Consider the following 60,948-nt stretch of genomic DNA (forward strand, 5'->3'; position numbering starts at 1 on the left):
ATGAAGCAATACAATTTTTCCGTGCAAATTCTCCAGCGGAGAATCGGGTGATTGAGAACTCATCTAACATCTAACCCAGTATACAATGGATTTATTTAAAACTTTTGCCAAAGGAAAGCGCAGAGTTAATTCAAATTGATTATAATAAAAAAATCACCAAGATGATTTTGGGAATGTCTAATTAGAGTAGTTAGAAGTGAATTCTAGACTTACCCGGCGTTTTTATATTCCGTTTCTTTTTACGACGATTGTCATGATAAACTGTACATCAGTCACTCAATCTGTACTGAGTCATTCTGGCCTCGAGCAACGAGCAATAACCGATGAGTTTTGGTTATAATGACCCAACGCCAATCCACGCGGCGCCACCTCGGAAAAGGATGCGCCGATCGATTTTCACGCTAGGATAAACGGTTGGTTGGCACTCAGGACAGGCTAAACGGAAAACGGATTACGAGGGCTAAGAAGGAAACGCCGCTTGTCGGCAGTAATTTGCAGAGACAATGGAACAGGTAATCCATTGAAAATTACCAGGGATGGTGTCTGTTTGAAAGTGCTGTGGAAATGAAGATACACTAAAGAAGTGGTGCTAGCTACACGAAAAAACGGTTTGATGTTCATGTCAAGAGGCAGGTAGAATGGCATCACCCAGACTTCGGGTAGGCACCGGCTCTGCAAGGATTATAGCGTCTTGTCTTGCGACTCTTCTTAAGGTGGCGCCTACACAGTAAGAAACAGCAACCGACATTTTGTGTTAATATTGGAGGTAAAACACGAATTGACCTAAACGTGTGTTTGATTGGTTTTTCTTTGGGCTACATCGACCGAATCTTTGGTTTGAAAATTTGCAACCTCGTTAAAATACAGGTGCGACCCGCAGGGCCGGATTTACTTACTTGCCGTCCATGGGCCGCCTGTATTTTGCTGCCCCTTTCTCATTCTTGAAATATCAATAAAAACCATCAAGTGAACGTGCCGGAGGGGGAGGGATGCATAAGACGCACTGTCTCGTGTTGGACACATTTTTTGCGAAAGCCCTGTCAACACTACGAGCGAAAGTTCACGAAACTTGGCGCGAAAGTTAAGTTCCTTAAACCTATCTCTGTGTGGACAAGGCCTTCCACTCATATGAAATGAACGAAAAAATTATGAAAGAACAAACATAAATGTGGTTTAATAATTTTAACTTCCGCCGCCGCGCCGCACTGACCGCACTGTGTTTGACGCAATGCGTGAAGTATTCATGCAGCCTTGCAGGCGCTAATACGTGTTTCATGACGACCGCCGCGCCGCGCCGCGCCGAGGGTTTCTCCTTTTCATCTCAAGTTCTCGTCATCATTGCTCTTTGCGCCGCGCCGTTCCAGGCCAAATTCCGTGTTCGATTTCTCTCTTAGTCTTAACTCGACTAATTAAAGGTGCTGTCTATTGTATCACAGAAAGACGACAAAATTAACCTGGATCGCATTGAATGTAGTTCAATCCGCTAGTCACTCGAAAGTCGCAACCTCTGAATTCCCTAAAACTAAGAGTATACCTTAGTATAGCGGGACACGTTTTTTCATCCCCAAATGTCTCAAAGTAACCTACGGTTTCGGTCAATCTGACCAAAAATTTGGTTGATCAACCACATCCTTTTGATGAATCTGTTAATCTAACCTAACCTAACTCACCTAACCTAATCTATCTCACCTAACCTAACCTAACTCACCTAACCTCACCTGACTCACCTAACTTAACTGAACATCCTAACATACATTAACCTGACCTGACCTGACCTAACCTATTGACCTGACCTAATCCAACCTAACCTAAACCACGTCTTTCTGGTTGATCTTTGAGTCCCTTTATTGAGAGAGTGAAGACAACGCGGATCATGGATGTCACAAACGGGAGTAAAGATTACACAAATTGAACGTTTTTCGTAATCTTTGATTAGCTCATTCTCTAATTCCTGTCTCCATTCCTTTCCTCATTCTGTTTGTTCCTTGTCGTGCCCCTAATTCCCCGGTCCATTTCAGTTCATAATCTGTGCAATTGGTGACAATGTAATCTTTATTCCCGTTTGTGACGCTGTGGAGGTCTAATACTGATCAGACATGGATTCGTATTGTCATTACTTCCCGTGTAAAGGGACTCTAGTTGATCTGATCGATGAAAAGTAACTCAAAATATCCCAATGTAATCAGTAAAGCGAACATTATTGACCATGTACGCATCCTGATTAAATTTTACCAAGAATGGCTATCCAAAGCTGTCCAAGAGAAAGAGTTGTCCTATTTCATTTCCCCCCAAAATGTGCCGAGACTTGCCCACAGTGCGATGTAGCCGCGTGGATATTTCTCTGGAAAATGACTCTGCTATTTACGAATGAGTAGTGGAGAGGGCTGAAATGGATACGACGGCTTCGCCTCGCGCGGGAAGGAGCGAAGGGGCAGGGGTTAAGAGAGAGGTTAGAAAAATCACCTGCCAGTTCGCGAATGCAACTTCGCCCTATGTTCGATGATCTCCTCGCGAGCAAACATCGTTTCCAGCGTAAATCGACAGCCACGAGGCATCGTTTGCAATCTTCAGCGCTGCGCATGAACTCTACGTTGCCGCATGCTTCAGCTCAGCTCAGAGGGCTGATCATAGGAATTGATAGACAAAGCTATAGACAAAGACGAGGAAGAAAATGAGGGAGTGCTATTGGTGGAACCGGTGGTTGGGTTGGACGAAGTAGGTTCGCCCGTCATTTCCCCCTTAGTCTATTTAGAAATGAGTAGTTCAGCCAAAGATAGCTCCATTTTCTCTTTGTCTACGACTTTGTCTATTAATTTCAATAATCAGCATACAGGAGCCGGGAAGGGTTTGAAAGCATTGCACTGTAAGACTAAATTATCTTGCTCATCAACTAACTGGAAGCGGGAAACTAGTGATGTTTTTATATCCCTCCTCAATTCTAAGATAAATTCCCCGGGGAAGCATTTGGGATTGAATTTTCGTGTTTGTGTTACGTTTGTTATCAATCATGGGAAAAAGAGTGAAAAAGAATGGCGAGCTTCAAAATGGACGAACACAGTTAAAAATAATTTACGTAGACCTAAAACGCAAATTCTTGAAGGAATAATTATCGCCTCAGAGGAAGTAGATGTTTCCTGGCATAGTTTGGACATTGAAGGCGGAATACCACTATGCGTAACAACCATGTGCCCGCTGTGTGTCAACTTTGCTTTCTCTATGTGTAAAATAAATATCTCATAGTTATTTTGGGCTCATTCCAAAAATAATTTTATCGGATTTCTGTTTATTTTTCTTTATATCATTACAAAACAAATCTGAACATTTTAACGTTCTCGATGACTTTTAAATATGTTAAAAAGTTTTTCAAATGATTAAAACATTAAAAAATTGCATACATTTTCACCAGAGACTAATCTCTCATACAGTCTCTTAGTCGTACTAAACATATTCTTTTTTCTCCTGTTTTAAAAGTACATCTCCAAACATTTCAAATTAATAAAATGCTGGATAAAAGGTTTGGCTTGTAAATTTATGCATAAGTTACATGGACTACATTTTGCAATTTGGAACTAAAAATTCTAGCCTGGTATAAAAACAATGTTTGTGCCATTGGTTTCCCTATGCACAGAAGTGTTTTTCCAGAGGAGCCAGAATTTAAAGTTCCAAATTGCAAAATGCAGTCCAATTGGGCTTCTTTTTTAAATTTTTACAAGTTATTTTTTATTTTAAAGTTTTTACACTCAAAAAAAGGAATGACTCAGAGACCCATAGAAAATGGCACGGAGATCCATAATTTCTAACCAAAGTGACTTACCGTCTACAGTATGGCTTTCTGAGCCATACTTTATTGGTCGTGAACCTATGAGCATGGCTCCACGAACTATATTTTATGGCTCCATGATCCATAACTCGGCCGGTAAGTCACTCTTCCCATACTTGTTTTTTGAGTGTAGTTCCGTCTTCAATTCGTAGGTTCCATTAGCAATTAGGGCTAGTGCAGGTGAATTTTGTGGAATCGTTTGGGCCTACACTTGACAACGAAGCGCCTTTCCACGACTTGTCGACACGCGGATAAAAAGAGACGTAACCTGAAATTCCTCTCAACCTGTTAATAAATAAGGCACACGCTCGAGACCCCAGTCACACGCCAGATCGCAATATCCTCCCCCCCCCCCCAACCACTCCCTATCACCCCTCCTTCGCGTTTCTTTGATCCCTATCCATCTCTTTGTCCTGTGCCTATATCTTGTTCTGATCCTCTTTTCCAATAATTATGTCATATCATCACTCGCATTTAATGTCAGCACCGGCCTATGATCTGCCCCCCAAAGAGGTCTCTCGATTTCCTGGAACTTTTGCCCTGCTAGGCGAGGAATGGTTGTTCCGAGCGACCGAAGCCATGGCTCCGGCAGGACATATTTTTCCTGGTTTGGTTTTTTTTTGTTTTGTTTTATTTTTGTTCTTGTTCTTTCTTCAAAGAAACATTTAAAAGCGTATTCGGTTATTCTCCTATGCCACCGTTCGCATTGGCGGATCCAGCAAATTGGCTACATTGCTTTTCTCCGTTTAAACCTATGGAAATATATCGATCCTTGGAAGGGCCAAGTGCTCTGACAAAAATCGATTATTTAACATAGATGTAACGAAGGGAATCCGGCGTTCCCCATCATTGTTATAATTTTAAAAAAAATTTAGGTTGATACATCATGTACAAGACACGCACAGATACAGAGCGATTATGGAGAGATGATAGGAGACAGATTCGCCTACATTTGACAAGGTAGGCAAAATGACTACTTGAGAGCATCAATTGTGGTATCCATGTTAATTCTAAAGTTCCCATCTTCAAATCATGGTCATCCTGACCGTTGCAACTGAACTTTAGAAAAAAAGATAAAGGTAAAGGAGAGGCAAAAGGAGAAGTAGGATACGAAAAAGTAGGAGAGACAGAGGAAGGAAAAGGAAAATGAATTAATTCTTTTTTCTACTTCTTTTTCTTTATCCTCTAATTCAGGACACTTAGTCTCGAGTCAATGAGACCCGAGTCTGTCAGACTATGTCTAGGGTCATTTCCCGAGGAAGAAACCTGTTTCTTTTGTCACGTAATATTTTTAGCCTGCATCTGTTTTATGGTCTCAAACGATTATTCGGAACAACACACAATTCATCGTTTCCTCAGGAAAGAACGTAGCCACATTTCAATGTTGCCAAATTTCTCCTCGCAAATTACATTTTTAGCGGGAGTATCTTGGGCATTTCTAACTGAAAATTGCATTAATTTTTCCTTTGATCTCAAGCAAAAATCAGAGAAATGGACCACTAGACAAGGTACGACTTTAAGCACTCTGATACACGTCTCTTAACCAGAATTTCACGCAGAACACGATTCGTGCAACGAAAATTACTGAAGCCAACTCCGAAAGGGAGATGTTAATATTTTTATTTTACCTTTTTTACGAGGAATTTGAACTGCCCGCTCACAAGAAACTCAAAGCCCTACGCGAGTCACATCGCACACTACAACGGTTTCAGCAAGCTTCTCAATCGAGCAGTGTTCATTTCCTACCATAAGTTTTTCAAACCATAAGTAATTTACTTTAGCTGAGCCAAAGCGTCAAGATTGAGGTTGCCAGATTTTTTTTACTGCAGAGACGCTGATGTGAATCATGTAGAGCATTGAGTTTTCATGAGCGGGTGGCTTCAATTCACGCACCAAGAATCATTAAATATCTTCGTAAGGAGTTGATTTCGGTATTTTTCGTTGTGCGCATCGTGCTTTACGTGATATTTTGGTGAAGAAACATGTATCAGAATGCTGAAATTCGTACCTTCTCTATTGGTCCATTTCGGAAAAAAATTGCACAGATACGTTCTCGTGAAAAATTGAATTTTTTTTTTTTTGAATTAATAATGATTTTATTTATCAGATAACAACTTTGAAACAAGACCGACAGCAGTCTTGCTCGAAATTGGGAAGAAGTACAATTGACATAGTAATTGTGCAAAATAGATTAAATTACTTACATACAGCTACATATCAACTATCAATTTAGTTATATTGTGCATTTCATGTCTCTACCTATTTACTTATTTTCATTTAAATCTTTTTAAATAATAGAGTTGCAATCATTATTCCCGGAACCGTCTAAGACACTACTTCGGGAGAAAAATTGAATTATTCGAGTCAATCTTGCAATCTTAGAGTGGAGTTACGTCCTTTCGTCCGAAGAACGAAAGATTTACTACGTGCAATCAGCATTGTCTCAGCTATAAAACAGAGCCAATGATCCTCGCGCGGAACCGTCGATTTGATGTCCTGCACTGCCCATACACCACACCTATCTTAATGAAATCATCAAATGCCTCGCATCTTTTTATGAACAGCGGTCCTCCAGCGTCCGTTAAACGCGGTGACAGATGTTATGCAGAAAATGTGACTTTTATTCCCGAACAGATTTTAAAGTGACTCGTAAAACTCCGCTCTCAGGAATTTGCAAACGCACGCTCCGGCCATTAAAATTGTGCAGAACGATCAATTTCCCCGCAATTTCCTTTTGATATCGCTCGGGATTGAATGATTCTTATCGACAGGTCGCAGGAGATGGAATCTCATGACCATATTCGGCAATTTTCTCTGCCAAAACGGTGCCTCGATTCGAGGACAGGTGTTCGATTTACGACACTGAAAGTGGAGTCATATCGCCGGTACAATTTTTACGATGCCCCTCGGCTTCGACGCTTAAATAATGCTTTTTTGTTGATGATGATGTTCTTGTTGTTTATAATTAAAAATAAAAATTGCTCCGTCGCGTTTTGCCAGTTTTATTAATCGATCGTACAGGCGTTTTCTGAAAGGAACACATACCACCATTCCACGGTTGCAAAATCTACGCAAAGGGTTCTTTTCCATGACTTGGAATTGACGGTGCACTCTCTCGTACCGAAAGTTTTCGGATATTAGACAATACGGTATAGTCTCAATCAGTGGCTTGCCGTACTTTGAGAGGTACTGATTTTATATTCCCTTCAACTAGAATCTATTTTCGTCCGTAGGATTTCTGAAATTTCATCAGCTTTATCGATTCCTAAACTGACCTACACGCATTCAGAAACAAACTGTGCAACCAAGATTCCGTTTATGTATGTTCCGATTCATCATGAACGGTCCACATTTAGCGTTTCCTTCTCAACTCTCTTTGTTGTTTGAGTTGTGATGAAAATAGTGATAGAAATAGTGACCTGCGTCGGCGAGTTATGATAGTTTCTAAGAAAATATACAGAATTCAACCACAATCTTTATCGTGCGGCGAGGTTTCTATGTTTCTAACCTTGCGTTTAAGTCTCTTGAAATTTTAATCGTGCGCATTTACGTTGGTTTGCCTCAGAGTCTATTATTGAAAATGTATCCCAAATTAATCGATTTACCTTTAACTGGATTGCATTTTGCAACAAGGAACCACTATATGTATCCGGCATTTCTGTAAAAGCATCTTTCTGCATACGGCAATATGTTGTTACTAAAATGAGCCAGAAATAGTGGCTCCTAGAGTACCTGTATAGCGAGAGTATGGACAGATGTGAAACTCCGAAAATCCATCAGGCCTTCACCGATGCTTCTGCGAATAAAGTTAGGGCCCAGAAATGCAGCCAACCTATGCATTTCAATTATCCAGAACGATTTACTAATACTATTGTTACGACCCGTCGTTTATTAAGCACGTGTTTGACTAGGTTTTTGCATAAATTCACTCAATTTTGCGGAAGAACGCTCATTTATGTACATTCTTGGCCATCTTGGTTAGAATTGGAACCTGCAGACTGGCAGTGAAATTTTGTGCGTTAGAAGTTGGTTAGAAGGGTGGCTGCACTTTTGGGCCCTAAGCCCTCCATGAAGCGATCTGTCCATACTCTCGCTATACAGGTACTCTAGTGGCTCCTTACGGCAGAATGTTGCTCAACTGAGCTCTACTACACGATATCGTTTATGATCTTAGCCTTGCGTTTAAGTCTCTCGAAATGCAAATTCGCATGCATGGAAATGTGGCAATTTCGAGATGCAGTTACGTTCTTTCGTCAGAAAAATAACGAATTCGACGACTTTCCTCTAGGGTTATACGATAAAAATTTGTCTTGCTTCATATCTCCGCCTTTGTCATTAAGGACTGCAGTTAAGATTTTACATGTTTTAGCAATTGCGTACGCAGTAAGTGAGTTCTAAAATTCTGTGTCAAAAACCCCACTTAAAATTCGTTTCCTAGAATTACTCAAAGCATTTACCACTTTATTGCCAAAACTTAGAGTTGTACAATGCACTTACTTCGTGTTTGTACACGTGTAGACCACTCCTTTTGACGCCAGAACATAAAAATTCAACTTTTCTTGGATAAGCTTACAACAGAGTGAAAGGTACTTGACTTTGGGGCATCTATTTGCTATACGTTAGGCGATGGAATACTTCCCGAGTGATCTGAGGCCATATTGATTAATAAGAATGGGGTGGAAATTTCATGAAAACTAAATTAAATTGATGTAAATCTAATCAAAACTCGAGGTAACCCATTTTTCTGACGCTTTGGCTTTTTCTTATTCGCCGATTACAAGTGGAACTATGATTTACCGAGACGTTCGAAATTTTGGTTAATTTATTTACAGCCCTTTCCCGGAATTCATTTTCCTTAAAATTCTATTCATAAGGTTGAGATTTAGAGTGTTAAAGTTCAAGATAGTTTCAGAGTAATTAGAACCGTATAATTTGATTAATTTTTTTTACTTGTTTTCATTTATAGTATCACCACCGTTTACTTTACCTTCTGAGCTATGTCCCAAAAAAACTTCCTAATTTTATTTAGTCGTACTACTTTGTCCTCTTACTTCTTATTTTCAGCAGTCGTACTAAGTGTGATCCCAATCAAGCCATACATCAAATGACGAAATTACCAAACCATAGTGGCACAAATCTGTGCGTCCAAATAGTTGACCGAAATAGACGCCACTCTCGAGGAAAATACTGATTGCACCCGTACCCTGTCGTGAAAGCCGTGGGCAGATCTCATATTTCGCCTGCAAATTTGAGTGTATGCAACCTGGCCCACCACAGAGTTAAAATAGTTGCGTGTTGGGTCCGAACCTAACTTCTTCCATGTTCGAATTGGGTTTTTGAAGAATTAAGTCATGAAAACCTTCACCGAAAAAAAAAGATGCTGACTTTAACATTCTGGATGTAAAACAGTGTACAACATCTCACAAAACGCTGAGTTAACCGCCACAGCAGTTAGCTTCACATATTGACATTGCTAAAGTAACTGCTGTGGCGGTTAACTTAGCATTTTGTGAGCTGTCGCACACTTTTTCGCGTCCAGAATGTTAAGTCAGCATCCTTTTTTTTTCGGCGTTACAGCATTGAGTCTTAAGCCGCAGACAATCCACCGAACGTTGGAAGTTGAAGGATTCCCTCTTCAACTTTACTTATTTTTTGACGCCTCTCAACATGCAGCAACCTAGCAGGCAACTTTGGAATTGGGATCTCAATCGGGATAACAGCATCGTTATTCGAAAAAAACCATGAGGGGTCCAGGAGGGAGGGAGGGGGGGCATACACCAGTCTCAATTTAAGCCTGTGTAAGGTTTTCAAACCCAAAGAGAGAGATCAAACTCGGTGATCCAAGCAGCCTCACCGGCCTCCTTGCCAAACTTACTTTGCCCAGTCCTCAAGCCCTGCCGTGATGGCGAAGAGAGCAGCGTAAGTGTCAAATTTTCGAAATCGAGTTTCCTTCAAAATTCGTCTTTTAGAAATCTAAAGTCTTTTAGATGAAATCACTGAAATGAAACAGCAAAATTCATCTTAACTGTATCAAAACGAGACATACGAGAAAGCCGTGAGTGCACAAAAAATGACGCATTTGCAGGCAAGACAGCAGTAAGCGGCCTTAATCCTCCAGAGAACCAATGAAAACAGTGCTTTCAAGTAAAGCACCGCCCTCCTCTGCCAATTTCTAACGTGAAAATGTGTTTGTGTGTGTCGTCCATAACGTAACCACGAAAGCATGCAGGAGATAGCACTTACGACTCTCTTTAAAATGAATAATATCCTTTTTATGTAATTGAAGAAACCAGTAGATTTTTAATCATCCAAACGATTTCTAGGAGTCTTTCGGACGATTAGTGGCAATTTGACAAAGAACGGAGGCTTTTTCTAATACAATTTCCCGGTCATAAGTTTCTGAGCCCGTTTTCTCAACACCTCATTTTTTGCTCTCTTCGCCACCATGGCAGAACTGGAGTCCCCTTACACCTAGAGTACCTATATAGCGAGAGTAAGGAGAGAAAGATGGAGAGAAGAAGACGAGAGAAACATGGAGCTCTAAGGGCTCATATAAGGGCAGCCATCCTTCTAACACGAAAAATGTCGTAAAGTTTTAAATTTTGAATTTAGAAAGACTTACTGCTCTTTTCTCTATCACGACAGAGCCTCTGGGAAAATTGTCGATTTACCTCGGCCATCTGGCAAGCGGGGGTTGACTTGTTAACCTGCGGCCAGCCGGCGCGGACCGCGAGAGGGCGGAGGCAAGGAAAGAATAACAGTAAGATGAGATGAAACGAAATTGTTTAGAGAAGGCGGCCATTTTGTGAAGGTGTATCTTCATTACCACTTGGGGCCTTCCGACGTTGCCGCTTCGTGGCTTTCAATTGGGTATTTCTCGACTTTTTGATGGGCAATTCGGCAATTGCAGGGCCTACTGTCGGAAATCTCACGTCAGTTGCAAAGACAAATCACTTCTTGTTTTCTTTCCTTTCCTCCGGGTCCTCCTCGAATCATTAGCCGGGTATCCTGCCGCGCTAAGTTCAAATCACGCATCTCCACGAGGTTTCGGATGGAGTTAGGCTGTTCTTTCTCTCGAGGGCAGTATCCCTACTGGTGCTGAAGAAAAACACCGTATGAACACTCAAAGGCTGCCAAATTTTTTCCTGACAAAATACAAGTTTTCGGGGTAACTTTTTGAGTTTTTTGCCTTTTTTTAAAATATTTTATAAGCCTAAGAATTTTGAATTTTACGGGAACGTGTTCTTGAACAGTAAGTAGTTGTGACAAGTATTATAACCAACCCACACTAGGCCTGTAGCAACAGGCCTGGTTGCGGGGCGCGGGATGCCAACGGTAGAGGCGCCAAAATTTCTCGCGTTTCTTATTTACTTAAGTTTATGTGATTAGGTGTTCTTTTTCCTCTCTCTTTTATTTTTTTCTTTTTCTTTCCACTTTTCTACTTTCTTTTCTTCTTTTTCCGCCGCTTCTTCTACCTGCGCTTCTTCTTTCCTTCTTCTCTTACTTCTGTTTCCTTTTGATTTTCCTCTACTCTTTCATCCTCTTCTTCATTCCCTTTTTGCTTCCATTCGATTCTTTCGTAATTTTTCTTCCTATTATTTTTCCTCTTCTGATTCTCCTTCCTGTTGCTCTGCCTATTTATTTTCTTCTTCTTCACCTTCGTATTTCTCTTCCTCTTCTCCTTCTTCTTCCTATTTTTATTCCTCCGCTTTTTCTATTTTCTATTTTTATTTCTTCTCTTTTTCTTCTTCCTATTTCTCATCTTCTTCTCCTTCATCTTCTTCTCTATACTTTCATCTTGCTCCCTATCGTCATCATCATTTTCAGTTTCATCGTCTTCTTCTTCTCTTTGTCCTCTTCTGCCTCTCTTTCCTCCTCTGCTTCTCTTTCCTCTTCTGCTTCTTTTTCCTCTTCTGCTTCTCTTTCCTCCTCTGCTTCTCTTTCCTATTCTTCTTCTCTTTCTCTTCTTCTTCTCTTTCCTCTTCTTCTTCTCTTTCCTCTTCTTCTTCTATTTCCTCTTCTTCTTCTCTTTCCTCTTCTTCTTCTCTTTCCTCTTCTTCTTCTCTATCCTCTTCTGCTTCTCTTTCCTCTTCATCTTCTCTTTCCTCTTCTGCTTCTCTTTCCTATTCTTTTTCTCTTTCCTCTGCTTCTCTCCCTCCCTTGTATGCACCAAGCTCGTTTGCGTGGGTGAAATTTTACTCGCACCACAGCCTCGTTCGTAACTCTCCTGAAAAATGAATATCTTACCAATGGAAGCTCGGCAACACTGAAACATCTATATGCTGTTCTTTCTCAGTACGCAGGATTCTATTCCTTTAATTTACAGTATTTTTACATTCATGTTCGTCCGTTGCTATCCCGATTGCCTCCCGTCAACCCACGCAGTCCATTCGACCACTGAGGAAGGCCCCAACTCCAACCACCAACAGGTCGTTCTGTCCGTTGTTAACGTGTGATGCTGATGCTGATGCTGATGCTTCAATCCGGAGAAGTGAAAGTTGTGTTATCGTCCACCGGTGAGCACCTTCAATGCAGGTGTCGGTCGGCTCCAGGAAGTCTGAGAGATAGTAGTCGCTCAAGATTGAGGTGGAGCTCACAATGAACGAGGTGTTTCCAAAAAGGAGCATGATCATTTTCAGGCATGCCTTGGGCTACATGAAAGCCTTATGTTTTGGGGCTCATCTAGTTTCCCTTTTATGAAAAACTCGTCCAAATATTACTAATAAACCCAATATACCGTGGTAAAGAAGAACGCCGTATAAGCCTTCATACCTTGTCATATTTCCTTCAATGAAAAACGAATTCACCGGGAAAATTTTAGTATTTTTCTAAAAAAAAATTTCGAAAAATTGTATTTGAAATTGAATATAAAATAACTGAAAATTCCACGGGAAAATGTGCATAACTATCCTCTACGGTGCATGTTTTATCCGAGAAAATTTGGTAACTCTCGAATGTTCATACGGCGTTTTACCTTAGCACAACAGCATTGCCTAATTGAATTCTACTCCCAGGTTATATGCCTAAAATTGTACTTTTTTAGACTAAAGGACGTAACTTAATTCAAACAATTCGATGTTTAACAAGAATGCATATCATGCAATTCCTGTTAAAAATAATGCTAATTTTTTAGTATAATTGGGAGGAAAATTGGTGAAAGTTTCAGTTAGAAATGCGCGACAGTTTCTAATTCAAAGTAAAATATACGAGTAAACTTTTTGCTGTGTTGTGACGTAATTAGTTCTTTCGTCTCCAAAACGACGTAATGAAATTAAATTCATAAATACTTTACACTTTAAAAGCATGTTCCCTGAAATCACGAAAATAATCTCCTCTTCCCACGCTGCCGTTCACAATTCACAGCAAGGAACTCTTTCCATGACTTCACATTTTTCTTCTAAGTATGCTCCATTACTGAAAATTGTGAGGTGTCTTAGTAATGTAGATTCCCATAATTTATTCATTATTTTTCATTATTTTTCTTGCTTGCTTGCGATTGCTGGAGGATCAGGATTCGGCATCAGAAGATTTATAGTATGAGCGTACTCATTTTGATACTCTCGTGGGGGTTATAGACACCAAAAAAAAAAAAAAAAAATCCCCAAATAAAGTGGCAGCCCTGTCAATAATGTATTTGCTCCCTATCTTTGCATGGTGGGTTCGTCTTGATGTAGAGGTGGACTCTCAGGATTGCGTGGGATATCCCCTCCATTTTGGCCTCAACTCGAGAGCTTTTTTTGAACTTGGGAGTTGATTTCAGAGAAAACCAGTGGCACCATCGTGTTTCTCGCGAACCTTTACATAAGAATCAACGGTCAAATCGCAAATTCCTCACACATGCAACATCTCCATTGAAACAGGCCCCAGAATGAAGTTGCGGCGTTCTCGCTTTGGGACGGCAACGCAACACCCTCCCTTTTCCACGGCTCTACACTTCAGGGCCCATTCCGTCCTTTATTTCTTAATTCCAAGAGCGGACGGACTCAAAGGAAGGCCACAGCCCATAGACTCCCTAGAAGCCGAGTGGAAGACGAAACCGCAGAATTGGGAGTAAAGATTGGTATTTGTGGTTGCGGCCGGGTCGATTAGAGCCGCGCAGAGAAAACAGACCGAGACTCAGCGCTGCGCTGCGCTGGGGAGCTGCTAAAAGGCGATCGGGCGATCGGGCAGCGAAGTTGTTCACCCGCGCAGGCGCGAGCTGAGCCACGCCGCCCGTGCGCATGCGCAGTCCCCCGACGAGTCTTGTAATTTACTTACAATAATCACTAGTTCCCGCTCCGCTCACAAGCTACGCCACCGGTCAAGAAAATAACTCAATTTTCTATCTCGCCCCGCGTATCTCTCCGCCGCGCTCTCCCGGCTCGGAATAAAGATACCAATACTCCAGGGGTATCCAATATTTACTCCCACTTTCAGCCGACCGTCCGTAATTCTTTATCCGGGCCCTATTCTATCTCCAATTGAATTAACCTCCGGTCTCCTCGTGTCTCGCTTCAGCACGATCTCGCTGCCCTCTCGCTCCCGCCTCCTCCGGCATAAACAGCGGATTTGCGTTGGGTTTGTATTGGAGTTATGCGGTTTTTGTAGAGCGCGCTCGTGGTCCGGCTCAGCGTTTCCATGTCTCAATTTTTGAATAGATAAAGGCTCGCCGGCGAGTGTGTTTGTGTAGCCAGGCGTGTAAGATGGGCGCACCGAGTGACTTTCCTGATCCTACGGCTTTTGTGAGTCCGGAGACGAGGCTCATTGATTAGGATGAATTATTGGTTTGCAAAACGGAGGGTAAGCTTCTTTCTGGGCCTCGCTTCCTTTGGACGATAATACAGGAAATCGGGATCTCTTCTACTGCTATGCTAAGGAATAATGCCGCGAGATCAGTAGAATATTGCCGAGTTACCGCGAATTAAATGTTATGTTCAAAGAAAAATTGGATTGCATTTTGCGAAAATGAACCAGGAGCATTCCAATGTTGTTAGAATTGCACAACCTAAATTCTTCACTGGAAAAAAAAACACATCGTATCTAGAGTCCACACTCTTAAAAACATCGACAAGAAAAAATACTCTTGATTCAATCAGATTCAAGCTTAAATCAAGAACCAAGCCTCTTAAATTGAGCGGATTTCCTTTTGATTTAAGCCTAAGTCTGATTGAATCAAGAGTCCTTTTTCTTGTCACTGTTTTCAAGAGTCTGGATTCCAGATCCAATGTGTTTTTTTCCAGTGTTTCATTTTATTTATTTTATTTCGCAATTCTTGTACATGAAAGTTGCAATTACAGCCATATATTACAAATACGATGTCGAAGGCTAGAGGAATTGCTGCTGTGCAAAGGAAAAAGGCTTCAACATTCGAACGCTGCCAAATATCTCCTTACAAAATATAGAATTTTGAGAAAAGTTATGAATATTTCATATTGAAATTATCAGGTGCTTTAGACTAAATCTGGGGTGAAATTCTCTGAAAAATTGTAATTTCTCTCAAATATTCACCAATTTTCCTGAAATTTAAATTAATCGAAGAAGTTTGGCAACGCGGTAAGGCTCATTTGACATTCTTCCTTAGCAAAACAGGATATTTCATCGTTATCTGGACGAAAAAATGTATCGCGTTTTTACGAAAATTCCTCAAAAATTAATAAAGACACCCGTTTTAAAATGTAATGGAATTAGTGTAAAATTCATGGGCTCATCAAATGTAATAACTCATTCATGGTAGGTTTACGTGAATTATAATTCAAAATCCAAATGCAGATAACAAGGTGTAGGAATAATAATGCGAAAGTCCAATAATTTATATCCATAATGCATAGTCCTGTATAGCATGAATACGTCGAATGGTTGGACAAACGGCTCTAAATTAGTGTCAGTGAGAAGTGTTATACTTTTCTCAACAAATTTCATATCAAGTTAACCTTTCAATGCTCATGACGGCTAGCTGTCATAGAGAATTATTAAGCGCTCATACACAAAGTCGTTTATTATTTCACATAACTTTAGATAAGGTTGGGTGTCACTTCCATAAACATCGCCTATATTGAACATTACACTCACCCACACATCATTGCAACATTTTTGGCTGGTTTACTTTTCTAACTCAGCGTTTAAGTCTCCGAGGTGTGTATCGCGTATTGCATACTGCAGACTCTATTCAAAGGCGAGTTTTTTCCTAGGTGATATCCTCTGAGTTTGAATAGAGTCTGCAGTATGCAATACGCGATACACACCCCGGAGACTTAAACGCAGAGTTAGAAAAGTAAACCAAAGAAAATATCAATATGGAGAGAGCAATGCTCATTCAGAGCAACTCATTGCTCTCTCCATATTGATATTTTCTTTGGTTTACTTTTCTAACTCTGCGTTTAAGTCTCCGAGGTGTGTATCGCGTATTGCACACTGTAGACTCTATTGAAAGGTGAGTTTTTTCCTGTGTTGTATCTCCTGAGTTTGTATTGATCTTTGCACTTATATTGGAGCATATATTGGTTAGTGCGGGGTTTTTAAAAAATTTTGTCTTTAGCCTTAAGATAGGTGGTGGCATATTTGTACTAAACTTTGCAAATCGGAACTAGAATTTCTGCCTGAGTTTAGAAAGAATATGTACCATTAGCTTTCCTACGTACATAAGTGTCTTTGCCGATGAGCCAAAAATTGTAGCTCCTAATTACAAAATGAAGTGATGTCGCGTCGCACGCAAAATTGCCACCAAATTTTAATTAATAATCACCACGGATATTCTTCAATGAATTATGCACGTGTTAATTGAATCTTTTTTTAGACGTAACCTATCTTATAGAAACACAGGAAGGAGGAAGGGTGAAATAAAAACCTCCAAAACGACTTTCAAACAGCGAGAGAGATTTGACGCGTTAACGCGCCGATAAAAAAAGCGTCTTACTAGAGTCAAAATGTACGCGTTACAAAACAGGCATGACCCAGAGGGTTGTAGCAGGTAAGCTGTGGAAGATCTCAGCTCCAAACCCGACAGGCTCGAGAGAGGAACATTAATTCAAACTGTGAACTTGTTAGAGGTATTGTTCTCATAGTTGGTCGGAGACCCGCCGGCAAATATTGAGCATCAACAACTTAATTTAAAGCCGGACAGGGTGCACATTGTTGTCAAGTCAATGGCATTTTTTGGGATGTAGAACTGCGGGAAAAGAGAGAAGAGCATAAAGCCATGAAATAGGGATGAAAATAACTCATTAGAAGACAGTACTGCCGTGCTGAAGAAAAAAACCGTATGAACATTCGAGAGTTGCCACATTTCTTCCGCACTGAAAAAAAAAATCTCTGTGTATTTACTAAGAAAAGGGCAATATTACCGAGAATTCAGGGTTCTATTTGATCCCAGTTTTTTCTCGGTAAAATTACCATTTATGGAATTGGTAATTTTACGAAGAAGTCTCGGTAAAATTATTGAACTTTCTCTGTAATTTTACTGGACCTTGGTAAAAACGCCAATATTTTTTATCGACTGTGGTAGAATTACCGAGATAAAATGGAAAAGTTACCGGGAATTGATTACCAATAAAAGTGGTATTCTTACCTGGAAAAAATAGTAAAAATACCGGTTTTTAGGTAAGCTTACCAGTCTGTCTTGGTAAAATTACCAATAATTGGTAAAAAAAAGTGAGATGGTAAAGGTACCAACGGACCTTGGTAAAAACGGCGAGAATTTTTTTTCAGTGTGTAGAACTGTTGGAAAAGAGAGAAGAGCATAAAGCCATGAAATAGGGATGAAAATAACTCATTAGAGGACAGTACTGCCGTGCTGAGGAAAAACACCGTATGAACATTCGAGAGTTGCCACATTTCCTCCGATACCATGTTTATTTTTAATGAAGTTTGTGGATATTTTCCCTTGAAATTTTCGAGAACTTCAGGTGAAATTGTGAACAAAATTATCTGAAAAATTGGAAGAAAATAATTATAAGTTTGCTCGAAAATTCGTGTTTTATCAAAAGAAATTTGGCAACGCCTGAAAGTTTATACGGCGTTTTTCCTTACCGCGGCAGGGTATTCATTGGTGTTTTCTGAACAGCTCCTACCTTCAGGAGGTCATGAGCGAGACCTAAAATAAACAAAAATATAATTTATTGGAGTTGATAATGTTATATTTAAACAATAGCGGATGAAGGATTCAATCTCTCAGTTGCTATTATTATTATACAAAGGAGAATTTTTACGGAACTCGAGAAAAATTCATCAGTTTGACTTTAGAAATACACCCTCACGGAGGACTGTAGTAATTTGCCATCGCAAAAATAAAAGAACTGAAAGGAGACATATTTTTGTTTTTCCAAATTTTAAAGCAGGGCTCTACTCTACCTCCTTCAAATTTGGTCAAAATCTAGAATCTGTTCTTTTGTACTCAATATTTTTTGCAATAAAAGCGTCGTGGCGTCCTCGTGGTTCTAAGGTCAGCCTTCTTGGATTTCCTACAGCCTCCTTACTCCTCCCTCAATCCAAATGTATACCATTCAGGATTTTCCAAGAAAAGTAATTAAGTTGTTTCAGGATTGAACGAAAATGCAGGTTGACAAAATTTCATGAAAAATAAAATCTTGAAATTTCACGTGAAATATTTTATGAGATTTCAGAAATTTAGGAAAGATATTGAAAACTACCGGTTCCTTTTCATGTTTCGTAAAATGTAAACATTGTGACATTCTTCTATTTTTGTGTGTTTGAGTGCTGGTTGCATACTCTAGCCCCTGAAAACTATGAAAAATTTCACAGCCTCGTGTTTCACGAAATATTTCACTGAAATTTCCAATCTTTCATTTCTCTCTTACGTTGCATGCCACCCTGCAATAGGGAATACGGTCTGCCTGTAGTCTCTAATAAATTATGCCATCAAATACAAATGGACATGAGAAAACTCCATGAGGTTTTTTGGGGTATAAAATGGAGAAAAAACAATCCTCTGCATGCGTTCTCATTATAAGTCTTTCTTATAAAAGGCAACTATGACCCCTTAAAATTTCGTAATATACTGAAATGAATAGCTATTTTTTGACCCGCAACTTTGTGAAAATTGAATACGAAATTCAGTGCACTACCTTCTCTATTTTATCTTATTTTTTGTATTCTCTTTTCTGCTCTTCTACTTCTCTACACTTGCCTAAGCGAGGCTTGTGACACGGAATGAAAAATAGATAATACAGAGTTCTCTTTTGAATCCAGATTTTACTGCAACATAATTCATTCAGACACTTTTTTACACAATTTTTGTGTTGAAAACTTTGAGCCATTTTCTGTAATAAACAACTCTTCTTTTTGCTTGGGCTGAAGTTATTGAAACAGGCCCATCCTAAAGGCCATGGCGCCATGCGCCAATTGCATCACGCACTGATTGCTGCAAGAGAAATTTTATAAGACATTTTTGCCCAGTAAATTTTGCTCTTTCCCACTGCTTTCGAGCAACGATTAGGGCAACTCGCAGCATTATCCAAGCACGGGCACGCGCCTAAACATCCCAGGATTGCGCGCCATATGCTCGTTTTATTAGATTCACATTTAAAATATGAGTCACAAGCAAAGATTGCAGCTTCGAGCGAGGGACATCGAACATTTAAAAGTAAATAAATCAACCGCATAAATGGTAAAACACTCCATCAATCACATCTAATATAGTAATGAAGTTGGAAAGAAATGCTCTGATGGGGTTTTTATGCTAATTCGGCGCAATAACAATTTCTCTTACATGCTTTGCCAGTGTGAATAGCATGTTACCCCTGCCAAGGTACATTTCTGAGGCGGAGTAAAGCTCTGCAGTGGCGCGCTTTTCGATACATCGATTGATCTGTCATTAAAACCCATGGAAAAGGATCGATAAACAGGGTGTTCGCATCGAGCACCTTAATAATCGATTCTTTACGACAGCTTCAAATGGAGGAATGTCGATAGTCGATCATTCACGCCTCGCCACTGAAGCTCTGAAGATCAACGGAGAAAGTTTAATATGCATTCCGTGGGCGATTAAAGGTTGCTGTGCTCCTGTGCTCGGAAAATTCAGAAGCTGATCCACGATGGAAATTTCTGGTTTTGATCTCTGAGGAATGCATATTACCATCTTCTATGTACATTAGCGGATAATGTATTCGAACTTTGACTATTTTCCGCATTATTCGAAGATTTGTTTAAGACCGATTTAAATATCGCATGAGAGTATTGGAGGTAATCTGCAGTGGTGAGGAAAAACGTCGTATGAACATTCAAATGTTGCCAAATTTCCTCTCAGAAAATATGTATTTTTGACGAAATGTATGAATATTTTTCCTTCAAATTTACAGAAAATTTAGCTAATATCAGGAACAAAATTCTCTGTGCAAGTGTTCATTACTCGAAAGTATTTATCCTAGGGTTGAAATAGAGAGAGAGGATTGGAAATTGCAGTTACAATCCATGGAATGCATCTGTTAAGGTGTGGAAAAACGTCTTTTTGCGTCAATTTCGAGGATTTTCGGTTGGTTTCCGGTTCCCATCAGGCCATTAATCGATTGGTGAATGTATGGAAAGCGTTGACAGTGAGGGTAAACTGGGGGTAAACTTGTTCAAGACCGATTTAAATATAGCATGAAAGTATTGGAGGTACTCTGCAGTAGTGAGGAAAAACACCGTATGTACATTCAAATGTTGCCAAATTTCCTCTCAGAAAATATGTATTTTTGACGAACTGTATGAATATTTATCCTCCAAATTTACAGAAAATTTAGCTAATATCAGGAACAAAATTCTCTGAATAATCAAAAAGGAACTGCTTACACATTTTTCCGTAAATTCTTGATTTGTCGAGGAAAATTTGGCAACGTCTGACGGCTCATACAGCTTTTTTCAATGGCACGGCAGCACTAGTGAGGCCAATCCAGTCGGAAAAAAGTTCGGTCGTGAGCCGTGTGTACGGAGTTCCACATCGGCCGTGCGATTCGGTTCATGCAACCGTGCGGAACCGCATTCTTGGTTCATGAAACCGATTCTACAGTTCGGTTTAGTTTGAAAGTTCGGTCACAGGAACTGAGGATAAAGTACCTAGAACCTAGACCCTACGGGAGCTGGGACGGAGAGTGCGGTTACATGAGCAAAATAGTGCGGTCGAAATACAACGCTTTACTAAAATTGTTCATACGAACGATTTTTTTTTTCATCTTTGTTTCTTTTTTTGAAGTGTATTTTAACAATACCGTAAGCAATACTATATCCTTTTAAATTGGAAACAAAATTTTTTGAAAAATTTGAGGAAAAACACCGCTAACATTCCCAATAAATTCGGATTTTATAAAAGGAAATTTTGCAACGCCGAAGTTAATACGGCGTTTTTCCTTTGCAGTATACACTTTCACGTGAGTTCGAATCTTTCGGTATGGTCTGGGTATTGATTTTACTTGCAACCGAATATTTAGAAATCTGAATGCATGTCGAAGGCAAATAGTCAAATCAGGAATTTTATCGAATGCCTAGGCAGATACTTAATTTTCAGAGTTTACGAGGTTTTTATACGTTTCCACAAAAACCTCTCTAATTTTCAATATTTTGAGACTAAAAATCCGTTAAAGTACAAACTGTCATCTTATTTCACGTTCAAAAATGATCCTCACAATTCTTCATCCATCCAAATTGTGAAAACTTTTTTATTTACGAAATGCTGCATATTTGTATTTTGAGATGATTTCGTATTTCGTATGGTACAGTTTTTACAGGAGAGTCTTTTCCACATGAGCAGAGAATCATTTTGTCTACAGTCAGCAAATAATCAGAATTTCAGTCCAGATAAGAATATTTAACTCTTTGCCTAGGCATTTAACAAAATGCCTGATTTGACTATCTGCCTGTGACATATATATTCCAAAAAAATAGAATTAACCAATGTCTCTATGGATATCATGTGCAACTTCAATCATGAAGACAAGGCGTTAGTGTGGCCTAGAGTCCCTTTATACTGAGAGTCAAGACAACACCCCCTCATGGAGTCACAAACGGGAATAAAGATTACACAAATTGAACGTTTTTCGTAATCTTTGATCGGCTCATTCTCAAAATTCCTTTCTCCGTTACTTCTCTCATTCAGTTTGTTCCTTGCCGAACCCGTAATTCCTTGGTCCATTCCAGATTATAATCTTTGCAATCGGTGAAAATGTAATCTTTATTCCCGTTTGTGACACAGTGGAGGCCTGAAATACGGTAACCAATCAGAAATGGATTCACATTGTCTTAACTCTCAGTATAAAGGGAATCTAGTGTGGCCGAATGCGTGACATAAAAAATCGGAAATTCCGCGAGATAATTGCGGATATGTTCCCACAAGAAGGCACCAGGCCGGTGGACAAAGAAAAGCCACACGTATGAGAAGCATCGTCACTGGTCCAGGGAAAAATAATGAAGATTAAGAAATTATCCTTCGGGAGGCACGGGGAGGAGGGGGGTGGGGTTGGGGGAGGAGACCCGCCGAGGGGGGATGCGATGCGAGATAGGAGGAAGTCGTGAGCCAGACGAAGATATCTCGGACGTGGTTGATTGCTTTCTTAAAGGATTCCGCGATGTTGCCAGCGTTATTTTGTTTATTTTTGTTTCTCTGCGATCTCGTCGCACATGATGTGCATTAAGGTGATTCGATGGATGCCATATTTTGTGTCAAGACGACATGCGATTTATCGCATCGTTCGGTTCCATTTTCTCAGCAACTCGTTACTGATCGATTCTTTATCATAGCTTCAAATGGGGAAATATCGATAATCGATCATTCACGCTACGCCACTGTATGGAGTCTGTCAGTTTTCTGGATGCTAAAGGGCCAGGATTACTGAACGTGATAGACAACGCGTCTTGACAAAGAAGACATAGGGAGTATGGAGCGATCCTACTGGTTGGCATGATTGGTTCCTTATTGACTAAGGAAGAAAATGATGGACTAACTGTCGGTTCTTTGGTGGGTTGCCGTTAGTTAGTCCATTACCTTGCCCACTATGTCCATTGCCACCACCCGGCTTCCACCAATAGAATCCCTCAAAATCCTTTTGTCGCCTTTGTTTATAGCTTTGTCTATCAGTTTCAATAATCGGCCCGCAGATACACCTGCGCGCTACTCGCGCGTCTTGACCTCATAAAAGTAGGATCCGATCCTACTTCGAGCGAGTGTGCGACCTGATTGGCTACGAAGATTGCGACAGCCGGCCTACTCGCCGCTCAAGGACGCGCGTCTAGCTCGCAGGTGTATCTGCCCCTTAAGGTCTCCATGGGGCCCAGCGTCCTGCTGCGGCCCGAGCACTGATATAGACAAAGCCATAGACAAAGAAGGCAAATTCTATTGGTGGCTATTAGCACGGAGACAAGTAGAACTGTGCTGAACACCAACTTTGCCTTAGCTTCCACCGGATGTGGTGGAGTGCAGGAAAACATGTCGCCTAGAGGAGGAAGTATGTGCGAAAGTACAGGAGAAATGTGCTGAGGACAGTCGCCGGATGTGCCCAGGTTGGAAGGGTAAAGCAAAATCATCATCCGCCGCATGTGCTGAGGTGCAGATTCTGGTGCTCAGCGCGGCTCTATTTCTCTCCGTGCTATCTACTCAATATTTGAAGGCGCCTGCACCGTCGGCGATTCGGGTAAATCCTGCCGTTTGATCCAGCGAAGCAGTTACGCGTGCCTTTGAGGTGATTCTCGGGAACTGTAACGATTGCGGTACCATGTTGGCGACAGTGGCCTGTACGTGGAGAAGTGGCGAAGAATGGCGGTTGACTGAGTCTGAGTCCGAGTGAGGCAGACCTGGTTCCAGACACGAAGCTATGCGGCGAACGTGAGTCTGGACCCGGGCCGACGCGATCCAACTCCGCAACTTCTCTGCAACCCGCGCCGCGTCCGTCCCACCCTTGCCACTTCGACCCTACTTCGACCTAGAGTCCCTTGATACTAGAGTACATGTATAGCAAGAGTATGGACAGATCGCTTCATGGAGGGCTTAGGGCCCAAAAGTGCAGCCACCCTTCTAACCAACTTCTAACGCACAAAATTTCACTGCCAGTATGCTCATCCAATAAAAAATCACAACAAAGGAAGGCCACGACTGGATAAAACGAAGATGGCTAAGAAAGTACATTAATGAGCGTTCTTCCACAAAAATGAGTAAATTTATGCAAAAACTAAGTCAAATACGTGCTTTATAAACGATGGTTCGTAACAATTGTATTGATAAATCGCTCTGTATAATTGAAATTCATAGGTTGGCTGCATTTCTGGGCCCTAACTTTATTCGCGGAGGCATCGATGAAGGCCTGATGGATTTTCGGAGTTTCACATCTGTCTATACTCTCGCTATACAGGTACTCTACTTTATACTGAGAGTCAAGACAATGTGAATCCATTTCTGATTGGTTCCCGTATTTCAGGCCTTCACAGTGTCACAAACGGGAATAAAGATTACATTTTCACCGAATGCAAATATTATAATCTGGAATGGACCAGGGAATTACGGGTTCGGCAAGGAACATACGGAATGAGAGAAGGAACGGAGAAAGGAATTTGAGAATGGGCCGATCAAAGATTACGAAAAACTTTCAATTTGTGTAATCTTTATTCCCGTTTGTGACTCCATGAGGGGTTGTTGTCTTGACTCTCAGTTTAAAAGGACTCTAGTTCCCCCGAGGATTTTCGATTTTGTTCCCTTCGCGGGCCACATGGGCCGCAGCCCATGGTGGTAAATTTTGTAATTTTTTTTTTTACATGTAGGTATAAAAATAAAATTGCAAACGGGAAAAGGCGACAAAATCTTGCATTTCCTATGAGTATCGTAATTTCTAATTTTGTCGTTTTGCGGTGATACAAAAGACAGCACCTTTAATTAGTCGAGTTATGAGGGAAACCAAACACGCAATTTGGCCAGAACGCTCATTTATGAACATTTTCGGTCGTTTTGGTCTGACATTGGAATCAGAATTTTGTCAGTCACATTTTTGTGTCAAAAGGTTGGCTGCCCTTTCATTAGTCTGTTGAAAGAGAAACCAAACACGCGATTTGGCCTGGAGCGGCGCAGAGAGCAATGATGACGAGGACTTGAGATGAAAAGGAGAGGCCCTCGGTGCGGCGTGGCGGTCGGCATGTAACACATATTAGCGCCTGTAAGACTGCATGAATACTTCACGCATAGCGTCAAACACAGTGCGGTCAGTAGCGGTCACCTTGTAACGTATAGCGCCTACAAGACTGCATGAATACCTCACGCATTGCGTCAAAGACAGTGCGTTCAGCAGCGGTCGGCGTGAAAGGCATAGCGCCTACAAGAGTGTAGGAATACTTCACGCATTGCGCCAAACAAAGTGCGATCAGCACGGCGCGCGGCGCGTCGGTGGAAGTTAAAATTATTGAACCATATTTATGATTGTTCTTTCATAATTTTTTCGTTCATTTTTTATTAATGGAATGCATTGTCCACACAGGGACAGGTTTACGGAACTTAACTTTCGCGCCAAGTTCCGTGAATTTTTGCTAGTAGTGTTGACAGGGCTTTCCTAAAAAAATGTAATCCAACACGAGTAAACGCGTCTTATGCATCCCTCTCCCTCCGGCACGTTCACTTGATGGTTTTTATTGATGTTTTAAAACGAATGAGATGGGGGCGGCAAAATATACAGCGCGCTCATGGGCGGCAAGTAGGTAAATCCGGACCTGAATTTCATGAACACGCTAGGACACTGTAGAATTCTTTCTTTGAAGACTTCTTGCTGTCTTCAAGATTTTTAGAATGGAAACCCAGAAAATTGTGGAACTGTCCCCGATGCTCTTAAAAGGAACTCATTGACCATCTCATCGCTCCAAACTTTTAATCTTATAGATAAAGATATTTTGCTAAATTGTCAAACCCTGAATCATTTGTTAAAACCTGAAATGATTGTTAATACCTGAGATAATTTGGTAAAACTTAAGAAAATGTGTGATAACCTAACAAGTCTGTTGACAAACTGATCTGTTAATCTTCACTGTACTCAATGTGACTGCCGTACTGAGGAAGAACGCCGTATGAACATTCAAGAGTTGCCAAATTTCCTTTGATAAAATGTTCATTTTTGAGGAAGGTTATGAATATTTTTCCTTGAAATTTTCAGGAACTTTGGGCGAAATTGCGAGCAAAAGTATCTGAAAAATTGAAAAGAAAAATTTCTTAAGTTTACCAGGAAATTCGTGTTTTATCAAAGGAAATTTGGCAATGCCTGGAGGTTTATACGGCGTTCTTCCTTAGCACGGTAGTGTACCTAGCCTAACTTACCATTGCTAATGTATAGCAATAAACTAAATTTGAATTTGAATTTGAATTTGAATGAATGGTATTTTAGATTACTGCGTTAAGTTTTCTTCCGCCGTCTGATTAATCCTTAATCCACCAACGACTTTACAAACAAGAACTGTTAACTGCACAACTTACCGTCGGCGGAATCATAACCTCGGCATACTCCACATTTCCCGCCGCCGACCGTGGCTGGGGTCTGGAACGACTCCTGCGAAACCATTTCGCTCCGGGATTCCAAAACTGCCGTTCTAGAGAAAAACCTCGTATGAGCATCACGAGATTGCTGAATTTTTGCGCTTTCATCACGAATTTCTTGGGATAATCACCAATTAGTTCCTTGAAATTCTCAGAGAATTTCAATCTTGGTTCTGTCTGGTCAATCTAAAAATTTCAGGAATAATATTCATGGGTTTGCTCAAAATGAAATATTTTAACAGGGGAAATGTCGTCACCCTTCGGACTAAGTATCACGCGTGTCATGGTACGTTTCAAAATTTCCGCCGCCATTTTATTTTCTTACAGATACAATCTGACGAATCGATTCCAGAATATGTTACTCGTCTGAAGTCTGCTTCCCGCTACTGTGGGTTTGGAACCTTTCTTGACTATTCTTTGACTGTCCAATTTATTCATGGCATTTTCCGTGATGATATTAGACATGAAATTGTCAGTATTAAGCCAAAAATTTTAATAAAGCTCTGTCTACTGCACTTGACATGGAGGCCACCCGTAAAGTGTCCACCATCCTAAAAGTTCAACGAAGCCGTCCAAAAATTTCATAGTGCTATCCATAAAATTTAGTGAAATTTCAAACAAATTCAACTAACAATTAGGTACTTTGTAAGAAATTAAAATAGTGGAAGAAATTTGAAACGTTGCATGGCGCTTGTGATACTACGTAGCCACCAACTGGTGTCCGATTGATCATCTATTTAAACCTATGGAGAAGGATCGATAAACAGGACGTTCGCAACGAACACCTTAAGAATCGATTCTTTACCGTAGCTTCAAATGGGGAAATATCGACAATCGATCGCCACAGCTTCCACTTCACACTGGATGCGATGAAATACCGCCACTGAAGGATCTCCGCATTTTCAGATAAGTTTCCACCGACTTTCGGTGCGGATACACCAGCGGGAAGTTTCCAACATGGCGCCGCGCTGCGGCCGCCCCCTGCAGCGTTCTGAAAATCCCCCCGGGATTTTTAATTTCTTCAAAAATCCGGGCCCGATGTCGCTGTCATCTCGATATTAATTCCTTTGTTTCGCGCAGGATTTGTTTGTCATTGTTGGGTTAAATCGCTCGTATTTTTCCCGTAACACCTCTACCGAGCGCTCCCGACACAAACCCACGTCTCCCGGGAACGCAGCGTTGCCAGATCTCAAAATTCGTAGTGAATTAAACCACGGAAATGGTCTGATTCTCGGCAAAATTTAGCCACCAAGGCCGCGTCCTTTCCGGCGATACTTAAGAATCGCGTAAATGCAATGAAGATCCTGTGTAAGAAGGTGGTTTTGCTGGAGCACCGTAGTCTCGCGTGGCTGATATCACCCATAAATTAACGTTCAGTCGAGGATGAGGTGATGTGCGAATGCCCGCAGCTTCTCCTGTGTACTGCCGTGCTAAGGAAAAACGCCGGATGGGCCTTTAGGCGTTGCCAAATCTCCTTCGATAAATCACGAGTTTTCGGGAATATCTGTTAACTTTTTTCATCCAATTTGTTGAAGCATCTTGCTCGTGATTTGATCGAAAGTTTTTGGAAATTTCAAGGAAGAATGGAGTTGTTGCATGTGTGAGGAATTTGCGGTTTGACTACCGATTCTTATGTAAAAGTTCGCAAGAAACGCGATGGTGCCACTGGTTTTCTCTGAAATCAACTCTCAAGCTCAAAAAAAGCTCTCAAGTGAGGCCAAAATGGAGGGGATATCCCACGCTATCCTGAGAGTCCACGTCTACATCAAGACAAACTCTCCATGCAAAGATAGGGAGCAAATACATTGACAGGGCTGCCTGACTTTCAGTTTGGAGCTCCCAAATAAAACGGCAGCCCTGCCAATGTATTTGCTCTCTATCTTTGCATGGAGAGTTTGTCTTGATGTAGAGGTGGACTCTCAGGGTAGCGTGGATATCCCCTCCATTTTGGCCTCAACTTGAGAGCTTTTTTTGAGCTTGGGAGTTGATTTCAGAGAAAACCAGTGGCACCATCGTGTTTCTCGCAAACTTTTACATGAGAATTAACAGTCAAATCGCAAATTCCTCACACATGCAACATATCCATTTCAAGAAAGAATATGCATAACATGTCTTCAGAAATAATTATTACCTGAAAGGCAATATGGCAACATTCGAATGCTCTTACGGCGTTTCTCCTTAGCACCGCTGTGTACCTGCGCCTCTGTGCTCATGGCGCCCCCGATGTCAGCTTTACTACTTTATTTTATAGCGTCCGTCATGAGAGTTATGGAGGTGTTCAAAAGTGAACGACTCCCTTGCAGAGCCCTGGAGGATACCTTTTCGCTGCGGGGGTCCTGACACCAGAATAGAGAGGTTGAGTAAAAATTTGACTTCGTTTTGCGGAGAGGAACCAATATATCTGGCGCATCTATGAAAACACCAATCTGCATGAGGAAACTGATGACATATCGACCAGTGGCGAGGCGTGAATGATCCATTATCGATATTTCCCGGTTTGAAGCTATGGTGAAGAATCGATTAGTAAGGTGTCCGCTGCGAACACCCTGCTTATCGACCATTTTTCATAGGTTTAAATAGATGATCAATTTATACATCGCAAAGCGCGTTGCGGCACGGAGTGGAAGTTAGAAATTTTGAAGTTTGGAAGTTAGAAAGTTTAAATGACGGATAAATCTATATATCGCAAAGTACGTAACGCCACTGATATCGACGCCAAACCACGCATCTTGTTTGCGATGTTTGAGAATCTCAGCTTCTCTCTTTTTTTTTAAATGAGAGCGATTCAACACCATTCCTTGAATTATTAATTGCAGAATTTGCTATAAACAGAGAAGAACGATCACGAGAGTTTTTAAGAATTACCGCTGAGTAGTTTTTGGCGCAATGCGTGAAGTATCCCCACAGTCTTGTAGGCGCTATGCGTTTCACACCGACCGCTGCTGACCGCCTGTTTTTGACGCAATGCGTGAAGTATTCATGCAGTCTTGTAGGCACTGTGAGTTTCACGCCAACCGCTGCTGACCGCACTACGTTTGACGCAATGCGTGAAGTATTCATGGAGTCTTGCAGGCGCTAATATGTGTTTCATGCTGACTGGCGCGCCGAGGGCTTCTCCTTTCCATCTTAAGTCATCGTTATCATTCCTCTCTGCGTCGTTCCGCTCCAGGCCAAATTGCGTGTTTGGTCTCTCTCTCAACTAGACTAATGAAAGGCGCTGTCTCTTGAATCACCGAAAGACGAAAAAATTAGAAATTACTATACTTTGACTCTCAAAAAATGAGAGAGTTTGTCGCGTTTTCTCATTTGTAATTTTTTTCCTGAATCCGATTTTTTTTGTTGAAACCTACATTTGAAAAAAATTTCAACAATTACCGCCCCCTAAATTTGCCGCCATGGGCCGCGGCCCATGTGGCCACCCCCTAATTTTGGCCCTCTATACCTCACGCTATATTCGAGTAACAGCTCAAGGTAATGAAGCGATGACTGGAGAGTAAAACTCGAATCTTCCCCGGGATTTAACGCGATTAAAATTCCGGGACCGAACTCATAAAGGAGAAATAAATAAAGAGGTAATGAGGAAGGGAAAATATCAACACTCGATATCAACAGGACTGCTGCGAACAAATCGGCGGTCTGCTAACCAGGGGTTCGGTTTCAGGACAACACTATAAATGAGTGCGAATTATTCATTCGCTCCTCCCGAACACCGACGAAAATCCTGGGGCACGACGTGGGGGAGGGGGGGAGGGTCCGGGTTTTTGAACCAACCGTCTCGACTTCAGCCGATAGCCGCACGATTGGCGTTGCCAAATTTCGAGAGATTTTGCCGTTTTTTTTATTTGGTTTGCAAGTTTTTCTGATGAAGAATTTGCACACAGAAATTTTATTGCTTCATCTGAGAGCGCTAAGTAAGCTGAAATGACAGTATTTTTCATACTTTTTTTTCTAAAATGCGAAATTGTAGAAGAATGGATTTAAAAATGAGAAAGTTTGCGAAAAATACTTAGGAACATTGCGAGTTCACGTCTCGCGCCATTACGCCTTCAATTTTGCAGATACAGCACGGACATCCACCAAGCACGTATAGTTGTATCTGCGCGCCGTCATCGAAGCGCGTTCTTTCCCTTGGTCTATTTCTATGTTGTGTTCGATTTCTGTGTTATGATAGATTTATATGTTGTGTTAGGAAACATATTCATGACTTCCTTCTAAATACAAAATTTTATCGGGGGAAATTCGGCAACTCTCGAATATTCATACGGTGTTCTTCTTTGGCACAGCAGCACTACTCTGCCGAGTTAAGGAAGAACGCCGTATAAGCATTCGAGAGTTGCTAAATTTCCCTTGATAAAACATGTATTTTTGACAACATTCATGCATATTTTTCCTTGAAATTTTCGGATATTTTAGATTGAAGTGCGTACAAAATTATCTGAAAATTTTGGAAAATAACATTCAAAATTTTCCCAGTAAATTCGGTTTTTATCGGAGGAAACTTGGCAACTTCTGAAGGCTCATAAAGCGTTCTTCCTTAGCACGAAAGTACTCTCATCACTATCACGGCAGATTAGCCGGCTTTTTCATTCTGGATTTAACAAAACTTGGCATCGCCCGGGTATATTCGGCCGAATGCCCATAAGATCACTAATCGCAGGCCAGTTTTTGCGAGACCCCCATAAACAACTAAATTTTGACACCAGCCGCGTTCACGTTCAACCGTGCCGAAAATCACCACCGGTCATCGACGACGCCGATGTCTACGAGAGAAGATTTGCATATTTTAAAAGGCCTCCCGTCTATCGATACGGATAAGCCGAAGTGTTCCTCCGGATGGCTCAAAAATTCTGACGATCGCATATCCTTGTTTTTTCAAACAAAGAAACGTAACTCTGCCATGCTACGTAAAAACGCCATATGTTGACATGTTACTATTATGTGTATGTTTGTATGTACTGACAAAAATTTTCTGGTTTTTGCCGGCTATCACAGGAAGAACAGTGTAATTTTCAGGTAGAAGTGCCAAACACTTTCCTCGCGGATCATGAACTGCGCGTGGGAAGGATCCGACTTTAAAATACCGTTACGTTTTTCTGTCTTAAAAACGATGACATTGAGAGTGGAAATTCAAAACATCGTAAGCGCCTAAAGATGTTGCTATTATTGTGTGACTCTTCGTCTCTATACCGTCTAACTAACACTTTTGGCAAAAAAGAGTTAGCGACTTTTCCGCATTCTATAGTATAAAATACTCAAGCTGATGATTTTAGTTTTTCCCAATTCTGTAGGGGAACGCTTCAATGACACTGCAATGTATGAAAAAATTGCAAATCTAACCTTAAAATCATAAAAATGGCGAAGTTTCCTCTTCGTTCCGCAAAATCGTCAGTTTGCAGATTGACGGTATCGTTATTTAGCCATCGTTGTGTTCGATATGTTAGGATTCAGCCATCGCACATTTTTGTTTTTTTAAAAACACCACATGTTGTAGGACCAGTAGGTATTATTTTCTTGCTTACTTTCATCCAATTATTGCAAGCCTTGGGCCTTGGGTCTAAATGACCTGATACGGTCGAAATGGGGAGGAAAATTAAAATGATTCAAACGAACAATGGCTGTGATGAGTCATTACTTTATTTTTGGAGTTTGTTCGGTTATCAGGCGCAGTTTTCAGTAATCGGTGGGAGTTTATTCTTCTTCTTCCTCTTCTTCTTCAAATTCCTTTCCTTTGGTCCATCTCTCCAGGATGCGTGATATCTTTGCGCGAGCTCTCTTCACTTGTTCAGTGTCGGTGTCTCTCTCCGGCAGCATGTCCGAGCAGTGAGTCCCTCCTAAATGCAAAAGTACACTTATGTTTTAAGACTACTTTATTCTGGGCTATATCTCTAATCCTAGTTCGACAGATTTGGATGATTTAAACCCTTGTATAGGCGTTTTGGGGAGAAATGATGAGTAACCAAGGTTTCACTCCACCACGCAAAACTCAAAACAGCCGTCGTCATGTGTCAGTTTCTTTATTTAAAAAAAAAAAAAAAAAAAAAAAAAAAAAAACCTTAACGAACGCCATATGACATGCTGAAAGAAAATCCGGCTATGAAAGCCGCATTCACGAGCTATATAGACATACCGTCCGTTCCGGGCTCAGAGGCCGAAAGATCCGGCTGTAGCATCCGTCTGCCGGCCACTGAACCCGGAGCAGTCAAAACTACGGCTTCAGTACCCGGAATTTTCTACCTCTGAGCCTGAATCAGAGGGTATATCCACACAGCCTGTGACTTTTTTCTCAGTGCCGAAATCTTCACTTCCCTTCTTTTTAAGGTAAGTTAAAAAATCAAAAGTACGTTTATTGCTGGAGTTTATTTTAGGAACTAGTCCACACAACGGCCGCCATTTTTAGTTTCGCGTCGAGTTTTGAAACCGGTGTGACTATAATCTGTGCCGATCAAGTATTAGCCTCACTTCACTTTTTGAACCGGGAAATAAAAAATTGCACATAGTTCTTGGACAGATTGAGAAATCCGGAATAAATTTCAAATATTCTAGATAAGATATGGTGATTTTTGAACCATTTATCGTAAGAGGCAACTTGTTTTTGTGTATTGAAAAAAAACTCCGGCCGTAAAAGCTGTATTTACGGGCTATATAGACATATCGTCCGCGTTCCGGGCTCAGAAGCTGAAAGTTTCTGACGTAGTACCCAGAGCAATCGAAGCTACCGCTCCAGCACCCGGAACTTTTGGCCTCTAAGCCCGGAACGGGCGGTATATCTATATAGCCCGTTACCTTCTTTTTCAGTGTGCTATTGGAAAAGTTTGCAACCAATTAACAGTCTGAAAATGAATCAAGACCCGTATCAACAATGTCTCAATGTAAATGTTCCTATTTTGGTTACAACTACTCAGGTTGGGTCGTCAAAGCTAGCTTTCACGCTATAATGTATGATCTTATCAGTGACGATTTTCAAAGTTGGTAACACTGTTCTTCTTACATTCAAATCCATCAAAAATATCGATTTTAGGCGAGGCGCAAGCTGCTTCAAAAATAATCGATTGTTTCCCATGCATTTCAATGGAGGAAAAACAGTATTGCCAACTTTTAGGAATCACCACTTGATCTTATTACTTACAAAATACTATAAATAATAAGATCGTATACGCCCGTATAATTTCAAAAACAATAATGCAAAGCAGTGGATTTTTTGTCAAACCTTTGATGGAGATAGCAATGCTTCCTTTGGGAGGTTTACTCGTGATGCTGAGAGTAGCCCATGGGTCACTTTTACCCGTAACGAATATCACTCTAGTCACCGGTAGATCATATCCTCCGTAGTGCAAGTTAGTCTCATTTGCAGAATTTTCTACGAACGGTATGTCAAACCTAGGAATAATTCCCAAACATAAAATTAAAAGACTAAGAAAATCGGTTACGAGACTTTTGTGCCTCAGTTGCACTACATTTTTCAAAAACGAACTACTTGTTCTGACTCATTTCGTCGTGACAACGTATGCGACATAAGTTTCCATATGCAGGTAGAATGAGCCAGTTCTGTATTCCAAAATGTAGTCCAGTTGTTACTTATCGCACAAATTGGATTACATTTTGCAAGAAGGCACCACAATCTCTGGCTCATCCATAATAGCACCTTTCTGCATAGGAAAACCGAAGGTTCATATGCCGTCTCTAAAACGAGCCAGAAATAGTGGTTCTCATTGCAAAATGTGGACCGATTGGACTGCATTTTGCAATTTAGAGCTATAAATTCTGGCTCATTTGAAAAAAACACTCATGTGCATAGGGAAACTAATGGCGCATACTTTGTTTTTAAACCGGGCTGGAAGTTATAGCTCCTAATTGCAAAATGGTGTCCAATTAATACTCGTACACCATTGACGTTTGAAATGCAAGTCTAGTGATTTACGTAGATGAAGATTGCATGGGCAGAGCTAAGAATTTTTCCTGAGGGGAGTACACCTCTCATGGGTTCGCGGAAAAAAGTGTTAGAAGTTATACCCTTCAAATTTTGGTGCTACCTCAATTTGTTGGATGATATGGATTTTCAAATAATTGTGGCAGCACCGCAATTCAAGTTGGGGTACTATCGTAACACTTGGGTAACTAACTTACTAATCTAATTTATTGGGATACTATCACAATTAAATGGGGTACTACTACAATTAATTGGAAATGTCCATATTATCCAACAATCCCGTTCTCTTTTTTGCCAGGTGAGGCCTTGGTGCTAGGGACATTCTCGGAGCCCTGGGAATCAAGGGGTTGGCCTCGGAAAATGTTGACTATTTAAACATCCTATGGGCAATTTAAGTTGTTTTTGCAGTGTTCTGCCTTGCTAAAGTAGAACGCCTTACCGTATGAACATTCGAGAGTTGCCAAATTTCCTCCGATAAACATGTATAAGACATTTATACACATTTTTCTTTAAAATTTTCATATATTTTAGATTTAATTGCGAACGAAATTGTCTGAAAATTTTGGAAAATAATATTCACAATTTTCCCAGTAATTCGGTTTTTATTGGAAGAAACTTGGCAACGTCTAAAGGCTCATACGGTGTTCTTCCTCAGCACGGCAATGTTCTCATTTTCCTCCGTTTCTCTTCTTTTACAAAAGTTATTTCACTCAATAGTAAGACTTAACGAGTATTTTCACATTTTCTTTCAGTTTAGTGTCCACATACATAGACTCACAAAACAAATTTTGATGGACAAGAGAACTAGAAACGGATATGCAATTTTGACGCAATACAACGATTAGCGAGCAGAACGAGTCTATCTAGAGGAAGAGTTTGAAAAATTGAAGAAAGAAAGAAAAAATAACACTAGGCCAAACTTGTTTTTCTATAGTCCCGCCCAGTGGAGAGGGTCTCAGATAAAACTAAGAGTCACCAAACATCGCTAACCAATGAGAAACTCAAGAGAATACTTGTAGATAATTTCAGACTCTGCCAAAGTTTATCTGAAAAACGTAAAATTACTTTATCAGACTGTCAATTTCAAGTCGTCACTCCATGAGATGGGAATTTGTCCTCTATTTTAAATTATATCCTGATTGTGTGCGAATTTTGTCAGTTCAATCAAGGTTTCACTTACTTAGTATCGTATGCCTCCGTGCAAATGCCGTTGAAAAATTCGAGGTCTATTTTGTCTCCGAACGTGTCATCTTTCCGGTTGGACGTCATGTACCAACCAAATTCAGTGCAACATTGGTACCACCACTGGCGACCTGAAAAATCAGAATGACCAAAATGACGAATAAAAAAGAAAAGAATCAATCCTGCACATTTTGAAAATAATGCGTTGTCAGAGATGATTAATTAATTTTAATGAATCTACTGTCACCAATCTTCGGAGTAAAAGGAGCGCATTTCACTCCAAAATCTTTTTTGTTCCCAAAATACCCGCGTGGTATATGAATGAGGAGTGAAATGGAGATGTTGCATGTGTGAGGAATTTGCGATTTGACTGTGGATTTTTATGTAAAAGTTCGCGAGAAACACGGTGGTGCCACTGGTTTTCTCTGAAATCAACTCCCAAGATCAAAAAAAGCTCTCAAGTTGAGGCCAAAACGGCCGGGGATATCCCACCCTACCCTGAAAGTCCACCTCTACATCAAAACAAATTCTCCATGCAAAGATAGGGAGCAAATACATTAGCAGGGTTGCCGTGTTTTCAGTTTGGAGTCCCCAAATAAAGGGGCAACCCTGCTAATGTATTTGCTCCCTATCTTTGCATGGAGAGTTTGTCTTGTTGTATGAGGTAGACTCTCAGGGTAGGGTGGGATATCCCCGGCCGTTTTAGCGTCAACTTGAGAGCTTTTTTTGAGCTTGGGAGTTGATTTCAGAGAAAACCAGTGGCACCATCGTGTTTCTCGCGAACTTTTACCTATGAACCTTATTCCTCACACATGCAACATCTCCATTCAATCCTCAAGACCGCACTTTCCTCCGTATAAAGTATAAATTCCACTCTGTTTTCATATTTCTCCGGTATTTTGGGGGCAAAACAGGCTCCGCGGTGAAGTTCCCCTCGAATCCAATTTCAAGATTAGCACTAATTCGAGAAATTGTCCGAAAAATTCCATCATCGGTGCTTTTTCGGAAACTCGAAAATTTCGGATTTACACCAGGAGGAAAATACTTATTCCGGAAAATTTGCGTAGGGTGAGGAAAACTATCAGGCTCATTTTTTGCCTTGGCGGCAAAAAACAATTTGGAGATTTACCACACCATGCCGGAGAATTGTGTCACTCCCGTTTGAAAGCGGAGTTTTTTCGGCAAAAACCACCCGTTTGATGAGTGATTTCGTTGCTGATTGCAGCATTTGTATCAGGGAATTTTTCGAAAACTAACTCGAGAATTTTCGACAAATCTCCTTTTTCGATCAGTTTGTTTCATCGTTTGTCCAATAGGTGGCATAAATATTGATGGATTTTTTGTAACATCATTTCCGGTTTATACGGACTCTTTGAGCTGTTTCCAGTGTCGTAGCTAAAGGACGAACGTCCAAGGGGTTCGCCCCCAAGACAACATAAAATTCCCTCAAAAACTTTATATGTATCTCATGATAGATGGGAATATTTTACCTATGAAACCCCTTAAAGTTTTGACCGTAGCTACCATCCCCCTCCATGAAACATTTCTAGCTACGCCATTGGATATATAGACTAAAAAATATTGATAAATGTACATTATGGTAGCCCGAGAACATAGATAAAAATAGACAGGAAAAACACTAAACACATGTACCAAACATAACTAAACATAAAAAGTGTGACTAAAACATACGAAGTTTGGTTAGCGCTGTCCTCCTAAGTTCATTTAAGCTTCTCTTATACTCTCTTCCAATGAAACATTAGGATTAAAATGTATTCAAAATATGAAAAGATTTGACTACTCTTTAGCCACCAAAATCAAGAAATGCTGCTGAAGAATTTGCAAATATGTGATCATGGAAAACTCACCTCCACAGCCACACCCATATGCGGTGTCGTTCAGTGTGCCAATAATGGTTGAATATTTTATGGATTGGCAGAGTTCGTTCCCTCTAAATTGTTCGTTGTATTTAGCGTATCGATTTACCTATTGAGAACAAAATAGTTAAATTGCATCAATGCATTAAGAGAAAAATAAAAATAAAAAAATGCTCGATCTGATCTTCCGTCTCCATCAGAGAGTGCAGCGATGTGCGGTGACGTATATTTTTTCCACTTTTGATTTGTTCGCTCAGTTTTAAACATTTTGAAGGAGATAATTTAGAGAGAGAAAAAACGAATTACTGAGTAAGAGTTCTACAAAAAGTATTAAAATCAATCAAGTCAAAATGACAAGGCGCATAAGTGCAGTTTTTGCTGTTTCATGAATTTGAAGTTTCGAAATTACTTGGACCTTTATGGCGGAAAGAAAGTTACAACAGACTTTTTGATGCTAAGAATTGGAATTCGGGAGCGAATTTTTCCCAGAATATGCATTAAGACTAGTTTGACTTGAAATCATTAATATCTCAATGTTTTAAAAAAACTGCTCTTGTGCGCCTTCTTCTCCAAGCCTCTTAAATCATGTAAACCGCAAAACTGGGTATCTGAATATTAGCATGTATCAATAACTTAACTTCTTATCTTTCGTAAGTGTGGGATGAGTATGAAGCATAAGTGACTGTTTACGATTTCAAGAATATATTGACCTAGAAAGATGCAAAATTGCATTATTAGTGCTGAAGCAGTGTTTAGATACTTTTTAGCAGTCTATCGTCGAAATTTCCAAATCCGATTTTTCGAACAAGTTTTACCAAGATTACTTTACAGAAAATTCGTCCCTCCTCTCCCGGGACTAAAATCCCTCCTTCCGCATAAAATTTTGAATCGGGGATCTTAAACATCCTGATTAAATACTTACGGGTGATTTAATCGACTCGTCCGTCATAATTGCACAGCCCTTTTCAATTTCTTTTTTATTCAGAGACTGAGCGGGTATAAAAAAAGGAAATGCCAGACTCCAGAAGAAGCTACTGATTTCTTTTTTATCACCCTCGAACGGTTCACAAAGGCTGAAAAATAAATTCATCTGAAGTGAGCTCATTTTATATTTATCACCAATGTAGATAAAATAAGGGGCTTTCCATAAATAAGTACAGGGTGATTCAAAGTTAAACGGCCAGACTGCAAGAGCCGAAATACCCTTAAGCCCCCTATTTACATTGTTTGTTTTTTTAAAGATCATTATTGAATTTAGGGCGTTAGAGTACTGGAAATTACACATTTTCATGAGATTTGGTTCACAACCATCGCAAAAATTCAGGAAAAACGTTTTACTTTCCGAAATTTTGGGGGGACCGTAACTTCGACTGGGGGTACTTCTGGAAAAAAACTTTACAAAATAAAAGTCTTGTTTTTATACCCATAGAACACGCTACTGCAGTCCGACCGTTTAACCCTGGGTCACACTGTATACTGAGGGTGATAACATACTCTAAGTTGTTTTCTTACAGATTAACGGTAAAACCCCAAAACTATGTATCTGTTTTTACATCGTTGCAGACTCATTGATAAAATTTATTTTTCAAATGGAAAACTAGTCAGCGGAAATTCTCAAAAACTGCTATGATTCACTTACATAGGGTTCGTTAGTACGGTGATTTTTAATTTTGTCCTTTTGCGGAAGATGCTTATATATACTTACTCAAAAAGATCCCGATAATATTCTCGTTTTTTCTTGTTCTGAACATTCTCGCTCATGATTTTATTTGCGGTCTTGATTGCCTCCACACACTTAGGACCGCCTAACGTAGACAATGACTTTGTAATTACTTCGAACCATTCTACAAAATAAAGAGATACGAAAATATAAAACCTCTCGGTAATTAATAACTTTCCTCAGCTATGCACAACACATACCTGACAAGAATAATTAGAAATAGGCTTAGTTTTACCAACTAGTAATGAGTAGAATATCCAATTCTGCCGTGCTAAGGAAAAACGCGGAATGAACACTCGAAGTTCCAAACTCCTGGTCAATTAAACATGTATTTTTGAGGAAATGTATGAAAATTTGAACTTAAAATTTCCAAAAAGTTACGGCACTATTTGGCGAAAAAATTATCTGAAAAATTGGAAGAAAATAGTTTAAAACTGAAAACTCGTCCTTTATTTAAGAAATAGCGAAGTCTGAAGGCTCATGCCACGTTCGTCCTTGGCGCGGTAGAATGTAACGGTAAAATTGTACATGTATGGTAAGAATGTAAGTTTTGTTGTTGACTGTGTGCTATTTATCAAGATTTAAATAGAGAATATAGAGGTTTCTGAAATTTGATGAATTTCGTGTTTAAGTGGAAACTACTGACGATGAGTGAACTGAACACGAGGATACCCCTGGTTCATCAATTTACGATATAATCTGCTAAAATGTATGTGTTTAAATGGGAAATGCCACCAGATGACGTCACTAGTCGGTGCTTATTCTCACTTTTAAATCTATTTTTACACTATTTCCAATATCAGGACAAAATTATAAAAAATACTATGAAATTAGCTCTTTAAGCCATTTCAGATGAAGCAATAAAATATTTGCAAGCGAATTCTTCATTAATTACCAAACTTATTTCTTAGTTCCAATGATAATTTTTTCTCAAAATACTGATGTTATTTTTAAATTATTCGAAGAAAATCCGCACTTACCATGAAAGTCGGCCTTCGCAAATAGGGAACCACTGGAGGAAACGGCTGCATATACCAAGTGCGGATATTTGTACCTGAGCCAAGCTGCCAAAGATCCTCCGTACGAGGCTCCAAAAACGATCCATTTTGGATTTTTGTAACCATGCTCTAAGTTCATTTGCGTGATGAAATGCGCGTAATCAGCTAATGCTTGGTCACTGCTCAAATACTGCAACGATTTTGTTGTCAAGTCACTGTGAACAGAAGTCAAAATCTTCCCTGAAAAAAAAACTCCAGCCGTGGAGACCGTACTTACGGGTTACACAGACATACCGTGCACGTTCCGGGCCTAGAGGCCGAAAGTTCCGGGCACCAGAGCAATCTAAGCTACGGTTCCAGCACTTAGACACTGGAAAAAAAACGCGTTGGATCTAGAGTCCAGACTCTTAGAAACATCGACAAGAAAAAGTACTCATGATTCAATCAGAATCTAGCTTGAATCAAGAACCAAGCCTCTTAATTTAAGCGGATTTCGTTTTGATTCAAGCAAAAATCCGATTGAATCAAGGGTGTTTTTTCTTGTCAATGTTTTCGAGAGTCTGGACTCTAGATCCAATGTGTTTTTTTTTCCAGTAGAACTTTAGGCCTCTGAGCCCGGAATGGACGGTGTGTCTATGTAGCCCGTAACTTCTTTTCAGTGTTTTTTGCGGGATTAGTATTACGCCCTCTCATGCTGGATTACATGGATAATCTAAATGACACATATCATTAATAGTTATGAATGCGAAAAATATGTATCTCAATTGCAACGTTAAACATATACAAATATGTTTTATTTCTTCAATGAAAAGTAACCAAAATGTTTCCTTGCAATATGAAGAGATTTTTTTCAAGGATCTGGACGAAAATTCACGAAAAACTTTCGGTTGATTATCCTTTAATAAAATTAAATACGAGTGGATTTCTGCAATGTCGCACTCTGAGATACGCATTTTTCGACTTTATAGCCATCGATGTAAAGTTACCGATAATAGCCACTATCTAACATTTCATTTTCTATGTGGCGATTGGACTGCAGTCTTTTTAAAAAAAGAATAATTTTAAAGCCATGCATGTAATACGGTTTTCAAAGTGTTTCTATAATTTCAGAAAAAAGATGACGATCAAGGTAACTTACCGTCCTGGACGACTTTCGCCGTAAAATCTGTGCTCAATTACAAAAGTTGCAGCTTTGAATTTTTCCGCTTGCTTTGCCATCAGACCAAGCTTTAGCCAAAGTTCATTCATCGCACCTGCACCTCCTATCATTAAAAAGATCAAGTTATTGCCTCTGTAATGATCTAAATTTTCTGCATACCGCTGGAAAAAACACAGAAAATATAAAAACAAAATCAATCTTGTAAACAATTTTATAGCGTTCACCTGATAGTCAGCGTTGTTTGTTTTCAATCCATCACCAATATGTAATAATAAACAGACACTTATAATAAATAGGTGCATGGTACAACATACAACTTAACAATAAGATAATGGGAACACGAAAAAAATGTAATGTTACTTCAGCATTTTTATAATGTTGGAAAAATGTGCGACAAGTGTAAATGCTGATTTTACAATAAAAAAAATGCTACGTTAACTACGTTCACGATTAAATGAACAAATTCAATGTTGAGTTAGCATATTTTAAATTTAAAAGCAGCATTTGATATTTTTCTCACATTTGTTCAACAGTATACATGCTAAATCAACGTTAAATTTTTTTCCATGAAGCTGCCTTTAATTTTGAGAGAAGATTTGCTCATTTTATCATTTTTAATGAGTCTCTAGACAGACTGTGGAGAATGCAAATACATTTTCATGATTTACACTGAAAAAAAAGTTCGGTAAATCCGAACTAGCTAGGATCATAATGGAACCAGGTTTTGTTCGGTACACACAACCGAATTATTCGGTCTGTTCAACCAAATTTTTCGGTTTGTGCGACCGAACCATAATAGATTCTTACAGTTCGGTTCAGTGGACCGAACGGTTCGGCTGAGCAGACCGAATAATACGATCGTGTGTACCGAACAGAATCGTGGTTCCATATGATCCTAACTAGTTCGGATTGACCGAACTTTTTTTTTTTCAGTGTATTTCCCAACCGTTCATATATTTTTAATTTTTGGGCCGAGAATGGCGAACATGGCACTTCAACCCGTAACTTTAACCTTGAGTTTTCCGATTTTTGATATGAATTGCTTACCTGCTCCCAAGTATCCATGACGGAAGGTGCAAAGTGGTCAAGCCTCTGCGTCACCGTCTTGAATCTTATATCTGTAAGGTCCTCCTTACGTGGTAGTCTAGTCGCAAATTCATCCAGTATCCTCGAAATGTCCTCGTCCCTATTCCATAATCCACATTGTTGAGGGGCATCGTAAGCGGTAACGCTTACTAGCAGATACAAAGATGTTACCAAATGAGGAATCAGCATCTAAAATCAGGGATCGTTGAAAGATCACTCGTAAAGTAAAACGTTTCTTCTTACCCTTAACCTTGTTAATCTTAATGGCTTGAAATCTTTTGTTACCGGGGTCTTTTTTTTAAAGTCTAATTTTATTTTGTTCCCTGGAATTTTTGGTAATTTTAACCAATCTTCCCTCCACCCCCCTCCCCTCCACCCAATCTTTAAGTACGAGAAAATGCATTTTTTTATTGCTAGTTAATATCATCCAGACAATTTTTTTCTGAAATATATTGTTTTCCTTATCATGCGTGTAATTATGAATTAAATAATTTTAACTCCTATTCTCAATTTGATATGAATTTATCTACCTCCATCTTGCATGTTTGAGAATCATTAATTATCAGGTGCGACTCGCAGAAACTTTGAACAAAGGGGAGGGAAAGGGATGACGTTGACGAAAAATTAGGCGCCTCAGCAATGACACAGCTACACATTTTTTAATTTCGAAAAAATCACACAGATAACTAGAAAATGAAGAACACAAGACGAAACAATTTCATCCGAATCGATAAAAGTTTTTCAGAGGCAAACAATTCTACAAAAAAAAAAAAATTGAAAAAATAGAAATTTCAATCCAAGAATCTAAATCGAAAAATTTGATTTCTTTGCCCACCCTGAGCTCTTCTCAACCGAGACTCTAAAAAAAGCAGCGCTCAACAAAAAAATAAAATTAATGGCTGGAAAAAGTTAAAAATATTGGTAAACAATATATAGCAATCTATGAATTTTACTCGTGGCTTTAAAAAAAAATAGTGTATTTTCCGAAGAAAATACACTAAAAAATTTACCTTCACTGAGGGGAATATTTTTTTTTTTTTTTTTTTTTTTTTTTTTTTTAATTGAAAAAGCTTTTCAACCTTTTATTTTCGATACTTTTTTGTTATACATTAAGGAAGAAGAAGTATTTTACGCACCTTGGAGGGTAATAATAAACATGAATCGAAACTCAGGAAGTGCCGGCTGTGATCGCTGATCTGAATTGTAGATAAATTGCAAGAGACAGTTCTTATAACTTTATCCCTATGGGATTTAATCTCGGAACAAGTGCTTCATTGCAATCGCAATCACGCCACACTTGTCTGTAGGAAGTAAATAATCTTAAGATGGGTGACACATGCACATGAGAGGTTACACTACGTTACACAAAACTGATTCAAGCATGACCAAACAGATAGTGAAACTTGTGGTTCGTGACGTCGCAGATTTCGAGCCTTTTTCGTTTGTTTGTTTAAGTTTTGTATTTTTATCCATTAATTTTAGTGGTTTAAGAATGACTAATTTTTGCTCATGGAAAAAAGACAATAAGTGTTTATTTTTCTCTTATGTTCAGAATAATCCTGAAAACTTCGCTCCAACATGATTTGTAACGTTTTCTCAAAGAAATTTTCGTTTTTTAAATTTACTAATGAGAGGAAACGGAACAGCAGTAGTCGAAAACGCAACAGACGACGAAATCAAGATACGTGTGTCCACAGTTTTACCATCAATGTATGAACATTGAATATTTTGTTCACCTTCACATTAGAATGTCCAAGTATGAAACAAACAATAAAATGGATAAAATCAGGTATTTTCTGTCTTCTTCTTGAATTTTTACAGAATTTCTACGCAGTGAAATGAAAGTGAATTCAATGAACGAGAACGAAGAAAAATATTCGTGGCAGACAAAGTAATAAAGATGCCTTCTGTCATATGCTCGTCGGAAAGGCAGAGCAGAAATTTGAAAATGTTTTTAAAGATTAAAAAAATGGCAGACAAATCAATTTGTGAACCCGCATAAGATTCTAATATCCATTGAAAAGTTATCATAGAAAGTTTATAAAATTGACTGTGATAGTAATTGTTGGTAAAGTTAATTCATTGGACGAACAAATTACCTATTGCTTGAAAGCCAGGATTTTTCTGTTAACTATAAAAGGTCTTCCAAAAGATACACATACGTATTTTATCAAAATGCAGTTTGTGTAAAAATGAAGTCAAAGGAATTGACAGTAAAAAATACAAGATCAATATGACGGATCCAAATTACGGACAAACCAAATTTTGAAAAAAAACAGGTTGGCCGAAATTTTATGGGAGATGTAAAAGGTATAAAAAATAAGATCGTGCATTGGATAATCTGTCACGACTAGGGTAATTATTCATTCATAGCAGTGTATTACCACCTATAGAGGCTCAAATCTTAAAAAATCTTGTTCCTGGATGCTCCTAAAAAATCTAGAAGGAGAAAAAATGTATATTAAAAACGGAGATTGACGACGCAAATCGTTAATTGTCAATTTGGTTAATTTATTTTTGGCATTTTGCTTTCAAGGAGGAACCACATGAAAAAAGGAGATTCGAATTATCAATTTCAATGGAGGAAATTTTGTTTCAGCAATTCATGTTTTGAAGTACGGGTAGCATGTTGGTCCTTTTGAATAAATTCCATATTCATGAAATATCGTGAGCTTATTAGACTTTATTCTATCCAAAGTTGCTGATCACTTAAAATTTTTCATTCCTGTAGGAACAGCGATAGGTGGTTGTAGTAAAATACATCAGTATCAGCCTCCTGCCATTTCATTTATTTCAAACTTAAGATATTTCAATAAAAACATCGATTTTGGACCATTTCATTTAATGTCGACCATTTTTGGAGGTTGCTGCAAACGCTCCTGGAAATAGGGAGAATAGTGAAAATACAAAAAAAGTTCTGAAAACTTATCCTCAAGGTTGTACGAGGGTGAATATGGTCTAAATGATTAATACTTACAATGAAATGTTTTCCATCTAGATCCTCTGCGAATTTGAGTGTATTTTCCGAAGGAAAAATACACTATTGCGCTCTCCCTCGTGTTTTTTTGTTTTTCGGTTTATTCTCAGAACAATATTACTTTCTCGTTAGTTTCAAAGTTTTTTTCAGCTTGACACGGAAAACAAGCAAAAAAATTGAATCAAGGGTATTATTACACTACGCGCATAATTATACGTTAAGAAAAATGGCTGTTCTAATAAAATCAGTTGATCATTGAAGATTACAACATGTCTGAAAAGATCAGTTGACCAATCGGTCCGAGTTTTAGCGCACGGAAATTCAAACTTTTCAAGAATTTTTCCATATAGCTTTCCTGCTTTTACCGTGGTTCTTTCCATGGTGATTTCTCACCACGGACATTGCTACATCACCTATCGACATTTTTTATCAGAAAAATCCTACTCCTCGGAAACCCATAACGGAACTGAGTGTTTCAAAAGCTATTTCAATTTCTATGAAAAGAATAAGTCACAGGGCATTAACACATTTGAGCACTATCCTTTTTAATGACTCCAACGTCCTTTGCGTCAATCAACCCCTCATTAATTGCTATAGTCCTGCACCAGTACCACAAAGTTGTACTTGAGTGATAATGAACCAAATGAGTAATACTCACCACGAAGTGTTTTAAATCTAGTTAGACCGCGAATTTGTCGTGTTTCAGGAACTATTTTTTAATGATTCGCACATCCTTTTGCGTCAATCATATCCGCATTAATTGCTATTCCTCCTCTACAACACAATTTAACGCTCATTTTCCGGGTGCTATGTTCATTAAGTTGACTTGGGTCATGTCAACATGTGCGTCACTTTCAACAGAGATTCCAGCTCGAACATCAAAGTGAATTCTTTCAGAGCGATTTATGGTCGATTCATCCGTAGATTTGCCACAGGTTAGCACCCACAGTTATTCTTACCTGGAAAGAGGACGTGTTATTTAAAATCTGTAGATCGATATGCGTGATCGAACGTGCAAGGGCAATAATTGGACGTATTCCTGTCAAACGGAACCATGTGCATTGAGACATGAGCCCTGCGACCAATAAGAATGTATACATTACAGGGCGCACGTCACAATGCACATAGTTCCGTTTGATAGAGATACGTCCAATTGATTCTCGGCAAGCTGCACTTTTTAGGCCTAGCTTTTTAAATCTTTTCTCATTATTGAATTTTTTCCTATTTCCAGGCACAAGGTGACCTTTGGCTGGAACTGAAACTCGGCCTATAAAAAGGAACGCAGAGCATGGATTGGTACTCACAACCAAGTGTGCAACCATGGGTTTCGGGTACAAACCATTGGCTCTTCTCTTCCTCGCCGCTTTTATTCAGCAGGTAAGAGTTACTTCACTCGCTGTGCTTTGCGATACATCGATTGATCTGTCATTTAAACCTACACTGTTCAAAATCCCGGCGCGAAATTCACGCTAACTCAGTTGCTGTTTTGACTAGAGTACCTGTATAGCGAGAGTATAGACAGATGTGAATTTCCGAAAACCCATCAGGCCTTCACCGATGCCTCCGCGAATAAAGTTAAGGCCCAGAAATGCAGCCAACCTATGGATTTTCAATTATCCAGAGAGATTTATTAATACAATTGTTACAAACCATCGTTTATAAAGCACGTGCTTGACTTAGTTTTTGCATATATTTACTCATTTTTGCGGAAGAACACTCATTTATGTACATCCTTAGCCATCTTGGTTAGAATTGGAATCTGCAGACTGACAGTGAAATTTTGTGCGTTAGAAGTTGGTTATAAGGGTGGCTGCACTTTTGGGCCTTAAGCCATCCATGAAGCGATCTGTCCATACTCTCGCTATACAGATGCTCTACTGTTACTCTGAGGGCATGGATCCGGCGCGAAATAAGCTCGGCGCGAATGCCATGCTCTGGCGGGAGTGAAAATCTGACAGGCAAACGTAAAACGGAACTGCCACAGCATGAACTTAAACTCGAGTCGCGGCGTTGATAGACGAGTGCGCTACCACTTTGCCATTCGGCACTCATGCCAGAGTGCCCTGCATTCACGCTACTTGAGGTACCTCAACTAATTCGTCCGTTGTTGGTGATATTCACGTTCTGATCTATCCACTCAGAGTGCGGCGCGAAATTCGCTCTGGATTTCTTTTCACGCCGGCTATTCACTCATTGTCAGTGTAAATCATTCATTTTTAACAGTGTATGGAAAAGGATCGATGAACGGGTGTTCGCAACGAACACCTTAATAATAGATTCCTTACTATGGTCTCAAATGGGGAAATATCGATAGTCGATCATTTACGCCTTGCTACTGTTTACTTGAAGCTCTCGAACATATAAAATCCGCGTGCTCTCTAGTGCTCTGCGGCGCCTAACCGCCACAGTCTCCCTATCCTCCATACACACTTCAAGGATTTGACACTCCCTCCTTCCGTATGCAATCCCTGCCCTAGTGTAAATATTACCTTGCGGTGAGCTAACCATCACCTTGCGGCAAGGTATCGGCCTTGCCGCCCTCTCCGAGCCCTATCCGAGCCCTCACCGAGCTAGTTCATGGAACTCGACGACCGGGAATAAAACCGTATGACAACACTGTAGACCCAAATCCAGACGCAGGGCGCGAAAAAGGCGACACAGCATCGGGAAATACCCCGTGTTGGGTATGCTTTTCGTCTCCAACGTTGCCATGCATAATTATTCCCAGTCGTTAAGTTCCACGAACTGACCCGGCGAGGCCTCGGATAGGGCTCGGAGAGGGTGGCAAGGCCGATACCTTGCCGCAAGGTGATGGTGAGCTCACCGCAAGGTAATATTTTCTCTAGGGTGTTACTGTGAAACTGATACACATCTTTTCCGTACGTAACACCTATCGTTTGAAGGGTTATTAATAGTTGAAATAATTCAACATACGTGTTTGATTGAACCTTTTTCGCTGAGCATATCCGTAAAGCTTGATCAGAATCGCCGACTTCAACACGTGTCACGCTGGAAAAAAGGAAGTTACAGGCTATATAGACACACCGTTAGTCCAGGCCTCAGAGGTTGAACGTTCCGGGTGCTGGAGCCATAACATAGATTGCTCCGGGTGCTACGTCCGGAACTTTCGGCCTCTGAGCCCGGAACGTGGGCGGTATGTCTGTAAAACACGTGAGTACGGCTTCCACGACCGGAGTTTTTTTTCAGTGCACTAAAAAATATTTTGTAGTCGTCAAAGTTTGATAGTCAGAAATACCAAGTGCAAACCCCTAGTTTGAAGGGACACATCATAGCACACATTAAGCGTACTTAGAGAATGTCTAGTTCAGTGGATTGAAGCCCGCCCGGCAAAAACCACCATTCAACCACCATTCAACTGTTGAGCTAAATACGAAATGGATATTAAATAACATGTTGAGCATTTCGTTTCGCATAAGTAAACCGAAGTTTTGTAAACTTTTTTGGATCATTACCTCCAAAAGCTCATCATCCATCTCGTAGGTGGGTCAACAGTCGAAAAGAGGATGATGACAATTGCTGCCTTTCATAATTTTAAATAAAGAAGCGTAGAATCCCTAAAAGTGAATGTTTCCACATGTCTAAGAGATCGGTGGAGGGCTTCTCTTTGTTTCTGGGTGAAAAAGGTAGCGGAAATTTTGTCACAATATTACTTCCAAAATAAACGTTTTCGCAACGTCATTTGGACGAATTTCTGCGTAACGGAACTATGTGCATCATGACGTGAGCCCTGTTATGCATATATTCTTAGGGGTCTCAGGGCTCATGTCTTAATGCACATAGTTCCGTTTGGCAGGAAATGTCCACTTGGGAGTGGTAACATTGGTTTTGATTACTGTTGTTTCGAGAGTAGTAACTGTTTTGATCTTTAACCTAGGCGCACAAGCGGTATTTATTTATTATTTTATTTATTCATTCTTTTACTTTTTGCACATTTGGCTTCACAAAAACGTCATTTTCTAAATAAAGATATTGATATAAACATATTGGCATACAATTCGTCTTAAGGTAATGATTTATTCATTGACATTCAAAAATTCATTGACTGAGTAAGGGCATTTTGCTATTAAGATGCATGTATATTCATAGAACTCTGATAAGAATAAAAGCGCCAAAACTACTTACAAAGATTTGAGTAAAAGTGAGGTTTGGCTCCTCTAAGTGAAAAGCACGAACATCAGAAAGACACTTAAGTAGCCCACAACCGCACTTAAAGTCGTTTTAATCTCTCTAATCTTACTTTCTGAACTTCTGAGCGTCGAAAAATAGGGATTTATTTGTTTTATTTAAATCTAAGGACTTCTCAATTGCCGAGACCACTTGAACATGAATACGTGTGTGACAGCGCAAACACTCAAGTCCACTCAAGTTAAATCGGGAGTAAATCGATTCTCAGGGTGTTTCATGGTGAAAGAAGTTTCTTGGAATTTTTTAAAATTAAATTTATGTAAAACTAAATTCTAGTTGCTCATAAAAATATTAGTTTTCTTCAATGACCGCTTTGCCGTTGGATTTTGGTAAATATCATGGATGGGAGGATTTATTGATTTTTATGAATTTTATTGCACACTGGAAAAAAACACATTGGATCTAGATTCCAGACTCTTGAAAACATTGACAAGGAAAACTACTCTTGATTCAATCGGATTTTTGCTTAAATCAAAACGAAATCCACTTAAATTAAGAGGCTTGGTTCTTGATTTAAGCTAGATTCTGATTGAATCAAGAGTACTTTTACTTGTGGATATTTTTAAGAGTCTGGACTCTAGATCCAATGTGTTTTTTTTCCAGTGCATAGAGAAAAAAAGAGTCGTTGCTTTTACGGTGCACGTATTATATTCCATATTCTACCTCCTTTTTTGGTTGTATTTGTAATCACACTGATACTTTAACGATTATTTGAGTCCCGTTTACAATGCGCCATCGTTGCGTGGATCGAAAGAATCGTTACCAGATGATTATAACATTGTATCAACGACTAGGAAAGTAGATAGGAAATCGAATTCCATAAGAGCAACGATAATTTTCTCAATGACGCTTTAAAGTCTCAAATTTAAGTTGGTTTTGAAATTTTAACTCGTTCCAAATGTTTTAAGTGAAATTTTGATGAGGGGACAGGTCCTCTGATGCATCCATCATTTTATTATAGTGCTTTGTCCCTGCAAAACAGAAACATAGGTAAATTTCCTTCATTTTGAGAATGAGGCAAAAATAGTTCTCCCTTGTACAAATAGTTGCATAATAGATCAAAATGAAGGCATACCATGCTCTGCCGCTCTGTTTATGCCATATTCCTTGGCTAGAAGCGCTGTTTGCTTTCATTTCGACAATTCGTGTTTCCCTCATAACTAAATGTCAATGTTCCATTTCCCCTCATAAATTGCATTTTCATCAGGAGAATCTTTGGAGTCCTTTACTGAAAATGTTACTGATTTTTCTTTTGATCTCATGCAAAAATCAGACACATTTTTAACGTAAATTGCGCAGGTACATTCTTTAAAACATTGCATTGTTTGGTCAATTTTCCAACCTTGGAATAGAGTTACGCTCCTTCGTCCAGAAAACGACAAATTGGATGTAAACAACGCCCACACAATGAAAAATTGCTGCGTTTCGGTTAATTTAGGTTAAATTATTTCTTTTTGATCAACCAAATTTTAAGCTGAAGCAACCATCAATTTGATTAAATCAACCAAAACCTCAAGTGACTCCGACATGTATGAGAAAAAAACACTAAGATATGGCACTTTATATTTCCCATTCACTCTTATGGCCCGAGCACGAACGAGCACACCCCATCTTTCCCTCTGCACATAGTTCTGTTCTATAGAAATGCGTCCATATTTGCTTCCATCTAGCCGAGAGAAAAACAAATGAGATATTTTGTGAGATTAGACACGTACACGTACAGTGGCTTGGCGTGCTTTGCGATACATCGATTATTCTGCCATATAAACGTGTGGAAAAGGATCGATAAACAAGGCGTTCGCAACAAACATCGTAATAATCGATTCTTTTCCATAGCTTTAAATAGGAAAATATTCATAACCGATCATTCACACCTCGCCACTGGGCATGTAGTTGAGGTGGCAATCAAACTTGCGCGTAACTTGTGGGCAAGTTTTTTCAAGTCGGCGTTTTATTTTTTTCAGGCACACTTTGCCCCATCCGTCTCTGACTCAAATCAGGACAATGTCGGCATCTCTGGAGGTGAAGCAACTGCACTGAATCAGATCAAGGAGAAAACCGCACACATTGAGACTTTGAAGAAAATGAAGGAGGACATGTTCAAAACCATTCTCACGATTTTCACGGACAAAGCAGCTAAACTGAAGGAGGAGCTCAAAGGCCAGGATCTCGACTCCGCCGACGTCCAAGAGAAAATAAAGGCAGCGGCTGAAGAGAAAAACCAGGCTGACCAAGAAGTAGGAACAAAGGTCAAGCTAATTGATGGACGAATCAAATGCTTAGAGTCAGAAATCAGCCAACTTCAGGGAAAACCACCTATGTCATGGGCAAAGGGCTGCTCGAATGTGGAATCGTTGAAGGCACAAATTGAGACTTTGAAGAAAATGAAAGAAGACATGTTCAAAACAGCCAGCTCTATGTTCATGGCCAAAAAGGCTAAGCTTGATAAGGAACTCGAAGGCCAGAATCTTGACTTCGCCAGCATGAAAGAAAAAATAAAGCCGATGGTTGAAGAGAAGAACCAGGCAGAAAAAGAAATGATGCAAAAGGTCAATCTGATTGATAATGAAATCAAAGCCTTGGAGATGCAGATCGGCCACCTTCAAGGAAAACCACAGATGCTCCCGGCAAAAAGCTTTTCAAACGTGGAGGAGATGAAGGCATACATTGAGACTCTGAAGAAAATGAAGGAGGATATGTTCAAAACGGCTAGCTCTATGTTCAAGGCAAAAAAGGCTCAGCTTGATAAGGAACTCGAAGGCCAGAATCTTGACTTCGCCAGCCTGCAAGAAAAAATAAGGCCGATGGTTGAAGAGAAAAACCAGGCAGAAAGAGAAATAAACCAAAAGGCCAATCTGATTGATGGAGAAATCAAAGCCTTGGAGACACAAATCAGCCAACGTCAGGGAACATCACAGAACTTACAGGCGAGAGGTATCCCAAACGTGGACGAGATGAAGGCAGAAATTGAGACTTTGAAGAAAATGAAGGACGACATGTTCAAATTGGCTCTCAAGATTTTCACAGACAAAGCGGATCAACTGAAGAAAGAACTTAAGGGTCAGTCTCTCGATTCCGCCAACGCGCAAGAAAAATAATGGCGATGATTGAAGAGAAAAATCAGGCGGACAAAGAAGTTGGAGACAAAGTCAAGATGATTGATGGAAGAATCAAATCCCTGGAGACACAGATCGCAAATTTTGGACAGTAGGGGTTCCGTATGATGTAAACTTTTCGATGGCTAAAATTGAACCTTGAATTATATTAAGTTCAGGGAACATTCCTCATCGATAAGGGCATTTGGTCTACTCCCGTTCACATTCTTTGGAATCTTGCAAAATGTTATATTGTAACCAAATAAAGTTAACAGTTAACATTGATGTTTTTAGTAATAAGAATCAATTTGAGATAATTAAAAGTTTTATTGCAGCATATATCATTTTTTTATATTTATTCTTTTCCTGTTTTTATGTTGATGTAAAATCACATATTTTTATATAGTTATTCATAGCAATGAAAATCAGTTGAACCAAACTTAAACCTTCTAGTCCACAAATATCGCTAAGAGCTTCTAGCCAATTTTTCCATGAATATTCTTGAAATCTCAAAGATTAATCACACAAAATTTAGTGTAATGACAATTTCCTATTATTTAGAAAGGAATAATTCGATAGAAAGTTAGCACATGTCGCAAGCCAAGATACTCGCTTTTGTAGTTTCACCATCAATATGCATTATTTAGAACGACAACCATACAAAGGTTCCCAACATGTTTCTTTCAACTTCAACCTGAAAAAAAAAAAAAAAAAATTAATCCATGTCTCACCCCGTTGGCAAAATCGTCCAATCCGCGGAATGAGCAAACCTAATCTACCCTAACGACGCACAGTGGATTGCGTCAATAGGAGATGTCAGACAAAATTTGGAAACTTTAAACGCTAATAACTCCGCTTATACATAACTTTGAGCTTCCCATAAAGGTTCCAATGGTTTTTCCGTGACATTTTCTTCTAGAAGCACTCCTTGAAATTTAAAACGTGACGAAATCAACAACAAAATTCTCAGTTTTAGTCAAAAATGTCATGTCCGACCTCTCTAATTGACTCGATCCACCGTGCGACTAACTCCCGTTCGTTCCTGTAGAGGCGCATGCATCTCTGAAGAAGTGCGGTAATCGGAAACCCCTTCAATTTTCGAATATGCAACACGCACATCCGTGAAACGCGAATAGTTGTATCAAGGCGCTACGGTCAACTCAGTATAGTCTTTATAAAGCGGAAACGCCTCAAATTTTTTAATATGCAACAGACACATGCGTGGAACACGAATATTTGCATCAAGGCGCTATATGGTCAACTAGTCTTTATAAAGTGGAAACGCATACAATTGTGTTATATACAACAGGCATATTTAAGATACTAAAAATATGAGTATAATTAAAAGGAAAAAAAACTCGTAAATTTAAATTGAAAGCTTCTGATAAAAACGCACAAAACTCAAGTTGTAAAATGTATTTACATAATCTGAAAATTGGCCTATTGCAGACTTTTGCTGGAGAAAAAATAAGAGTTGTTTCTTACAGAAAATTTCTCAAAAATCACGATGAGCGCATCGGCAAAGTCTGAAATGCACTCCTCACCTCACAATCTTTGTAAGGAATTTGCGGTATTTTTAGCCCCTTGCTTCAAAAACGATACTACGGTACAGGTGAACATTTTCTTAGACAAGGGGCGTTTCATCCAACCCCTGCACAGGAAGATGCTACGCAATGACTAACATGGCCGACGCCAATCCACCAAAACATATGAACGGCGAGAATTTCAAGGATTTTTCGGCTTGTATCTGTATCAAGCCACTTTTTTTGTGATGACTACATTTTTTGGAAGAAAAACCTTTTTTTCTGGATCATTTCTAAAAACAAAAGTATGTACCATTGTGCAGATAGATATTGATCCTAAAAAATTGGTAAACCCTTCTGCCGTGCTAAGGAAGAACGCCGTATAAGTCTCCAGGCGTTGCCAAATTTCCTTCTATAAAACACGAATTTCCTCGTAAAATTATGAAGATTTTCCTTTCGATTTTTCAGACAATTTGTACGCAAGTTCACCTAAAGTTCCTGAAAATTTCAAGGGAAAAATTCATAAATTTCCTCAAAAATAATCATTTTATCGAGGGATGGCAACTTTCGAATGTTCATACGGCGTTTTTCCTTAACAAGGCAATATTGAAAAAACTCTAATCATTCAAGAATCAAGGCAAATTGGCAACTACGCGACACCGTATCGGAACCGCGAATTGATTCGAATTGAATCCCGTCGTGGTTCGCGGCCGATCCTGTTTTGAGTCAATTATGAATAAAACCACCCTCCTAATACAAAACCACGTAACCGCAATGCAAATCCTAGGGAGGTCCGCGTTTTCTCCGGAGCCCGGCAGAGAACTGCAACGAATGAAATACTTGCGCCGGGTAATTTAGAGGTACGGCCACTCCCTAACCCCCACCGTGACAAAACCGCGTACGCACAGACACCCTCCATTTGCAGTTACGTGGTTTTTCCCTTAACATGACAACTCTCGCTCCTTATTCCTCGGACAGGGCCATTTTATAGGCCGCGTCTCGGCAAGTCGACTGCAATTAAGGGAAACGCGCGGGTAATAAGAAAAAAAATTATTTACATAAAGTAACTTAATTAATTTCCAGCTCTAATTTTTATTCATCTCTCCTCTCGTTCTCCAACAGGTTCTCCGTGCTGAACGTTGTTTTTGTCACCTGCTCCATCACTTACGTCCCGGGCACGGATTTTTATTGCCTTGGTGGAGACAAATTAGGCTGCGTTTTACAAAAAGGAACACTGAAAAAAATTCTCGGCGTTTTTACCAAGAGCCGTTGGTACTTTTACCATCTCACATTTTTTACCAATTATTGGCAATTTTACCAAAACGGACTGGTACGCTTACCTACCTAAAAATCGGTATTTTTACTGTTTTTTTCAGGCAGGATTACCACTTTTATTGGTAATCAATTCCCGGTAACTTTGTCACTTTATCTCGGTAATTCTACCACAGTCGATAAAAAATATTGGCGTTTTTACCAAGGTCCAGTAAAATTACCGAGAAAGTTCAATAATTTTACCGAGATTTCTCGGTAAAATTACCAATTCCATAAATGGTAATTTTACCAAGAAAAAACTGGGATCAAATAGAACCCTGAATTCTTGGTAATTTTACCCTTTTCTTAGTAAATGCACCGAGATTTTTTTTTTCAGTGAACCAAGAGCATTGCAATGATGCTAGGATTGTGCAACTTCCTCTGTCTTGGGAGAAAAACCTGGTCATCAATAAGAAATTTCTATTTTACACCCTACAAACTGTATTTAAGCCAGAAAATACCATGTAAATGTCGTATTTTTGCACGATTTCAGGCATTTATTACGACGGAGTTTTATTGCTTTGGTGGAGACAAATTGGGCTGCGTTTTCATTGCAATGATGCTAAGATTGTGCAACTTCTTTTGTCTTGGGAGAAAAACCTGGCCATTAATAAAATTTTTCTATTTTACACCCTACAAACTGTAAATTTAAGACAGAAAATACCATGTAAATTTCATATTTTTGCACGATTTCAGGCACTTTATTACGACGGATTTGTATTGCTTTGGTGGAGACAAATTGGGCTGCGTCTCGCAAAAAGGAACCAAAAGCATTGCAATGTTGCTAAGATTGTGCTCCTTTTTTATTGGCGGAGCCATCGAATGAGCAACATTGTTTTTCTCCGTTTAAACCTATGGAAATGTATCGCTTCTAGGAGGGGCTAGGTGCTCCAACTGGAATCGATTATTTAACATAGGTTTAAATGAAGGAAATCCGGTATTGCCAAATTCTTGGATCCGCCGCTGTCCTGCCTTATCTTGGGGGCAAAATCTGATCATATAAAAAACTATAAAAAGTTTCTATTTTACACCCTAAAAACTGGAAATCCAAGACAAAAATTGACATGTAAATTTCGTAATTTGCATGATTTCAGCACTTTTATTTGAAATTATGAAGTTGCACAACCTCAGCAACATGGCAATGCTCTTAACTGCTTTTTGCAAAATGCAATCCACTTGAGCTTAATCTGCATTTATTTGCCCCCTTTTTTTCTTCAGTTTTTTGACCGAGGACTGAGCCTGATTTCCCGAGGCAAATTTTCACGATCGGGTATGGTTCCTTTTTGAATGAAGTTTGGAATCGTGAGATATTTCCGGACCGACAATTACGGTCCCAATAGAGAAGCCGTCATGATCAGCATTGTTACCGCGACTAAAATAATTGTAACCACTAAAGAACCATTAAAACTACGACTAGTGGTAGGTGGGATGTGCAACTCACTTTCAGCAGTGTAAAGACAAGGTTCAGGACCAAGGAATTTTCCAAAGGTTTAAATGTCAGATCAATCGATGCATCGTAAAGCACACCACGCAACTGCTTTGACGCTTGAATGCTTTTTTGGCATTAGCAATTGATGTGTTAGGTAATGCATACGAAAAAAAGAAATTTGTGAAAATTCCGTTTTCGAAATTGGCCCTTCAGACATACTTCACTCGCAAAAATTCCTTCTTTTGATGAATCCAACGCTTGTCAACATCGCACCGCGAGGAGTGGTCAAGAGTAACATATCCATTACGAACTGCTAATAAGCAACAAATCCACGCACCTGTGCCAATAAGCGGAATGATGAGGGCTCTCCTCTCTGGTATCGTTCTTTTCACCTTTTTTTTTCTTTTTTCTTTTTTTTCCCTACATGAGCCACCACGGGAGTTTCCGACTACTTAACGAGATTTTTAACGACGCCAATGGCCGATCCGCAAGGTTTACAGGGTGTCCCAAGGTTGAACCACCAGATTCCAGATTACTGGAGTGTATTTTGGGGATCGAAATAAGGCGTTTTCCCTCCCAACAGTTTTAAAAATATCTTCGGTCAGAGCAACCGCATGGTGGTGTAATTTTTTGAAAAAGAGATGAAAAGGAGGTGAAATGAAAAAGAGATGAAAGGAGGTGAAATGAAAAAGAGATGAAAAGGAAGTGAAATGAAAAAGAGATGGAAAGGAGATGAAATGAAAAGTGATGAAAAGGAGATGAAAAGGAGATGAAATCGTCGTTTTTTCCGGAATTTTGGCAACGATTTCGGACTGAAACTCATGTAAAATTGCCAATCTCCAAAAATCTCAGCTTTGACCTTGGCCATTGTCTCAGTAAATATTGGGATGCTTACGCTAATAAAGGGAGGATATTAGGGATTTTCAGGTTTTTCGGGGTTAAAGACTCGATTCTTCGCACGCTTCGATTCTCCATTTCTTCATAAGCACTTTTTAAAACGAAAAAACCTCAAAAGAAAAAAGTCATACTTTGAGCCACAGAACTGGCCTCTGAAAAGGGGCCTTGGACAAGTGGACACCCTAGAACACCCTGTATAGCCGAGCTGCGCGCGATCAGACCGGACTGGGCAGCAACGAATAACAATAAAGATAACCGAAGCATTTCCGCCGAGCTGCTCGCGGACGAGGTGAGAGATAAATTAGCCCGAAAAGAGGGTTATAGAAAAAAGAAAAGAAAAAGAACAGGGTTTTAAGCGGAAAGGAGCCGCACGGACGAGCTGGATAGTGCCACCTACCATGTGAATATTCTAATTTGCTGCCAATAAATAATGGTGAGTGAAATGTTGGCACACTGATGTGCCCCAAGTAAATTGGTCAATATGTTGAAATTAACCCGTCTTGTTTTATTTATCTATTTTTTTTCGTGCCTCTGTGAGATGGTGGTTGTTGCGACGGACCACTAGACGTGTTACGAATTTAAGTGTTCGGCGACATGTTTCCTCCTCAAAATGTAAGGTAAAATATGATTCACCTGGTTAGAATTACTGAAATCAACTCGAAACCAAGATATAAACGCTTATTTCAGCACTGGTTACGAAAATTTACAGAAAAAGGTTTTTGCACATCAGGATATTTTTCCTTCAATTTTCAGGGAGACTGAAACACATCCCCCCGCAGTGGCGTTTCTTGGCTGAAAATTGAAGAGAAAGCAGGGTTGACACAAGATAGAATGGATCTACCTGAATTTCTATTTCGCCTTCAATATTTGAGGTAGGCTACAGTACAACTTTCGTGTAGCAATAGTTATCGCCTCCAGGTTGTGCGCCTGTGCGGCTAGTGTTGTTTACGGATCTTGCCTAGGGGTAAATGGAAGATGTTGCATGTGTGAGGAATTTGCGATTTGACTATTGCTTCCTTATGTAAAAGTTCGCGAGAAACACGATGGTGCCAATGGTTTTCACTGAAATCATCTCCTAAGCTCAAAAAAAGCTTTTAAAATGAGGCCAAAATGGAGGGGATATCCCACACTATCCTATGAGAGTTCACCTCTACATCAAAACAAACTCTCCATGCAAAGATAGGGAGCAAATAAATTTACAAGGCTGCCACTTTATTTGGGGACTCAAAAACTAAAATCACGGCATCACTGCTAATGTATTTGCTCCCTATCTTTGCATGGAGAGTTTGTCTTGATGCAGAGGTGGACTCTCAGGATAGCGTGGGACATCTCCTCCATTTTGGCCTCAACTTAAGAGCTTTTTTTGAGCTTTGGAGTTGATTTCAGAGTAAACCAGTGGCACTATCGTGTTTCTCGCAAACTTTTACATAAGAATCAACAGTCAAATTGCAAATCCCTCACACTTGTAACATCTCCATCGTGTTATGATACCAGGACCGGATTTACCTTCTTGCCGCCCATGGGCCGCCTGTATTTTGCCGCCCGATCTCATCCGTTTTGAAACATCCATAGAAACCATCAGGTGAACGTGCCGGAGGAGGAGGGGTACATAAGACGCGTTTACTCGCGTTTGGCACATTTTTTGTGAAAGCCCTGTTAACACTCAGCAAAAGTTCACGGAACTTTGCTCGAAAATTAAGTTCCGTAGACCTATCTCTGTGTGGACGATGCCTTTCATTTATAAGAAAAGAACGAAAAAATTATGAATAAGAATAAACATTAATGTGGTCTGATGATCTTAATTTCTGCCACCGCGCCAACCGCACTGTTTTTGGCGCAATGCGTGAAGTATCCCTACAGTCTTGTAGGCGCTATGCGTTTCACGCTGACCGCTGCTGACCTGCACTACGTTTGACGCAATGCGTGAAGTATTCATGGAGTCTTGTAGGCGCTAATATGTGTTTCGTGCTGACCGGTGCGTCGATAGGGCTTCTCCTTTCCATCTCAAGTTCTCGTCATCATTGCTCTCTGCGCCGTACTACTCCACGCCAAATTGCGTGTTTGGTTTCTCTCTCAACTAGACTAATGAAAAGCGCTGTCTCTTGTATCACCGAAAGACGAACAAATTAGAAATTACGATACTTTAACTCTCAGGATATGAGAGATTTTTTCGCCTTTTCTGATTTGTGATTTTTTTTCTGAATCAGATTTTTTTCTTGATACCTACATTTGAAAAAATTACATCATTTGCCGCCCCCTAAATTTGCCGCCATGGACCGCGGCCCATGTGGCCACCCCTTTAATCCGGCCCTCACTCAGAGTAAATTATTGATTTTTAACAGTGTAGCTTTGAATAACCGCGATTGGTGACTAAAATTAACAATTCACTCCCGAATTTCTTTTGTTCTCTTTTTTCCCTCAGTGTTCTCCAGCAAACACACAAAAGAGCGACACGGTAAAAATCACCTTTTTTTAGAAATGGAATCTGGCAACAAGGTTCAAAGTGAACGCGATGAGACTGAGTGTCCTTGGCAGTAAATCATTTGCCGGTGCAGCGCAGAAATCAGAAAAACAGCCCCCCCCTCTTTTGACGTGCCCCCTCGCGAAGCCGGGAACACGTTTTCCGGGCGGCGGCGGTGCATCAAACCGCATTTCATTGATTCGTCCGTCGGTTTTTTCCCTCCTTTTTCTCCATTTGTCAATGACGGCTTTCCGGCTCAATCAGGGCCCGATTGTCGGTGCCGCGCCGCACAATAGAGAGAGTAAGTTGGAGAGGCTGGACACAATAAGAAAAATTTTCAACCTTTTATTTGTTTATACAAAACATAGGAGGCTTAAAAGTGGTTCTGTCGAAGGCAATTTGTCAAATCAGGCATTTTATCAAATGCCTAGGCCGGTAGTCAAATTTTGACAGGTTACGGAATTGCGGGAAATTTATGGCGAGGAGTTCACGGGTTTTTAATATTTCGGGAAGATTAACTCTTCAAATCCACGAATTTCCCTTGTTCCTTCCTTTTTCCTTGCCTTTAGTACATTTAAATGTTGAAATTTTAAAAATTCTATGTTTCTATGAAGTTCTGAAATAGGTCACGATAAATATGTGCATGTCAGGATCTTAAAATCGTTTAAAATACTATTGTGTGCTGCAAGAATTCTTTCTTACAGGAGCAACGAACTATTTTGTCTAAAAATATGGTAAAAAATCAAAATTTCATCTAAGTAAGAATATTCGACTATTTGCCTTCGACAGTTCTATTGGTTTTCTCGTAAAATTTC

General features: G+C 39.7%; 2 protein-coding genes and 1 long non-coding RNA gene across 4 annotated transcripts; 1 reads left to right on the forward strand and 2 right to left on the reverse strand.

The window, feature by feature from the left end:
* Positions 1-31,897: 31,897 nt before the first annotated feature.
* LOC140225380 (uncharacterized) lies at positions 31,898-34,149 on the reverse strand. Its single transcript, XR_011900501.1, has 2 exons — positions 33,493-34,149; positions 31,898-32,116 (listed from the first exon to the last, which is right to left on the reverse strand). It is a non-coding gene; the product is annotated as an uncharacterized lncRNA (long non-coding RNA).
* Positions 34,150-35,369: 1,220 nt separating this feature from the next.
* Positions 35,370-43,514, reverse strand: LOC109034843 (putative serine protease F56F10.1). Its single transcript, XM_072304077.1, has 8 exons — positions 43,371-43,514; positions 42,196-42,423; positions 41,128-41,309; positions 39,972-40,204; positions 38,977-39,115; positions 38,194-38,344; positions 37,263-37,380; positions 35,370-35,525 (listed from the first exon to the last, which is right to left on the reverse strand). The coding sequence occupies exons 2-8, from the start codon at positions 42,421-42,423 to the stop codon at positions 35,389-35,391; spliced, it is 1,188 nt and encodes a 395-aa protein (XP_072160178.1). The 5' UTR covers positions 43,371-43,514; the 3' UTR covers positions 35,370-35,388.
* A 116-nt stretch (positions 43,515-43,630) lies between these two features.
* LOC109034787 (uncharacterized) lies at positions 43,631-52,780 on the forward strand. Of its 2 annotated transcripts, none has more exons than XM_072304075.1 (3): positions 43,631-44,023; positions 46,443-46,588; positions 51,382-52,780. In XM_072304075.1, exons 2-3 carry the CDS (start codon positions 46,532-46,534, stop codon positions 52,513-52,515), a joined length of 1,191 nt encoding a protein of 396 aa, XP_072160176.1. In that variant the 5' UTR covers positions 43,631-44,023; positions 46,443-46,531; the 3' UTR covers positions 52,516-52,780. The 2 variants fall into 2 exon arrangements, with proteins under 2 accessions (XP_072160176.1, XP_072160177.1); XM_072304076.1 differs by having other exon boundaries at positions 43,660-43,678.
* The last annotated feature ends 8,168 nt before the right edge of the window (positions 52,781-60,948 follow it).

The sequence above is a fragment of the Bemisia tabaci genome, chromosome 9, assembly GCF_918797505.1.
Source record: "Bemisia tabaci chromosome 9, PGI_BMITA_v3".
Lineage (NCBI taxonomy): Eukaryota > Metazoa > Arthropoda > Insecta > Hemiptera > Aleyrodidae > Bemisia > Bemisia tabaci.

What these genes read in the sequence shown, in the direction of transcription:
- LOC109034843 (XM_072304077.1), bottom strand. Translation starts at nt 42,423, where the DNA reads ATGCTGATTCCTCATTTGGTAACATCTTTGTATCTGCTAGTAAGCGTT. An exon ending in TCATGGATACTTGGGAGCAG is followed by an intron (nt 41,310 to 42,195) that starts GTAAGCAATTCA and finishes TGTTTTTTCCAG; the next exon opens with CGGTATGCAGAAAATTTAGA. An exon ending in TATTATCGGGATCTTTTTGA is followed by an intron (nt 38,345 to 38,976) that starts GTAAGTATATAT and finishes TTTATTTTTCAG; the next exon opens with CCTTTGTGAACCGTTCGAGG.
- LOC109034787 (XM_072304075.1), top strand. Translation starts at nt 46,532, where the DNA reads ATGGGTTTCGGGTACAAACCATTGGCTCTTCTCTTCCTCGCCGCTTTT. An exon ending in TCGCCGCTTTTATTCAGCAG is followed by an intron (nt 46,589 to 51,381) that starts GTAAGAGTTACT and finishes TATTTTTTTCAG; the next exon opens with GCACACTTTGCCCCATCCGT.